This window comes from Xenopus tropicalis, chromosome 3, assembly GCF_000004195.4.
Source record: "Xenopus tropicalis strain Nigerian chromosome 3, UCB_Xtro_10.0, whole genome shotgun sequence".
NCBI lineage: Eukaryota > Metazoa > Chordata > Amphibia > Anura > Pipidae > Xenopus > Xenopus tropicalis.
In genome coordinates this window covers 6782288-6841536 of record NC_030679.2, presented here as the reverse complement: position 1 = coordinate 6841536, position 59249 = coordinate 6782288, and the positions used below count along the sequence as shown (strand labels likewise).

At 47.4% G+C, this 59249-nt stretch overlaps 3 protein-coding genes across 5 annotated transcripts; 1 reads left to right on the top strand and 2 right to left on the bottom strand.

Annotated features, from left to right (window-relative positions):
* Positions 1–2341: 2341 nt before the first annotated feature.
* On the top strand, positions 2342–11874 carry tmem140 (transmembrane protein 140). Of its 2 annotated transcripts, none has more exons than XM_031898552.1 (2): positions 2342–2422; positions 9747–11874. In XM_031898552.1, exon 2 carries the CDS (start codon positions 9789–9791, stop codon positions 10380–10382), a length of 594 nt encoding a protein of 197 aa, XP_031754412.1. In that variant the 5' UTR covers positions 2342–2422; positions 9747–9788; the 3' UTR covers positions 10383–11874. The 2 variants fall into 2 exon arrangements, with proteins under 2 accessions (XP_031754412.1, XP_002941473.1); XM_002941427.5 differs by lacking the exon at positions 2342–2422 and adding an exon at positions 8822–8926.
* Positions 11875–12880: 1006 nt separating this feature from the next.
* Positions 12881–22555, bottom strand: LOC100489485 (modulator of retrovirus infection). Its single transcript, XM_002941428.5, has 5 exons — positions 22466–22555; positions 17951–18145; positions 16424–16543; positions 15484–15559; positions 12881–13746 (listed from the first exon to the last, which is right to left on the bottom strand). The coding sequence occupies exons 2-5, from the start codon at positions 18019–18021 to the stop codon at positions 13537–13539; spliced, it is 477 nt and encodes a 158-aa protein (XP_002941474.3). The 5' UTR covers positions 18022–18145; positions 22466–22555; the 3' UTR covers positions 12881–13536.
* Positions 22556–26432: 3877 nt separating this feature from the next.
* On the bottom strand, positions 26433–55770 carry wdr91 (WD repeat domain 91). 2 transcript variants are annotated; one of them, XM_031898071.1, is made up of 16 exons: positions 55545–55770; positions 49641–49788; positions 49291–49470; positions 47214–47421; positions 44573–44655; positions 42693–42817; positions 42364–42550; positions 40958–41113; positions 40471–40664; positions 37784–37934; positions 36575–36669; positions 34339–34507; positions 33184–33292; positions 31642–31754; positions 29662–29859; positions 26433–27353 (listed from the first exon to the last, which is right to left on the bottom strand). In XM_031898071.1, exons 2-16 carry the CDS (start codon positions 49761–49763, stop codon positions 27189–27191), a joined length of 2256 nt encoding a protein of 751 aa, XP_031753931.1. In that variant the 5' UTR covers positions 49764–49788; positions 55545–55770; the 3' UTR covers positions 26433–27188.
* Positions 55771–59249: the final 3479 nt, after the last annotated feature.

The window sequence follows — 59249 nt, the reverse complement described above, 5'->3', positions numbered from 1 at the left end:
ACAATAGGTTGGCTGAAAGCAGTTCTAATGTGTAGGGCTGGCTGAAAGCTCAGACTCAGGCACACTTTACTGCTGCGCTGCAAGTTGGAGTGATACCCCCCCCTCCCCCCCAGCAGCCAATCAGCAGAACAATGGGAAGGGAGCAAGATAGCAGCTCCCAGTAGGTATCAGAATAGCACTCAATAGTAAGAAATCCAAGTCCGGCTTGGGACTCCTCCAGTTACATGGGAGTAGGAGAAACAATAGGTTGGCTGAAAGCAGTTCTAATGTGTAGCGCTGGCTGAAAGCTCAGACTCAGGCACAAGGCACTGAGATGGCGCCTACACACCAATATTACAGCTACAAATACATTTGTTGGTTGAAGAATAAAAAGGTTAAATGGCAGAGGGAATTGTTTGCTGTGTAACAGTGTCATTTAGAAATAAAAAGCGCCCCATAAAATAACATGCCAGAATCCCATTAAAGGCAAAGTATACCTTGAATGACCATAAAATGCGTGAAGTTCATATATAACTTAACAATGGAAGAACAAGACTCTTGTTCTAATAGCTGCAATGCTCTCATTCCCCCAGAAGGTGGCGCTGTCCTGCTGAAACGGCCTCATTAAAGCAATGTGCTTGATACCCTGTATGATCTGTAGGTACCCCAGCTCCAATTGTGCTGAAGGGGAAGGTGGAGGCACACAGACGTGTCATATCCTGCCCCCCAACTTGTATTCAGGGTTGGACTGGAGAGTCGGGACACAGGGGAAAACCCAGAGGGCCCTGGGGACCCCCGCAAGGTGCTCCTCCAAGTCTCCAGTCACCCTCCTTCAATGTACTGGAGGTAAGTTTAACTTATGTGTTCTTGGGGTGGGGGGGTCGGACGGGTGGTGGGGGCCCCTGTGGGGGGTGTGAAGGCCACGGTGGGTGCCCATTGTGGGGTACAGGGGCCCCTGAGGCACTAACCCAGGGCCCTGGTGGGTGGGGGCCCCTGTGGGGGGTGTGAAGACCACGGTGGGGGCCCATTGTGGGGTGCAGGGGCCCCTGAGGCACTAACCCAGGGCCCTGGTGGGTGGGGGCCCCTGTGGGGGGTGTGAAGTCCACGGTAGGGGCCCATGGGTGCAAGGGCCCCTGAGGCACTAACCCAGGGCCCAGGTGGTTGGGGGCCCCTGTGGGGGGTGTGAAGACCACGGTGGGGGCCCATTGTGGGGTGCAGGGGCCCCCACCCACCAGGGCCCTGGGTTAGTGCCTCAGGGGCCCCTGCACCCCACAATGGGCCCCCACCGTGGTCTTCACACCCCCCACAGGGGTGGGGGGGCCATTGTGGGGTGCAGGGGCCCCTGAGGCACTAACCCAGGGCCCTGGTGGGTGGGGGCCCCTGTGGGGGGTGTGAAGGCCACGGTGGGGGCCCATTGTGGGGTGCAGGGGCCCCTGAGGCACTAACCCAGGGCCCTGGTGGGTGGGGGCCCCTGTGGGGGGTGTGAAGGCCACGGTGGGGGCCCATTGTGGGGTGCAGGGGCCCCTGAGGCACTAACCCAGGGCCCTGGTGGGTGGGGGCCCCTGCAGGGGGTGTGAAGGCCACGGTGGGGGCCCATTGTGGGGTGCAGGGGCCCCTGAGGCACTAACCCAGGGCCCTGCACCCCTCAGTGTAACCCCGCTTGTATTCCATACAGGCATGCAAGTTAGGGGGTGCAGGGGGCAAAAGAACCCTTTCTTTACTGCCTGCCCTATCATGTATATATTGGGGGGGGGGTACAAACCATTTGGTTATTGGGGGGCCCAGAGATAGAGAAGGATAAACTTGTGCACAATGTGCCAGTATGGGAGCAAATTAGCGCCCCCTTTCTGTGAGTCAGAGAATCAGACTTGGGGTGGGTCACTTACATGTGGGGTCCATTGTGGATGCACCCTAAAAATTTATCCAGGGGGGGCCCAGAACCTCCCAGTTACCCTCCTGCCTGTAGTACTTAATGCCCCCCATGGACTTGCCCTTTGGCCCATCGGTGCGACACCCATGCAGTTTCCCCATTGACGCCCCAATAACTGCCCCTGGCGCTGACTTCTGCCCCCTCTCCCAGTAATTGCCCTTGGCTCTGGGTGTATAAATATCAGTAACTGGGGCAGGTTAGTCCTCCCAGCAGTGGGGGGGGGCACAGAACTGGACTTGGGGTAAAACTCTAGATACAGTGTATAATTGCCCAGCTGGGGCCCTTCAGCTTCTATGTACTGGGGGGCCAACCTGGCTGCATTCCCATCAGCCCCTGCTCCTCCCTGCAGCCAATCAGACTGGGAGCCTGAGGAACAGCACAAACCACAAGCAACCAATGTAGGAAATCCCCTGCCCCGCCCCCTCCCAGCTGATTGGCTCATGTGATTTAAAGGGAATAGACCAGCTGAGCAGGTCAGTTCCAAAGCAACTGTCAGCCGGAGCGGTCAGTCAGGTAATGTCTCCCCTTCACTGGGGTAATAATACTCTAATACTCATAGTAACCCCCATGTTATTACTGTATTCTCTGTGCCTTATTATTTGCCCCTCTATCTGTTGCCCCCTGTGGCCCCAAACATGTCCCTACATGCCCTGCCCGGTCCCTTTCGCTTTCTGCCCCCTGGGCTTGTTGGTATTTGCCCTCTATTTACACAGAGAGGGATAAATACATTTATTGCCAGGGATTTCCCTGCAGGGGGGGGGAGTTTTATTAAAGGGGCAGCTCACCTTCAATTAACTAGATATTGATCTGCAGAGACAGTTTGCAATTGGTCTTCATTTGTTTTTGATGGTTTTTCAGTTATTCAGCAATAGTAACAATAATAATAACACCGGAGGGAGCAAAAGCCGGAAAGGGGCAGAAGGGAAAGGCAAATAATTCCAAAACAGCAAAAAATAAATAATGAAGACCAATTGGAAAGTTGCTGGGAATAGGGGATTCTGTAACATAGGAAGAGTTAAATTAAAGGGGAACCTACGCCCTTAAGCTCAGAAAGAGAAACTGAAAATAGAACAGTGTTTGTGTCTCTGTCTGTGGCGCTTTGTTTGTTTGTTTTATTGTGTGTTTGTGACGTATGGGGTACCCAGGTACTAGGGGTAGGCGGGGGGGTACCCAGGTACTAGGGGTAGGCGGGGGGGTACCCAGGTACTAGGGGTAGGCGGGGGGTACCCAGGTACTAGGGGTAGGCGGGGGGTACCCAGGTACTAGGGGTAGGCGGGGGGGTACCCAGGTACTAGGGGTAGGCGGGGGGGTACTCAGGTACTAGGGGTAGGCGGGGGGGTACCCAGGTACTAGGGGTAGGCGGGGGGTACTCAGGTACTAGGGGTAGGCGGGGGGGTACCCAGGTACTAGGGGTAGGCGGGGGGTACCCAGGTACTAGGGGTAGGCGGGGGGGGTACCCAGGTACTAGGGGTAGGCGGGGGGGGGTACCCAGGTACTAGGGGTAGGCGGGGGGTACCCAGGTACTAGGGGTAGGTGGGGGGTACCCAGGTACTAGGGGTAGGCGGGGGGGGTACCCAGGTACTAGGGGTAGGCGGGGGGGGTACCCAGGTACTAGGGGTAGGCGGGGGGGTACCCAGGTACTAGGGGTAGGCGGGGGGGGTACCCAGGTACTAGGGGTAGGCGGGGGGGTACCCAGGTACTAGGGGGAGGCGGGGGGGTACCCAGGTACTAGGGGGAGGCGGGGGGGTACCCAGGTACTAGGGGGAGGCAGGGGGGGCACATATATAGGGGGGGCTTCATAGGCACGTGCCCACCCTGCCCCGTTTGTGATGTCACTGGCAGGGCGGGACAGTTGCGGCTCTATAAATAGAAGGGAGGAGCCGGGTTGGGTTCACCTATCCCTAGTTGGGGCCCTGGGTGAGTGAAGTTCAGGCATTTTTTAGGCACCGCTCTCCCAACAGCCACCTCTCTTGCCCCCCAGGCTTGCCACTCCCCCAGGCTTGCCACTCCCCCTGCGCTTGCCACTCCCCCTGCGCTTGTTACTTCCCCCTCCCCTGCGCACTCACATGGAGGCCCATTACTGGCGGTACCCAGGGGCCACTGGAGAACCAGACTTTATGGCCACCCCTGAAAATATAGCTGCCCCCCCCCCCCATTCCCACTGGGGTTTGTTTTTGTCTTCACCCTCCCTTGTCCCCTTGGGTTCAGTTCAGTATTCGGCCGAATCTTTCACAAAGGGTTCAGGTTCCTAAAGTCGTGTATTCAGTGCGCCCCTAGCTTGCTGCTAGTCAGACGTGTCTGTAGGGGGCAGTGTGTAGCCCTAGTAATGCCGTCATACTGTGCCCCCCAGCTTATTTGCCCCCCATAGATATTTCCTAATGCACCAATAGGGGGAGAGTCTGCCCTATTCATTGCACTGGGGTTCAACAAGGAGGGATACTGCCCCTTTAACCCCTTAGTTACTCTTCAAACCTTCTGCTTAGAACACGTTCCCCCATATGCCGTCAAACGCCGAGGATGCTGGGAGTTGTAGTTTTGCAACACCCAAGGGATATTGAATAAATATTTTTGCATTTGGATTTGACTCTGTTCCAGTAAAGTCCAGTTATCAGTCGGGCATCTGCCGGGCACCGGTACGTGTGTGTTATCTGTGCCATGCAGGCCGGGAAAGTGAAAGCACAAAAACACCACTAAATCATCCGATCTGGTTGCTAGGGGCCAATTTACCCCAGCAACAAGGCAGTGGTGGGAATGAGAGACAGGAAGGTAATTAGGAGAGGCCTGAATAGACAGAAAAGGAATATAAAGTAACAAAATTGTATCAGAGCAATAGGTTTTTGGAGGGAGGGGCAATTGGAGCAATGGGAGGTTTGCTTCCCCTTTAAAAAAGCCACTTCTTGGAAATCCCATGGCTGCCGCTCACAGGCTGTTGTAATGTAATGTTTGTTATGTGCAGAGTCATGCGCGGCGCTGCCTTTGTCTCCTAGTAGGGGAGGTCTGGCCTTTAGCTTCATACTGGGCCGTGCCCGGTTCTTTAATAGATAAGGGAAACACTATGTATTTATACATATGGGAGGGAGGTGCCATAGTGTTTCCCTTAGACAGTACAGTATGGGGGTACAGCTTATTGTGTGCCCAGAACATTCCTTCTCTGTATATTTGTATTTATACATATGGGTAGGAGGTGCCATAGTGTTTCCCTTAGACAGTACAGTATGGGGGTACAGCTTATTGTGTGCCCAGAACATTCCTTCTCTGTATATTTGTATTTATACATATGGGTAGGGGGTGCCATAGTGTTTCCCTTAGACAGTACAGTATGGGGGTACAGCTTATTGTGTGCCCAGAACATTCCTTCTCTGTATATTTGTATTTATACATATGGGTAGGGGGTGCCATAGTGTTTCCCTTAGACAGTACAGTATGGGGGTACAGCTTATTGTGTGCCCAGAACATTCCTTCTCTGTATATTTGTATTTATACATATGGGTAGGAGGTGCCATAGTGTTTCCCTTAGACAGTACAGTATGGGGGTACAGCTTATTGTGTGCCCAGAACATTCCTTCTCTGTATATTTGTATTTATACATATGGGTAGGAGGTGCCATAGTGTTTCCCTTAGACAGTACAGTATGGGGGTACAGCTTATTGTGTGCCCAGAACATTCCTTCTCTGTATATTTGTATTTATACATATGGGTAGGGGGTGCCATAGTGTTTCCCTTAGACAGTACAGTATGGGGGTACAGCTTATTGTGTGCCCAGAACATTCCTTCTCTGTATATTTGTATTTATACATATGGGTAGGGGGTGCCATAGTGTTTCCCTTAGACAGTACAGTATGGGGGTACAGCTTATTGTGTGCCCAGAACATTCCTTCTCTGTATATTTGTATTTATACATATGGGTAGGGGGTGCCATAGTGTTTCCCTTAGACAGTACAGTATGGGGGTACAGCTTATTGTGTGCCCAGAACATTCCTTCTCTGTATATTTGTATTTATACATATGGGTAGGGGGTGCCATAGTGTTTCCCTTAGACAGTACAGTATGGGGGTACAGCTTATTGTGTGCCCAGAACATTCCTTCTCTGTATATTTGTATTTATACATATGGGTAGGAGGTGCCATAGTGTTTCCCTTAGACAGTACAGTATGGGGGTACAGCTTATTGTGTGCCCAGAACATTCCCTCTCTGTATATTTGTATTTATACATATGGGTAGGAGGTGCCATAGTGTTTCCCTTAGACAGTACAGTATGGGGGTACAGCTTATTGTGTGCCCAGAACATTCCTTCTCTGTATATTTGTATTTATACATATGGGTAGGGGGTGCCATAGTGTTTCCCTTAGACAGTACAGTATGGGGGTACAGCTTATTGTGTGCCCAGAACATTCCTTCTCTGTATATTTGTATTTATACATATGGGTAGGAGGTGCCAAATATACAGAGAAGGAATGTTCTGGGCACACAACTAAAATAGTGGTTTTGTTGCATCCTTAGTATATACAGACTGGGGGATAAGTTGTTTTCCTGCAGTTCCAGGGCAGATCATTATTAGACAGATAATGAGTTGGAGTTTGGACTCAGTACAAAGTATAAGTGTTTGTTGTGCGGAGTCGGCACATCTATCTGCCCCGTCAGCCTCTTCTCAGCGGATCCATTTGCCCCACAAACACCGTTCTGCCCTGGAGCTTGTTACAGGGAGTAACTAAAGGGGAAGCTAACCATATGTTTATAAGCAGCACTTTATTCCCAGTGCAGAGCTGTCTGGCCGCTCTCCCACAAAATGTCCCTGATACCAGGAAGTGATGTCACGCTTCCGGAAGTGATGTCACAATGCATCAAATGATGTCACCAAATGCTTACTGCGCTTGCTGTAGGGCCACACAAGGGCAATTTTATATCTGCTCTTAGCCATTTAGGAGCAGGGTCGGACCGGGGTGTCTGGGGCCCATATAGGCTGCCACCCGGGGGCCCCCCACTCCACTCACTTAGTCAACCCCCCGCCACAATGGGGGCGGGGGAGATGTGCTGACGGCCGAGGCCCATTGGGTTTTACCCTGGTGCCCCCAGTCCGACACTGTTTAGGAGGTGAAACAGTTAAAGGAACAGTACACCTATAATGTTACCAATAAATGTAAGAATGGGCTGCACTGCTGTTTTGGGGTCCCCCCTTTTTGGGGACTAAATATAATCCAGTTCTTGGGTAGTGAAGTGACTCCCGCTGAACCATAAGCCCAAGTAGTCTCCATGATTAATGGCACAGAAACAGGGATCTCAGGCTTAACTTGCCCTTTAGAGGGTAATATAAGCCCCAGTTCCCTATCACATTCCCATCAGTCCCTGCCCCAGTGAGCTTACAATCTAAGGTCCCTATCCCATTCCCATCAGTCCCTGCCCCAGTGAGCTTACAATCTAAGGTCCCTATCACATTCCCATCAGCCCCTGCCCCAGTGAGCTTACAATCTAAGGTCCCTATCCCATTCCCATCAGTCCCTGCCCCAGTGAGCTTACAATCTAAGGTCCCTATCACATTCCCATCAGTCCCTGCCCCAGTGAGCTTACACTCTAAGGTCCCTATCCCATTCCCATCAGTCCCTGCCCCAGTGAGCTTACAATCTAAGGTCCCTATCCCATTCCCATCAGCCCCTGCCCCAGTGAGCTTACAATCTAAGGTCCCTATCCCATTCCCATCAGTCCCTGCCCCAGTGAGCTTACAATCTAAGGTCCCTATCCCATTCCCATCAGTCCCTGCCCCAGTGAGCTTACAATCTAAGGTCCCTATCCCATTCCCATCAGTCCCTGCCCCAGTGAGCTTACAATCTAAGGTCCCTATCCCATTCCCATCAGTCCCTGCCCCAGTGAGCTTACAATCTAAGGTCCCTATCCCATTCCCATCAGTCCCTGCCCCAGTGAGCTTACACTCTAAGGTCCCTATCCCATTCCCATCAGTCCCTGCCCCAGTGAGCTTACAATCTAAGGTCCCTATCCCATTCCCATCAGTCCCTGCCCCAGTGAGCTTACAATCTAAGGTCCCTATCCCATTCCCATCAGCCCCTGCCCCAGTGAGCTTACAATCTAAGGTCCCTATCACATTCCCATCAGCCCCTGCCCCAGTGAGCTTACAATCTAAGGTCCCTATCCGATTCCCATCAGCCCCTGCCCCAGTGAGCTTACACTCTAAGGTCCCTATCCCATTCCCATCAGCCCCTGCCCCAGTGAGCTTACAATCTAAGGCCCCTATCCCATTCCCATCAGTCCCTGCCCCAGTGAGCTTACAATCTAAGGTCCCTATCCCATTCCCATCAGTCCCTGCCCCAGTGAGCTTACAATCTAAGGTCCCTATCCCATTCCCATCAGCCCCTGCCCCAGTGAGCTTACAATCTAAGGTCCCTATCCCATTCCCATCAGTCCCTGCCCCAGTGAGCTTACAATCTAAGGTCCCTATCCCATTCCCATCAGCCCCTGCCCCAGTGAGCTTACAATCTAAGGTCCCTATCACATTCCCATCAGTCCCTGCCCCAGTGAGCTTACAATCTAAGGTCCCTATCACATTCCCATCAGTCCCTGCCCCAGTGAGCTTACAATCTAAGGTCCCTATCACATTCCCATCAGTCCCTGCCCTAGTGAGCTTACAATCTAAGGTCTCTATCACAATACCAACAGTTAAAGGGTAATATAAATGCACCATGATTAATGGCACAGAAACAAGGATCTCGGGCTTAACTTGCCCTTTAAAGGGTAATATAAATGCTCCCAATCATAGTGCTGGGCCCCTCTAGTTATAGTGCGACTGTCACTTTAAATCTGTGTTCCCGGAACAGTGTTTGTGCGCAGGGAGTTAACAGACTGAGTCTAACTGGGAGTCAGGGAGAAACCCGACTGGGTGGGGGGGAGTCACATGAGGCTGGGTGCTGGGTGCAGGATCAGCACATTTAACTGGAAAACATGAAGCTATGTATAGGGCGGCCGGCAATGACTGTGCCATTGGGCTCTCCTCCTCCTGCAGCATCTTGTGTGAGTATCAACCCTCTGTCCCTTCTGTGTGAGTGTGAGCTCTGCGTGCAAGCCCTTCCCTTCCGCTCTGCTGCCCATCTGCTATATATATATTGTATATCATGTGTATATAGCACTGACATATTCTGCAGCATTCCCTATCCCATTCCCATCAGCCCCTACCCCAGTGAGCTTACAATCTAAGGTCCCTATCCCATTCCCATCAGTCCCTGCCCCAGTGAGCTTACAATCTAAGGTCCCTATCCCATTCCCATCAGTCCCTGCCCCAGTGAGCTTACAATCTAAGGTCCCTATCACATTCCCATCAGCCCCTGCCCCAGTGAGCTTACAATCTAAGGTCCCTATCCCATTCCCATCAGTCCCTGCCCCAGTGAGCTTACAATCTAAGGTCCCTATCCCATTCCCATCAGTCCCTGCCCCAGTGAGCTTACAATCTAAGGTCCCTATCCCATTCCCATCAGCCCCTGCCCCAGTGAGCTTACAATCTAAGGTCCCTATCCCATTCCCATCAGTCCCTGCCCCAGTGAGCTTACAATCTAAGGTCCCTATCCCATTCCCATCAGCCCCTGTCCCAGTGAGCTTACAATCTAAGGTCCCCAGTAGCCTGTGGGAGGTTAGACCAGCTGGCCCAATATGGATCGTGTTACTGGGGACTTTTAGACTGGGTGTTGCTGGCAGGCTGTGTGGGGGGCTTGTGTATATATCTATATATGTATCAGTGGGTGAAAATGACTATTTTAATAGGTTTTCTATTAAGAAACACAGAAACTAATATTTCATTTTTGAATCATTTTACCGATTCCTCTCTGTTCTTCTGCAGTTTTACGATGAACTAACCCCCCCGGCCCAATAAACCAACACAATGTTCCCCTCTGAGAAGTTCCGCAAGGCGGCCGGGGTCCTGCTGACCATCTCCCTGTCTGGGCTGGTCTGCTCGCTGCTGATCTATGCCTTACTGCTGGAGGCGGGCAGCATCGCCATCTCGGGGTGCAAGAAGATCGGGTTCTACAACTACTGCCTGTACAACGGGACCAGCGCCGGCTGCTACTGCATCACCGACCAGGAAGGACTGACGGCCGTGGGATTAAACTGCCAGAAAGGTCTTCTGATGTCCCTGGTGTTGACCTACTCGTCCCTGGTCACGTTCCTCATGGGTCTCCTCACCATGGCCTTGGCCCTGTCCTTCAACGAGCGCACCCTGTGGATGTTCCCTCAGGTCTTCAACGGACTCAGCTTGGCTGGACTCTCCGTTGGGCTCCTCATGTACCTCTGCTTGACCTGGGGGCTCTACGACATCTCCGAGCTGAGCACCGGGTTCCTGGCTTTGCTCTTGGCCATCGTAGGCCTGATCTTGCTCTCCAGCATCATGAGACATTACTCCAGACTCACAGCCAACCCGTTTAAGACACCCACGACTGATGACATTTCGGATCAGAAGTATAATTTGGTGGTCTAAACGGGCCACGTAGGGAAGCCCTCATCTTGGTTACGTTCTTGATGCCTCTTCAACACAAGGCGGTGGTGGGTCCAGGGCTTTCCGCCCTAAGCTGTCCTCGTTTTTATGGGACATTTCGGAATTGTGGACTCCAAAAGAGGAAAAAATAAATAAATTTGAGGTTGGGGAGGTGTGGCTTATGGATATGTGGGTGTGGCCCAGAAGTCTACATGAAGCCCAGCCGCCCCATCACTTGACCCAATCACCAAACGACGGAATAAAGTCAAGGCACAAAGCCCAGTTGAGGCCTCCCTACCAGCCCTACTGATTGTTTTGATCTCGTTTGTATCTTTTTCACTAATTGTATATTTACACATTGTCTAATATACTGTGTATGGGGGGAAAGTTTTCACTGGTTTGGGGGTGGGGGGGGGGTTGGTAAGGATGGGAGTTTGTATTCTTGCCTTTGCTAATGATTATTAGTGTAAGTTATAGATGGCCTACTCTTAACAACTTTTCAATTGGTCTTTTTTATATATATTTTTTTCAATTATTTGCCTTCCTAACTCAGTTTTCAAACTGTTACTTTTTATTCCTTATCTTTCTATTCAGACTCTGCTCATATTCCTGTCTCTCTTTCAAACCAGTACCTTGTTGCTAAGTTAAGTTGGACCCTAGCAACCAGCTAGCTCAAATTGCCAACTCTCTGCCGAACACAAAGCTAAATAAGTCAACAAATTGCAAATAATGAGAAAATGAAGACCAACTGCAAATTGTCTCTACATCATACTAAGAGTTAATATAGAGGTAAAATACCCCTTTAAACCAGGAAGCAGACTGTCTGCGAGGTTTGATTTGTATAATAATAATAATAATATTATTTATGGGCCCTTTCCCTATCATTAAGTATTGGGGTTTCTAGCTGGTTGCTATGGTCATTGGCCTTAGAAACCAAGCAGCTGGGAGTTATAGCTTGATAGATGGGGCCTGAGTGTAATGGCTATTAGGGAAATAATGGCTGGCTATTAGGGAAATAATGCTATTGCCATTTCTATTATTGTTCTAAATTCCTTATGTTGTTTATATTGAAAAGATTGTTATACTGCTGTAATTCTTCAGTAATTGTCGCACTGAATCACTTTAATAGGATGGGGATATCCAATGGGCTGCCGGCAGCTCCCAGCACGCTTTCATAATATGTTGGGATACGCTGGGAGTTGTAGTTCAGCAACAGTATAACGACTGATATGGACAGTTCATGCAGGGTTTTCCTCTAGTTGAACTACAGCTCTAACCTCCAGCCCAGAAGTTCCTGCAGTTCTGTTGGGCGGCTGCCTGGATATTCCTGCCCCCGCACTGCTCTTTGGGAATCCAGTATCGATGGAGAAGATCATTCACCTTCTGTGCCTTAAACCGAATGTGCATTATTGTATCCTCTCCTGTGTTCATAGTGTTATAAGCAATAATCATTGGTTAACGATACATTTAAATACATTTATATCTTATAAACCTCTGACTTGTGCATTATCTTTATTTCCCCCATTGTATCCTTATAAGCTGCAACTGCACTACCCCTTCTATCCACAAGGTGGAGCAGCAAATGCTTTGTTACAATGCTATCACTGATAGCAGACAATCCATTCATGGTAAAATATATATATCTATCTATCTATCTATCATCTATCCTCTATCTATCTATCATCTATCTATCTATGCATCAGGAGAGAGCCGGCACTCACGTCAATCGGGTCACAATAGCCTGGGTGCAAGTGTAGAATTAGATATGTTCGCCTTACATGTTCGCCGATGGGATGGCAGGGGAAGGCAACTCTGGGAGATTAGTCGCCCGCGAACAGGGAGTTTTGCCGCGGGCGACTAATCTCCCCGTGTGCCAGAGCCCTAAGGGTAAAGACACACGGAGCTACTTAGTAGCAGCTACTTGTCATGGCTTCTAAATGCCAGAAAATCTCCTGCCATAGACAATACTGAGAATTGCCTCTGCTAAAACACACGTACAGTAGAGACCATTATCAGTAAATGATCAGCATTGTCTATTTTAGTAACCTCGACAAGTAGCTGCTACTAGTAGCCCTGTGTGTCTTCACCCTAAGGGTGAGGACACACGGAGCTACTAGTAGCAGCTACTAAAACAGACAATGCTGATCATTTACGGATAATTGTCTCTACGTGTGTATTAGCAGAGGCGATTCTCAGTATTGTCTATGGCAGGGGATTTTCTAGCCGTGAAACAAGTAGCTGCTACTAAGTAGCTCTGTGTGTCTTCATCCTAAAAGGTCAGGACACTTGGACAAGTCAGGACATTCAGTTTCCCAGCAGTGCTGCCCTGAATACTGTATAATAGTGGGCAGCCGCTGAGAAGGGGTGGTAATTAGTAACCCACAGGTTGGGCGAGTTCTGCCCGCTATCCACTCAATGTTCATGGGCAGCGGGCAGGTTCTGGTTGAACGTTACTATGTGTTTTACACAGATAAGGGCTGAAATAATCACTAGCACAGTGGTAATATTAAAAGATAATTGTCTTTTATACGAAAATATTACACTAATCATTTTTAATCAGTACAATACAGTCAAGTAGAAAAAAAGAACATGATCCAATTGCCAAGAGAATCAGCCTTTCTCGTGGGGAATCCTTTTTGGGTTGATTTTGCACCAAACCGCTATATGCCCTCCATTTATTTATGAACTTTACTATGTGCCCACCCTAACTGTCACCTTACTATATGGAACTTCCACCCCAAGTTGGACTGGGGAGTGCAGGGCCCACCGCACCCCCCAAGGTGCCTCCTCTGGCTGCTTCCCCTGCAGGCACCCCCACCGCGCACCACTAACCCCCCCGCAGGGGCCCCTGTCCGACATTCTCCCCTGAACCCGTGTATGTGAAACGCGTTAGGGGAGGACATCGGAAGCCAGAGGAAGCAGAAATAGGGTCGGGTCTGGGCCGCTGGGGCCCACCAGGTATTTTCCCAGTGTCCCGGTGGCCAAGTCCAACCCTGCTTCCACCTTGGGCCACTGGTATTTATAGACCCTTTTCATTACATCAGAGTGGGGCAGAGTGGGCTCAGGTCTATAAATACCAAGGCTCAGCGGGTTGGGTGCGGGTACAAAGTAGGTGGGTTTAGGGTGCACGTTGATTCGTTTTTTCATTGCACTGGAATCATGTAAAAAATATCTCCCTGATGAGCCGTAAAGCGTCGTCGTCACTGTCGGAATCCGTCTCGGGCACGGTTGGTGCTTTGGAAGTGGAAGGTACAACCTCGGGGCTGCTGGTCTGATTGGCTGGGGATGTTGCTTGTGACTCTCCGGACTGTTGGTCTTCACTTGCCTCGGTTATGGCCGCCATGTCGGACGCATTCCGCCTCTTTTCCTGGAATATCAAATGATAAAAAATAGATACTGTTACCCACAGATATAGTAGGGGTTGGTAAAAAGTTACCCCCTCACTGTTACCCCTAGGCGGGTGCCTATTCTACCTACCCCCAGTTCCAGGCCCGTCTGTAACATCGTTACCATGGGTTAAACCAAACGTTGTTAGACTACAACTCACAGAAAAACCCACCATAGTAACAATTGCAGCATGTTGGTAGCTGTAGTTCAGCAATATCAGGGTTGACGTCTTAAAACAATGCTGTTCGGTCCTTTAGACCGATTCGAAAGCTTATCTGCCCCTGTAGGGGCAATAACGACGGGCCTGCCCGACCGGATCTCGATGGGGCAGGTTTGATTTTTCCGTTGCATCAGGGACGGCATCGGGTCGTTGATGCGTTCCTGAACCAATGGCGCCTATACCCACCATTTTAAATCAATGACAAATTAGCCCAATATCACCCGTACATATTGTACGTATCTGTTGCTATGGCTACAGCTCCACCCCATACATTAGATACTGTTTTTTGTCAAAACCACGTATATAGCCGGCGGATGCCTTTACACTGCAAATTCTGATTGGCCCTGTAACCTGCTCGCTCATGGGCTCGCAACTTCTCTTCCAAAGTCCCTTCTGCATAGGTAGAATATTTACATCTTGGTTGTAAATCACAAGAATGATCTACTAAATGGAATACAGAATCATCCAAGGTCACTGACATTCAGTAATATCATTTTCAGTAGGGGGTACATTATCCCTTATAATACATGAGTGATACTCAGAGTTCCCTGTATAACTCAGCCTGCAGCCTTGTGCCTTTATATGGGCACAGAACCCCTCAGTGACTGCTAATATCCTTATCATTTACAGTAGGGGGTACATTATCCCTTATAATACATGAGTGATACTCAGAGTTCCCTGTATAACTCAGCCTGCAGCCTTGTGCCTTTATATGGGCACAGAACCCCTCAGTGACTGCTAATATCCTTATCATTTACAGTAGGGGGTACATTATCCCTTATAATACATGAGTGATACTCAGAGTTCCCTGTATAACTCAGCCTGCAGCCTTGTGCCTTTATATGGGCACAGAACCCCTCAGTGACTGCTAATATCCTTATCATTTACAGTAGGGGGTACATTATCCCTTATAATACATGAGTGATACTCAGAGTTCCCTGTATAACTCAGCCTGCAGCCCTGTGCCTTTATATGGGCACAGAACCCCTCAGTGACTGCTAATATCCTTATCATTTACAGTAGGGGGTACATTATCCCTTATAATACATGAGTGATACTCAGAGTTCCCTGTATAACTCAGCCTGCAGCCTTGTGCCTTTATATGGGGGGCACAGAACCCCTCAGTGACTGCTAATATCCTTATCATTTACAGTAGGGGGTACATTATCCCTTATAATACATGAGTGATACTCAGAGTTCCCTGTATAACTCAGCCTGCAGCCTTGTGCCTTTATATGGGCACAGAACCCCTCAGTGACTGCTAATATCCTTATCATTTACAGTAGGGGGTACATTATCCCTTATAATACATGAGTGATACTCAGAGTTCCCTGTATAACTCAGCCTGCAGCCTTGTGCCTTTATATGGGCACAGAACCCCTCAGTGACTGCTAATATCCTTATCATTTACAGTAGGGGGTACATTATCCCTTATAATACACGAGTGATACTCAGAGTTCCCTGTATAACTCTTTCTATCACTGTGGAACAACATACCTCACTGAGAATCTCCAGCGCACACGCTACCAGTTCTCTCTCGTTCATACAATACACTGTAAGCCTTTTGGGAGAGCTGAAAAATACAAATAAAAAGCCCAGGAAATATGGGGTAGGGTCATTTTTTGGGGGAAAAGTTTTATGATAAAATACTTACAATTATACAAAGACATAGTAGGAAATGCTCTTAACCTCTCTTTAGTAACAGACATAAATTAAATTTACACGCGGGTTACTATAATGGCGCCACTAAGTACAGCAATAGGCAACGGCAGGTTAATTGAGCTCTAGGAAATACATTTTATTAAAAAAAAGCTGTAAAGCTCCTTTAATTACTTCCTGTCCGGCTTTTAAACTGATTACAGATTACCATTGGCTGCTTCCGAGCAATGTCCCAGAGAGGGAACAGTGTTATTAATATCTTTAGGGTTACAGGTAATTTACCCAGTGGTTGAGGTTCTGCCAGTGTCGGAGTAGGGTGTCCAGTGATGGCACCTCCCACCCGTCATGGGGTTGATCCTGATGCCCCTCACCCCCTCGTACCTTCTTCCACGCGGCTGTGACAACCAGGGGTGCCCACAGATTCCGGCGGGGAGCAGTTCTGGGTTGGTTCAGCCCACCGAGGTTTTTCTAGGGATGCACCGAACCCAGCTTTTTGGGTTCAACCGAACCCCCAAACCCACCACGATGGATTAGGCCGAACCGAAGGGAAGGGTAAAACCCCCCTAACATTTAACCCTTCCGAGTGCTACTTCGGATTCGGTTCGGCCAGGACCGTGGATTTGTCCAAAACCGAACCCTGCCCAAAAAGGCCGAATCCTGGCCTGGATTTGGTGAATCCCTAGTTTTTTCCCAGTGTCCTATTGGCCGAGTCCGACCCTGGGTGCTGCAAATAATTACGAGCAATGCAAGGTCAAAAAAGGCAAGAAGGGAATGTCACCTGTTTTCCTTCTTCCTTTTCAAATTCTTTGTTGATGATATGTTAGTGCCGACATTTTCTTCCTTCATCCACTCTGGCAGGACTCTCTTTTTCCCCTTGGATTCAACAGTTTCCATGGCCCTAAACAGCAGAGCAACAAAACGTACATTTCCTTTGAGTAAAGGTCCCTGGGACCAATTCGGCAGCTTATCGGGCTGCGTAGGGGCAGAAACGAGGGACCTGCCTGACCTATATCTGGCCTGAAATTGGCCAGATATTGATTGGGCAGGTTAAGAGATTTAAGCTGGCCATACACGCACTGATACTATTGTATGAAACCTCGTTTCGTACGATATTCGGTGTGTGTATGGCATGTCGGCGAGTCGATAGGAAGCTGCTGATATCGGACGACTCGCCGATCGGCCAGGTTAGAAAATTTTGATCGGGCGCCATAGAAGGCGCCTGACCAAAATCTGCCGTCAGGGCTGAATCGGCAGAAGGAGGTAGAAATCCTATTGTTTCTACCTCCTTATCTGCTGTTTCAGCCCTGACTGTGTGTGGCGGATCTGACGATGTTTTGTGCGACCGATGGTCGCAAGAAACATCGTTAGATCGCCACGTGTATGGCCAGCTTTAGTCGGATTGGTTCGTTGATGCGGTCCCCAAACCGACTGCCCCATGCCGGCATTATAATTCGAATTAAGCCTACATTTTCCCCTATAGCGCCCACCCATAGGTGGGGGATATCAGGAGAAGATCCGCTCGCTTGGTGACCTCACCAAGCGAGCGGATCTTCACGTGTATGGCCTCCTTTAGTGAGCTCTTAATTCCCATACATTTCGAATTGAGCAGAAGACAGTGGATAAGAGAATGGTTTACAAAGCCCACAGCATTTATTCTGTGGCTGAGGGTGTGTAAATGATTGTATTATAATAGCAGAGTTGGATTTGGGACCTGTGGCTACACCCTTGCCTTGCTATTGACTTGGCCATTGCAGAACAATGCCCCTAGGTCACACCCAAGCTTTTTTGGCAAACTCCATTCATACATTTGACTACAGGGCTGAAGCCCTGGGGATGTCCATGTACCAGCAGGGTTAATATCCCAGACACAAGGCCAGAGTAACAATGGAGTGGTTCAAGAACAGAAGGGGGAATGACCCCCAAATGCCTATGGCCATCTCAATTCATTGATGCAGCACTGGTTGAAAATTGAGGTGTGTAATTGTCATCTAGGTTAAGATGGGCAATAGTAGATCACATTGACAGAAAGCAGGCAGTTGGGCCAAGGACCACGCCAACTAGCTGATGGGGAACGAGGAGCCCAAATGATATCTGGACGATTTTCAGCCTGATATCGGTCGGGCAGACCTGCCTGAGGACCCCCATACACAGGCCAATAAGGTGCCTACTCAGCAGGTTTTATCGGCCCATGTATGGCCACCTTATTATAAGAGAAAGGGGACCCTGAACAAAGGCTGAAGGCTTCGGTTTAGGTCCAAACTTAAAGTAACATGGTTGCAGAAGGCGGGAAATGGAGGCCTGTTACCTGAATAAGATGCTGTAAACGTCTATACAAATAGATGATGGAATGAACAACATCAAAGTCAATTCGGACATGCAAAAAACTCCTTATTCTTGTGCTTGTTTGTGGGTCTCTCACATGGGCTTCCAGCTGTACAACCCGGGCTCAGCAGAGTCCAGACTCAGTATCTCAGCAGCGTCGGCCATGCTTAGCTTAGCCCTAAAAAACAATAAATAAAATGAAACAACCCTGCAGGGGAATAAATAAATAAATAATAAATAAATAAATAAAGATTATCGCTTTTTAATTTTAACAGGAAAACAAGGAAAAAGGGGAGAGACTGTAGAAGAAGTTGGGGCTGTAGAGAGAGCCCCTAAAATATAAAAAGAGATATAGGAAAGAGAGTATAAGGGAAGAGACGGGGGTATGGGGAATATTCAATGGGCTTCCTTATGTGCCTTGTGCGTTACTAACCCTTATCGCGTGGATATTCTATAGCCTTTATAACAGGGATCCTCAAACTACTGCCTGTGGGCCGGATCCCCAGGGTAATTTACCCGGCCCCCGCTGCATCCTCACCCCTGGCAATGGAGAGAGAGGACTCAGCGCTGAGTGGGAGCTGGGAAGATGGGCGGAGCTGGAAGAGGGAGGACTCAGCGCGCAGTGGGTGGGAGGATGGACAGAGCAGGAGAGGGGGGGTTCTGGAAGAGAGTGGACTCAGCGGAGAGTGGGGAGCTGGGAGAGGGAGTACGCAGCGGGAGCGGGGGGGGGAGCTGGGAGAGGGAGGACGCAGCGGAGGGGGGGAGCTGGGAGAGAGAGGACTCAGCGGAGGGGGGGAGAGAGAGGACTCAGCGGAGGGGGGGAGCTGGGAGAGGGAGGACGCAGCGGGAGCGGGGGGGTTCTGGAAGAGAGTGGACTCAGCGAAGAGTGGGGGCTGGGAGAGGGAGGATGCAGCTTGTAGCGGAGGGAGAGCTGGGAGAGGGAGGACGCAGCGGAGGGGGGGAGCTGGGAGAGAGAGGACTCAGCGGAGGGGGGGAGCTGGGAGAGGGAGGATGCAGCGGGTAGCGGGGTTTGAGCTGGGAGAGGGAGGATGCAGCGGGTAGCGGGGGGAGAGCTGGGAGAGGGAGGATGCAGCGGGTAGCGGGGGGAGAGCTGGGAGAGGGAGGATGCAGCGGAGGGGGGAGCTGGGAGAGGGAGGACGCAGCGGGTAGCGGGGGGAGAGCTGGGAGAGGGAGGACGCAGCGGAGGGGGGGAGCTGGGAGAGAGAGGACTCAGCGGAGGGGGGGAGCTGGGAGAGGGAGGACGCAGCGGAGGGGGGGAGCTGGGAGAGGGAGGATGCAGCGGGTAGCGGGGGGAGAGCTGGGAGAGGGAGGACGCAGCGGGTAGCGGGGGGGAGCTGGGAGAGGGAGGATGCAGCGGGTAGCGGGGGGAGAGCTGGGAGAGGGAGGACGCAGCGGAGGGGGGGAGCTGGGAGAGAGAGGACTCAGCGGAGGGGGGGAGCTGGGAGAGGGAGGACGCAGCGGAGGGGGGAGCTGGGAGAGGGAGGATGCAGCGGGTAGCGGGGGGAGAGCTGGGAGAGGGAGGACGCAGCGGGTAGCGGGGGGAGCTGGGAGAGCTGGGAGAGGGAGGACGCAGCGGGTAGCGGGGGGAGAGCTGGGAGAGGGAGGACGCAGCGGGTAGCGGGGGGGGGGGAGCTGGGAGAGGGAGGACGCAGCGGAGGGGGGAGCTGGGAGAGAGAGGACTCAGCGGAGGGGGGGAGCTGGGAGAGAGAGGACTCAGCGGAGGGGGGGAGCTGGGAGAGAGAGGACTCAGCGGAGGGGGGAGCTGGGAGAGGGAGGATGCAGCGGGTAGCGGGGGGAGAGCTGGGAGAGGGAGGACGCAGCGGAGGGGGGGAGCTGGGAGAGGGAGGATGCAGCGGGTAGCGGGGGGAGAGCTGGGAGAGGGAGGACGCAGCGGAGGGGGGGAGCTGGGAGAGGGAGGATGCAGCGGGTAGCGGGGGGAGAGCTGGGAGAGGGAGGACGCAGCGGAGGGGGGGAGCTGGGAGAGGGAGGATGCAGCGGGTAGCGGGGGGAGAGCTGGGAGAGGGAGGACTCAGCGGAGAGGGGGGAGCTGGGAGAGGGAGGATGCAGCGGGTAGCGGGGGGAGAGCTGGGAGAGGGAGGACGCAGCGGAGGGGGGGAGCTGGGAGAGGGAGGATGCAGCGGAGAGGGGGGAGCTGGGAGAGGGAGGATGCAGCGGGTAGCGGGGGGAGAGCTGGGAGAGGGAGGACTCAGCGGAGAGGGGGGAGCTGGGAGAGGGAGGATGCAGCGGGTAGCGGGGGGAGAGCTGGGAGAGGGAGGACGCAGCGGAGGGGGGGGAGCTGGGAGAGGGAGGATGCAGCGGGTAGCGGGGGGAGAGCTGGGAGAGGGAGGACGCAGCGGAGGGGGGGAGCTGGGAGAGGGAGGACGCAGCGGAGGGGGGGAGCTGGGAGGGGGGGAGCTGGGAGAGGGAGATTGGGGGGGTGGGCCACAGTTTGACCGGGGTGGAGGGGGGGGTCCGGCCCCCCATCAGTCTGCCTTACCTGTCACCTGTGAGGCTTCTGTAACTTTCAGTATAGTAAGGAAGGACCCTGAATATTGCAAACTATAAAGTTATCTATCTGGGATACAGCGCTATATATATATATACAGGTCCTTTTCAAAAAATGAGCATATTGTGATAAAGTTCATTATTTTCTGTAATGTACTGATAAACATTAGACTTTCATATATTTTAGATTCATTACACACAACTGAAGTAGTTCAAGCCTTTTCTTGTTTTAATATTGATGATTGTGGCATACAGCTCATGAAAACCCAAAATTCATATCTCAAAAAATTAGTATATTTCATCCGACCAATAAAAGAAAAGTGTTTTTAATACAAAAAAAGTCAACCTTCAAATAATTATGTTCAGTTATGCACTCAATACTTGGTCGGGAATCCTTTTGCAGAAATGACTGCTTCAATGTGGCGTGGCATGGAGGCAATCAGCCTGTGGCACTGCTCAGGTGTTATGGAGGCCCAGGATGCTTCAATAGCGGCCTTAAGCTCATCCAGAGTGTTGGCTCTTGTGTCTCTCAACTTTCTCTTCACAATATCCCACAGATTCTCTATGGGGTTCAGGTCAGGAGAGTTGGCAGGCCAATTGAGCACAGTAATACCATGGTCAGTAAACCATTTACCAGTGGTTTTGGCACTGTGAGCAGGTGCCAGGTTGTGCTGAAAAATGAAATCTTCATCTCCATAAAGCCTTTCAGCAGATGGAAGCATGAAGTGCTCCAAAATCTCCTGATAGCTAGCTGCATTGACCCTGCCCTTGATAAAACACAGTGGACCAACACCAGCAGCTAACATGGCACCCCAGACCATCACTGACTGTGGGTACTTGACACTGGACTTCAGGCATTTTGGTATTTCCCTCTCCCCAGTCTTCCTCCAGACTCTGGCACCTTGATTTCCGAATGACATACTTTGGACCACTGAGCAACAGTCCAGTGCTGCTTCTCTGTAGCCCAGGTCAGGGGCTTCTGCCGCTGTTTCTGGTTCAAAAGTGGCTTGACCTGGGGAATGCAGCACCTGTAGCCCATTTCCTGCACGCGCCTGTACACGGTGGCTCTGGATGTTTCTACTCCAGACTCAGTCCACTGCTTCCGCAGGTCCCCCAAGGTCAGGAATCGGTCCTTCTCCACAATCTTCCTCAGGGCCCAGTCACCTCTTCTCGTTGTGCAGCGTTTTCTGCCACACTTTTTCCTTCCCACAGACTTCCCACTGAGGTGCCTTGATACAGCACTCTGGGAACAGCCTATTCGTTCAGAAATTTCTTTCTGTGTCTTACCCTCTTGCTTGAGGTGTCAATGATGGCCTTCTGGACAGCAGGCAGGTCGGCAGGCTTACCCTCTTGCTTGAGGGTGTCAATGATGGCCTTCTGGGCAGCAGTCAGGTTGGCAGTCTTACCCATGATTGCGGTTTTGAGTAATGAACCAGGCTGGGAGTTTCTAAAAGCCTCAGGAATCTTTTTAAGGTTTTTAGAGTTAATTAGTTGATTCAGATGATTAGGTTAATAGCTCGTTTAGAGAACCTTTTCATGATATGCTAATTTTTTGAGATAGGAATTTTGGGTTCCCATGAGCTGTATGCCACAATCATCAATATTAAAACAAGAAAAGGCTTGGACTACTTCAGTTGTGTGTAATGAATCTAAAATATATGAAAGTCTAATGTTTATCAGTACATTACAGAAAATAATGAACTTTATCACAATATGCTAATTTTTTGAAAAGCACCTGTATATACAGTATATGGAATAAGAGCCAATGCCTTTTTCAATTTTTATTCACTAACGTTTGACAGGAATAGCTGCAATACTTACACTTACCCCCTCCCTGTGCCTTCCCAATGGCTTTGTAACCTGAACTGCTCAGGCTCCATTCCCCCCCCCCCCCGCAGGAACCTTCAGGATTATTAAAGCCATAGGCGGGTTCTCATTAAGGTTAGGGAGAATAGAATAAAAACCAACTGACTCCGTTGCTGCTGTGGGACCTGTAACATGGGGGAAATCTTCTTACATTCCGACTTCCTGCTCCGGGGCTGGTGTAACCAGCTGTGCTCTGATTGGATCTTTCTTCCTGTGGCTTCTCCATTTAGAGCGCAGTTCTCTTGACTGACAGTAAGACTGACCAATCGAGGCACAGATGTAGGCAGGGCAGAAACGCAGACAGTAAGAAGGATGTGCAGGCTGTAAACTTTCCCCAAGTACCTCACTGACTCATTTGCTGCAGATTTCAGCCCACAGGCACTGTGCTGTATATGCTCTAAAGGCTAAACCCTATCCCCCTTGCTCCTGTCCTAAATTAACACTTTTTCCCCCTGAAAAGCTAATTGTGTTTTTATATATATTTCTTATTGTTGTTTTTTGCACTAGATTGTAAGCTCTATGGGGCAGGGACCTCCATCCTCATGTGTATTTGACTTATTGCAACAGTATCTTGTATTTATTGTTATACTTTGTTTATTTATTATCTTAATAACCCCCTGTTTGTATTAATGTATTTTACTGTACAGCGCTGCGTAAATAAGTAGCACTTTATAAATAAAGATATACATACATACTTACTTTTTTTCTTACTTCTGTCAGTTTCATTCATTTCTAGTTACAGTGGGGTGCCAGTGTTACAGTGCCATGGCTGAATAACTGCCCTCAGTACCCAGTGCTTCTCACTTTATATAATGTGCTGGTTTTATAAATAGACTCCATTTCCCTGTATATAATGTGCCTGGAGTGTCTGTACCCACTGCATCTCGCTGTATATAATATGCCTGGAGTGTCAGTACCCACTGCATTTCGCTGTATATAATGTGCCTGGAGTGTCAGTACCCACTGCATTTCCCTGTATATAATGTGCCTGGGGTGTCAGTACCCACTGCATTTCCCTGTATATAATTATATAATGTGCCTGGGGTGTCAGTACCCACTGCATTTCCCTGTACATAATGTGCCTGGAGTGTCAGTACCCACTGCATTTCCCTGTATATAATGTGCCTGGGGTGTCAGTACCCACTGCATTTCCCTGTATATAATGTGCCTGGGGTGTCAGTACCCACTGCATTTCCCTGTATATAATTATATAATGTGCCTGGGGTGTCAGTACCCACTGCATTTCCCTGTATATAATGTGCCTGGATTGTCAGTACCCACTGCATTTCCCTGTATATAATGTGCCTGGGGTGTCAGTACCCACTGCATTTCCCTGTATATAATGTGCCTGGGGTGTCAGTACCCACTGCATTACCCTGTATATAATGTGCCTGGGGTGTCAGTACCCACTGCATTTCCCTGTATATAATGTGCCTGGGGTGTCAGTACCCACTGCATTACCCTGTATATAATGTGCCTGGAGTGTCAGTACCCACAGCATCTCACTGTATATAATGTGCCTGGAGTGTCAGTACCCACTGCATCTCACTGTATATAATGTGCCTGGAGTGTCAGTTCCCACTGCATCTCACTGTATATAATGTGCCTGGATTGTCAGTACCCACTGCATTTCCCTGTATATAATGTGCCTGGGGTGTCAGTACCCACTGCATCTCACTGTATATAATGTGCCCGGAGTGTCAGTACCCATTTTCCTATAAAACTAACTAAAACACATTGAAGCTGACTGATCCCAAAAAAATGCATAGAACCCCTCACAGAAGTGCATATATAAATACTTTTACTTCCTATTTTAGGGTAAAAAAAAAAAGCCCCCCCACCTGCACTTTTGCACAGTATCCCTGGGAGTCAGTGGGAACTTCTGGAGGTTCATTTCTTATGCCAGCAGTGTAAGTTTAATAAATGTGTAAAGGAAGTTTGTTTAACTAGAGAGATTGACCTCTGTATGAACAACCCCTCTCATCACTCTTTGTTGTGCCTGTTTTAACAGAGCAGTAGAGGAATGGGGGGATAATCCCCATTAGAGTTTCCTCCCTTACCTGCTAGCATTTCCAGTGCTTAGGACTTCCTCCCAACAACATCGCTGGACTACACTTCACAAAATTCCACATTGCATCATCAAACATACGTACAGCCGCCCCAGAGCCTTTCCGGAGAGTCCATTTTAAAGCAGTCCGGAAATACAGGCTAGTTAGACTACTCTCCCAGCATGCTCCGGGGCTGAGTTTCTTTTTCCCACCAATGTTATTACCCACAATGCAGTGGTCTCATTCTTTACTTTTAGTATGCCGTAGAGAGTGATATTCTGAGCTAACTTGTAATTGGTCCTTTTTTATTTGTGTTTTTTTTTTATTTAGCTTTTTGTTCAACTCTTCAGTTTGGAATTTCAACACATATAAGGTTGTTAGGGACTAAATGACTCTAGCAACCAGGCAGTGAAGACAGGAATCTGAATAGGAGAGAGCCTGAATAGAAAGATAAATAATAAAATAGGACCAATAGTTATTTGGCTGAAGGGGGTACGTTACCTGTAATGCTGGAAAGAGTCAGAAGAAGATGGTATATAATTAGAAAAGTGTGAAAAGTAAAAAATAAAGACCAACTAAAACGTTGGTAAGAACTGGTCATTCTATAACTTAAAGCTGATTGAGCTCTGTATGAACAACCGCTGTCTTCACCCTTTGTTGTGCCCCGCATAAAACCACATTTGTAGTTTTTCAGTTTTCCTATGTATCTGAAGAAATAACAAGAATTTTTTTTTTTTTGAACAGGCATTCATATTAATAGAATTCATATTGAAAATGGGGATGTACTGACCCTTTAAAAGGTTATTGCCATCATTTATTAAACTACTTTTGGTTTTTTTTTAGTTACAAACATCTTAGAACACAGTCCAAAGTCAAGTGATCTTCACCATCTGGAATCAAACTGCAGATTACGGGGACAGTTCACGGGGCAAGGGGTCTTGAAATGGGGCCTGTCCCCGGGGAACGGGGACGAATGGTAAGCATAAGCTAAACACCTAGAACGAGTCATTAACAATCACATTCCTTTTGCTGGAATCTGGCTTGAGGGTGTCATTAGGGGGAAGGGGGGCTTTTACTATTCCCATTCCAGCCAGTGATGTCAGAGAATGCTCAAAATAGAGCCTGGTCAACATGTCAGATGCACCGGGGGTTTCAGTTAAGCAATTACAATGACTGGGGGGTACCTAACATTTGGCACCCCCAGTGATTGTAGCTTTCCTTCTCCGATCCAACCTAGAAAGAACATTGGGATTATAATCTGAAGAGTAAAATTGCAAATTATGGGGACAGTTCACAGGGCAAGGGGTCTTGGAACAGGGCCTGTCCCCGGGGAACGGGGACGGATGGTAAGCATAAGCTATGCACCTAGAAGAGTCATTAACAGTCACATTCCTTTTGCTGGAATCTGGCTTGGGGGTGTCATGGGGGGGGGGTTTACCCTTCCCTTTCCAACCAGTGATGTCAGATGGACATTACAGCACAGGCAAAGTATGTAGTATAATAAATGAACCAGGGTTTTCACTCAGTTAAGCAATTACAATGACTGGGGGGTACCTAACATTTGGAACCCCCCGGTGATTGTAGCTTTCCTTCTCCTTTAAAGATCCTTCTCCGACCAAACCTAAAAAGAACAGTGGGATTATAATCTGAAGAGTAAAATTGCAAATTACGGGGACAGTTCACAGGGCAAGGGGTCTTGGAACAGGGCCTGTCCCCGGGGAACGGGGACGGATGGTAAGCATAAGCTATGCACCTAGAAGTCATTAATGGTCACATCCTTATGCTGGAATTGGGGGTGTCATGGGGTGGGGGTCCTTTTACCCTTCCCTCTCCAGCCAGTGATGTCAGAGAATGCTTAAAATAGACCCTGGTCAGAATGTCAGATGCACCGGGGGTTTCAGTTAAGCAATTACAGTGACTGGGGGGTACCTAACATTTGGCACCCCTGTGATTGTAGCTTTCCTTCTCCTTTAAAGATCCATCTCTGATCCAACCTAGAAAGAACATTGGGATTATAATCCGTTGAAAGACCATGACATCAGCAAGAGCGTCTGTTTTAATTTCGGTAATTCGGTTTTACAAAATTGAGATGGGAACAACGAGATGACAGGATCCAACATGTATTGCATAGAATGGCAGAATAAATAAAATGAGAGATATATATATATATTAGTTAAAAAAAAAAATATATATCTTACGTACTGTATGGCAAATCAAACAGTGCCCCCTTGTGGTCAGAGGAGTAGACAGAGAGAGATGATAAAGGGGGATCTGAGTGAAGGGTGAAGCACTTTATGGAGTGCGTGGCCCCAGTCTGTGGGTATTGGCAATTACCAAAGGGGCTGCCATAGCCATTTTGTATTGGGCTGATGAAGGCTGTTTGGGCCTATTTTGAGTCCGAGTCCAGACCCGCCTCCCAACATGGTGTTGGTAACTCCCAGCAGGAAGGTATTTGACTCAAACAGATAAAACGCAGTCCTTGGAACAGCCTTGGCATTAAAGGCTTTGTTCATATAGAAAACAAACTAGCAATGCTACAGGAAAATAACACTGATAATGGGGTGCCCGGGGTGCATACCCAATATATTGGCAGTGTCCTGGATTTCCCATCCTGAGTTAATTCAATACCAGAGCTGCATTCATCTGTATGTGAATGGATGCTACATATAAAACCCTCTGTCGTGTTGTTTCAGCCCCATGAACGCCTATGGGAGCCGACACATACTGCTTTTCAAAATGGCGCCTTTAACAGAGAGAGACAGGATAATAGATACTGGGGGGTTAAGACTTCTGAGCTAAGAGGGTGGTCAGTTTGATTTTTCCATCCATTGAGGCTGTCAGGCAGGTTCCACATTCCACCGCTGTGCTCCAGTCTACTGTGACGACCGGGGCCCTGTGGCCCCCAAGGGACAAGCAGTTTTCCAGGGTACTTCCGTCGCTGTTTAGCTGCAAAATAAAGGCAAAGTAAACTGAAATGCGCTGCTGCTTTTTATCAACATAAATGCAGAGAAACCTAAACAGACAGGGCCTATACAATGATTTACCACCTTGGGAGGGTTCAGGTTTTATTTAAGGGAGTGGTTCACCTTTAAATTAACCGTTAGCATGATGGATGTCAGTGAGGGTTCTCATTCGTCCAGGTCATGGTCATCTGACTGGCTATCTCAATTCAGAACGGAGTCAGTCAATGTAGACAGTGATATTTTGAGACAATGGTCTTCCTTTTTTGTTTTTTGCGTGGTATTTCAGCAGCTATCTGGTTGCTAGGGTCTTGTTTACCCCAGCAACCAGGCAGTGATTTAAATAAGAGGCCAATATTCTGCCTTTTTCAGCAGGATTCGGCCGTTGTGATTCTGACTGATTTATTGAAAAATTCCACCAAAACTCCACTAGTCCCGCCCACCTGTTCCACGTCCTGCTGGCTGAATTCTCTGGATGTGCAGGGGGGCCGGCAGCTCTCAGCACACAGCACTGTAGGATAGGAACCAATCAGCAGCTAGGCTGACCTGATAGGGAACTGAAGCCTGTTTTTGTTTGTGTGAGTGCAGGGCTGTGATTGGCTCTCCCCCTACTACTGTGCTTCTGGCAGGCACCGTTAGGACACGCCCACCCCTCTTCTAAAACACAGACAGGGGCCTGAGATGATCTATAGGGAGCTCCAATAAAGGAGCCATTGCTACAGATAGGGTTAATGTTTAGCCCAATGGGAAACCAGCACCGGATATTTGACACAGAAAAGGGAATCATTTAACCATGAAATAAACCCAATAGGGCTGTTCTGCCCCCAATAAGGGGTAATTATATCTTAGTTGGGATCAAGTACAGGTACTGTTTTATTATTACAGAGAAAAGGGAATCATTTAACCATTAAATAAACCCAATAGGGCTGTTCTGCCCCAATAAGGGGTAATTATATCTTAGTTGGGATCAAGTACAGGTACTGTTTTATTATTACAGAGAAAAGGGAATCATTTAACCATTAAATAAACCCAATAGGGCTGTTCTGCCCCCAATAAGGGGTAATTATATCTTAGTTGGGATCAAGTACAGGTACTGTTTTATTATTACAGAGAAAAGGGAATCATTTAACCATTAAATAAACCCAATAGGGCTGTTCTGCCCCCAATAAGGGGTAATTATATCTTAGTTGGGATCAAGTACAGGTACTGTTTTATTATTACAGAGAAAAGGGAATCATTTAACCATTAAATAAACCCAATAGGGCTGTTCTGCCCCAATAAGGGGTAATTATATCTTAGTTGGGATCAAGTACAGGTACTGTTTTATTATTACAGAGAAAAGGGAATCATTTAACCATTAAATAAACCCAATAGGGCTGTTCTGCCCCAATAAGGGGTAATTATATCTTAGTTGGGATCAAGTACAGGTACTGTTTTATTATTACAGAGAAAAGGGGATCATTTAACCATTAAATAAACCCAATAGGGCTCTTCTGCCCCCAATAAGGGGTAATTATATCTTAGTTGGGATCAAGTACAGGTACTGTTTTATTATTACAGAGAAAAGGGAATCATTTAACCATTAAATAAACCCAATAGGGCTCTTCTGCCCCCAATAAGGGGTAATTATATCTTAGTTGGGATCAAGTACAGGTACTGTTTTATTATTACAGAGAAAAGGGAATCATTTAACCATGAAATAAACCCAATAGGGCTGTTCTGCCCCCAATAAGGGGTAATTATATCTTAGTTGGGATCAAGTACAGGTACTGTTTTATTATTACAGAGAAAAGGGAATCATTTAACCATGAAATAAACCCAATAGGGTTAAAATGGAGTCTATGGGAGACAGGCTTTCAATAATTCAGAGTTTTCTGGATAACGGGTTTCCAAATAACGGATCCCATACCTGTTCAATAAAAACTTCCAAAGGGAGTGAATACTCTCCCACTTCCTGATTCAGTTTACTATAAATATTAGCCATATAATATGCCTTGCAAAAGTATTCACACCTTCGACCAAGGCACGGCGCCAAGTCAGTTAACCTGGATTAACCTGGAAGAGAATTATTGAGCTTTTATCTTGGTTTACATTGTGTTCTAACTCATGAGGCCTTTAGGGTCTGCAGCAAGAGCTAAAATTAAAAAAGCAAATCAAGGACATTCCTGTATACAGTGTGTTGCTCTGTGACACAGAACCCATCGTTCATTAACCCACACTCTTCATAATGGCTTTGGTGCACGTCACTGCTGTTGTTTTGCCGATCTGAAGAGCAGTACAGACGTCAGACTGACCTTATAGATGACTCCTCCGGTGCTGGAACAGGTCAGCATGTATTTCCCTTCGGAGTCGAATGCGAAGAGCCTCCCTCGAGGGAACTGAACCTGTTTGTAACCGCTGTATCCAGACAGCATAAAGGGGCCGGTGGCGTCGGAAGGCAGCGAATATTCCGACACTTTCTGACCGCTTTTGTGAATATCCCACTGGATAAACTACAGGGAGAACAAAATGAAAAGGGAACAGGTTAGGCAAAAACATTTGATGTTTTGATAGACAGGGTTTGACCACGCCTGCCCTTCCCTGTCACTCGCCCGCTGCCCTCCTCCAATCATGACAAAAGTATAAGGTGTGTATGGGGGCTCCAGAGGGAGTGTGGGGGCAGCCCTGGTGGGCCTTGCACTACCCAGTCTGACCCTGTTGGAAGAGCACCTAGTACTGTACCCAATCCTTAAGGTGGCCATACACGCTAAGAGGTCGCCAAGCAAGCAGATCTTCTCCTGATATCCCCACCTACGGGTGGATGATATCGGGCTAATTCAGGCCAATTCGGCCGTTTGGCCCTGGGGCCAAACGATCGAATTAGAACGATGGGTATAGGCGCAGTCGGTTCGGGGACAGCATCAAATAGCCGATGCAGTCTCCAGTCTAACTAAATTTTTAAACCTGCCCGATTGATATCTGGCCAATCAATATCTGGCCAATTTCAGGACAGATATTAGTCGGGCAGGCCCGTCGTTAGTGTTCATACACGGGCCGATTAGCTGGCGAGTCGGTCTAAAGGTGGCCATACACAAGCAGATCCGCTCGCTTGGCGATGTCGCCAAGCGAGCAGATCTTCCCCCGATATCCCCACCTACGGGTGGGCGATATCGGGGACCATTTAGGTAAAAAAAAATAATAATCCGATCGTTTGGCCCTGGGGCCAGACGATCGGATTATGTGGGCGGCAATGGGGCAGTCGGATCGGGGACCGCATCAACGAGCCGACGCGGTCCCCGATCCGACCAGATTTTCTAACCTGGCCGATCGAGATCTGGCCAATTTCAGGCCAGATATCGGTCGGCCAGGCCGCTCTGCTCTCCCCATACACGGGCCGATTAGCTGCCGAATCGGTCCAAGGGACCGATATCGGCAGCTATAGTCGGCCCGTGTATGGCCACCTTAAGGGACCAATATCAGCAGCTAGAATGGGCCCGTGTATGGCCACCTTTAGACCTGAAAATGAACTTCAAGTGTCTCCACTTGCCATACAAGGGCAAATTTAAGCTGCAGATCTGGGTCCTTCAGACTAATTTGTCAGCTTATCTGCCCGTGTATGGGAACCCCCAACGGGCCTCCTCGACCACCTGCACCCCCCAGTCCGAGACCCTGTGTATGGTTAGAAACTGCTTGTGATTGTATTGCCAGCGTTTCTGCAAAAACGATGTACTGACAGTCAAATCTGAGGACTGATGGGTCTAAGATTAATGGGGTGGTTCACCATCAGGTTAACTTTTAGTATGTTAAAGAATGGCCTATCCTTAGTAACTTTTCAATTGGTCTTCATTATTTATTATTTATAGTTTTTGTATTATTTGCCTTCCTCTTCTGATTCTTTTTAGCTTTCAAATGGGGGCCACCGACCCCGGCAGCTAAATAAACTATTGCTCTGTGAGGCTCCAGTTTTATTGTTATTGTCACATTTTATTATTTATCTCTCTATTTAGGCCGCTCCTCTATCCATATTCCTGTATCTTTCCAAACCATTGCCTGGTTGCTAGGGTAAATTGGACCCTAGCAACCAGAGAGCTGCTGAAATGCCAAACTGAAGAGCTGAATAATGCTAAACAATAAAAAATGAAGACCAATTGCAATCTGTCACTCTCTACGTCATACTAAAAGTTAGTTTAAAGGTGAACAACCCCTTTAATGTCATACTGACTTTCCTCCATGTTTTCATTGTAGAGTTTCTATCAGGGCTATGGGTTACGTTGCATAGCAAAACCACTGCTCACCTTTCCATCCTCCCCAATGCTGTACACCGCATTTTCGTCGTAGCTGAAGTCAACGGAGTAAACCTCTCCCATGTGGGCCTTCCAGCTCAATGCACATTGGTGCTGCTGCATGTCTGCCGGGGAGAGAGGGTGTTAATGAGCAAAGCCAAAAATAATGATCAGGAAACAGCATGTGTTCTGTACTCTGATAAACTTCAGTCACACTTTACTGCTGCGCTGCAAGTTGGAGTGATATCCCCCCCTCCCCCCAGCAGCTGATCAGCAGAACAATGGGAAGGGAGCAAGATAGCAGCTCCCAGTAGGTATCAGAATAGTAAGAAATCCAAGTCCGGCTTGGGACTCCTCCAGTTACATGGGAGTAGGAGAAACAATAGGTTAGCTGAAAGCAGTTCCAATGTGTAGCGCTGGCTGAAAGCTCAGACTCAGGCACACTTTACTGCTGCGCTGCAAGTTGGAGTGATATCCCCCCCCCCCTCACCCCCAGCAGCCGATCAGCAGAACAATGGGAAGGGAGCAAGATAGCAGCTCCCAGTAGGTATCAGAATAGCACTCAATAGTAAGAAATCCAAGTCCGGCTTGGGACTCCTCCAGTTACATGGGAGTAGGAGAAACAATAGGTTAGCTGAAAGCAGTTCTAATGTGTAGCGCTGGCTCCTTCTGAAAGCTCAGACTCAGGCACACTTTACTGCTGCGCTGCAAGTTGGAGTGATATCCCCCCCCCCTTCCCCCCCAGCAGCCGATCAGCAGAACAATGGGAAGGGAGCAAGATAGCAGCTCCCAGTAGGTATCAGAATAGCACTCAATAGTAAGAAATCCAAGTCCGGCTTGGGACTCCTCCAGTTACATGGGAGTAGGAGAAACAATAGGTTAGCTGAAAGCAGTTCTAATGTGTAGCGCTGGCTCCTTCTGAAAGCTCAGACTCAGGCACACTTTACTGCTGCGCTGCAAGTTGGAGTGATATCCCCCCCCCTCACCCCCAGCAGCCGATCAGCAGAACAATGGGAAGGGAGCAAGATAGCAGCTCCCAGTGGGTATCAGAATTGCACTCAATAGTAAGAAATCCAAGTTCGGCTTGGGACTCCTCCAGTTACATGGGAGTAGGAGAAACAATAGGTTAGCTGAAAGCAGTTCTAATGTGTAGCGCTGGCTCCTTCTGAAAGCTCAGACTCAGGCACACTTTACTGCTGCGCTGCAAGTTGGAGTGATATCCCCCCCCCCTCCCCCCCAGCAGCCGATCAGCAGAACAATGGGAAGGGAACAAGATAGCAGCTCCCAGTAGGTATCAGAATTGCACTCAATAGTAAGAAATCCAAGTCCGGCTTGGGACTCCTCCAGTTACATGGGAGTAGGAGAAACAATAGGTTAGCTGAAAGCAGTTCTAATGTGTAGCGCTGGCTCCTTCTGAAAGCTCAGACTCAGGCACACTTTACTGCTGTGCTGCAACATGTACACAGTGCTCCATTTTCAAATAATGTATTTCAATGCAGAGTCAAAGTTACTTGGAGTTCAGCTCTACTTAACCATTGTGCGTTCGCCACTTACCGAAAAGTCGGATAAAGCCATCAGCAGCCCCCGTCACCAGCAAGTTCCCATTGTGGTTGAAAGCCGTACAGTTTACTGCTATGGGCACGGGCTCCAGAGAGAATTGCAGCTGGTAGGGTTTAATCACAGGTGGAGATATAAAGTTAGCGTCAGACTGTCACATATAGACTGGTTTCTACCAATGGGCATTGTGTGTATAAGGGAAAAAAAATCAAGCAAAGATCCACTTAATGAATGAGCTTAAAGGGACACTGTCATGATATTTATGGGGCACTTTTTATTTCTAAATGACACTGTTACACAGCAAACAATTCCCTCTGCCATTTAACCTTTTATTCTTCAACCAACAAATGTATTTGTAGCTGTAATATTGGTGTGTAGGCGCCATCTCAGTGCCTTGTGCCTGAGTCTGAGCTTTCAGCCAGCACACACACAGTACACATTAGAACTGCTTTCAGCTAACCTATTGTTTCTCCTACTCCCATGTAACTGGAGGAGTCCCAAGCCAGACTTGGATTGCTTACTATTGAGTGCTATTCTGATACCTACTGGGAGCTGCTATCTTGCTCCCTTCCCATTGTTCTGCTGATTGGCTGCTGGGGGTGAGGGGGGATATCACTCCAACTTGCAGCACAGCAGTAAAGTGTGCCTGAGTCTGAGCTTTCAGAAGGAGCCAGCGCTACACATTAGAACTGCTTTCAGCTAACTTATTGTTTCTCCTACTCCCATGTATCAGGAGGAGTCCCAAGCCGGACTTGGATTTCTTACTATTGAGTGCTATTCTGATACCTACTGGGAGCTGCTATCTTGCTCCCTTCCCATTGTTCTGCTGATCGGCTGATGGGGGGGAGGGGGGGGGGATATCACTCCAACTTGCAGCGCAGCAGTAAAGTGTGCCTGAGTCTGAGCTTTCAGCCAGCGCTACACATTGGAACTGCTTTCAGCTAACCTATTGTTTCTCCTACTCCCATGTAACTGGAGGAGTCCCAAGCCGGACTTGGATTTCTTACTATTGAGTGCTATTCTGATACCTACTGGGAGCTGGTACCTAAATAAAGCCCTGTGATTTCCTACAGTAACCCTGTGAGCTCACAATCAACTTCAGCCCCAATTTTTGCCGAGTGTATTTTATTTGCACCACAAGCTGAATCGTACCTGTTGCTTCATTGTCTTTGTGTCCCACAGCAGCAGTTTTCCCGGCACCTGATTGTTCCCGCTCTCCCCGTAGCTGTAATAAGTCGGGTCTGTCTGACTCGGCGAGGTCGCTGCCGCCGCTGAGCAAACAAAGGAAGCACCACTTGGACTGCAAGCAAGGGACAGGATCCTAGAGCACAAGAAAGCCATTAAAGGGGAGGTAAACCCTGCTGAGCTGCTTATTTAGTTGTTGCCGGACTACAAATCCCAGAATAATGTAATATATAATGAAGGGTGAGGCATGCTGGGAGCTGTAGTCCAGCAACATCAGGGTTGCATTCTTAAAGCAATATTGCACAATAGGGGCTTAGACTAATTTTCCTGATTTGGAAAGGTTGGCCTCTATGCCAATGTTCTAGAACACAAGACACTTGCAACAGAATAACCTGGACTAAAGGTCCCCATACATGGGCCGATTCTAGCTGCCGATATTGGTCAATTAGACTGATTCGGCAGCTAATCAGCCCGTGTATGGGGACTACCGACGGGCCTGCCCGACCGATATCTGGCCTGAAATCAGCCAGATCTCGATCGGGCAGGTTAGAAAATCTAGTCGGATCGGGGACCGCATTGGCTCGTTGATGTGGTCCCCGAAGCGACTGCCCCATTGCCCCATTATAATTCGATCGTTTGGCCCCAGGGCCTACATGCTCCCCGATAACGTCCACCCGTAGGTGGGGATATCGGGTGAAGATCCGAATCTTAACGTGTATGGGCACCTTAATATATAAGTAAAATTAAAGTCCAGACCCAGATGACAGTTTAACAGAAGCTTTAGCAGAAGTATAAAGGTTACTCAATCAGATAATGCAAACCCACAGCGGAAATTAGGAGACAGAGAGGAGTGCAATGAATTTATTACATGCTAATAAAGGTTTAAAGCCAGGGCAGTATAAAGGAAATTGATGCAACAGTAATAAAGTGCATTTAGTAATCATTAAAACATGAGCATGTTGTTTGCATTATAAACATGAATAAGAGATAACAGAATAGGGCTTAGCAGGTTGTATTACCAATAAATTGGATTTAGGCGCTTTCTATTGTGTGTTTGTGCTTCAAAATGACCTATTTTGTGTGGCTACACCTCCCAAACCTCTAGGCTCCATTGACGGAGCACTGGAATTGGGTTTACTTTTCCCTTGGGCACTAGGGATGCACCGAATCCAGGATTCTGTTCAGTATTTGGCCAAATCCAAACCCTGCCGAAAAAGGCCGAATACTGAACCAAATCCTGGATTTGATGCATCCCTAGTGCCTGGGTGAACCGAATCCTAGTTAGCACATGCTAATTCAGATTTGGAAGGGTTAAATGTCCACGTAAACACGTTGGTGTTCGGGTGAATCCCTTGGGATGGATTCGGGGGTTCGGGCGAACCCGAAAAACTGGGTTCGGGGAATCCCTATAGGGCACGGAGCATATTAAGGTAATCACTATGGTCTTCTAAAAGGGGTTCATTCAGATAAACCAACCTAAAAAAAAAATCATTACTATATAAAGGATTGTTTTACCATCAGTTTAACGGTTAGTATGTTATAGAATGGCCTATTCTTAGCAACTTTTCAATTGGTCTTCATTTTTTTTTTTTTTTATAGTTTTTGAATGATTTGCCTTCATCTTCTACATCTTTCCAGCTTTCAAATGGGGGTCAGTGACCCCAGCAGCCAAAAAACTTGTGCTCAGTCAGGCTACAATTGTATTGTTATTGTTACTTTTTATTCCTTATCTTTCTATTTCAGGGGTGGGCAAACTTTTTTGCTCAGGGCCGGGTCAGCGTTATGCCATTTCCGCTCGTCAGTCCCCAGAAGTCTGGCATGATGAGACTTGCGGAGTCGGCGCCGGATTAAAAAGACCAACGGCCCGGACGTGGCCGGCGGGCCTTAGTTTGCCCACCCCTGTTCTATTTAGACCCTCCTCTTTTCGTATTCCTGTCCCTCTTTCGAACCACCACCTGGTTATTAGGTTGAATTGGACCCTAGCAACCAGGTAGCTGCTGAAGTTCCAAACTGCAGAGCTGCCGTACATTAATCTAAAGAATTCAATTGTAGATTGTCATAGAATAGCATTCTCTGCATCATACTAAAAGTTAAGTTAACCCCTGTAAGTCAGGTAAGTGCTCTGCATCAAGCAGCCATCTTCATTCCAACTACACTTCCAGCGTTTGATAGTAAAGGCCACACAAAGTGATAAGTAAGTTACCTTGGCATGTCCTCTACTATCCCAATCTCACAGAGGTTTTTCTTTGCTTCTGTGTCATAGAGACGCACCGTGCCCACTTCACTTCCAAGTAACAGCTGGTCCGGAGGGCAGACAGAGGGAAAAACAAACAAGACAAGTGTGAGATTCAATTGGTCTTTATTTTTTATTTAATAGTTTAATTACTGGCCTTCTTCTGGTTCTTTCCAGCTTTCCAATGGGGGTCGCTGACCCTAGCTGTTAACAAAACTATTGCTGCGGGCCACAATTTTATTGTTATTGTTACTTTTTACTTTAATTCAGGTGCTCTCCTATTCAAATGCCAGTCTCTCGTTCAAAGCACTCCCTGGTTGCCAAGGTAATTTGGACCCTAGCAACCGGATAGCTGCTAAAATACCAAACTGGTGGTTTGAAGCAGCTGCATGTTTAATGTTCGATGGCAGAGACAGTCAAAAACCCTCATTTATCACGCAAAGGGCTGTATCAAGCCCAGATGCCTCCAACCATTAAGGTGGCCATACATGTTAAGATCCGCTTGCTTGGCAAGGTCGCCAAGCGAGCAGATCTTCTCACGATATCCCCACCTATGGGTGGGAGGTATTGGGGGCTAATCTAGGCTAATTCGGACATTTCACCCTGGGGCCAAACAATCAAATTATAACGACGGTAATGGGCGCAGTCACACTGGGCGAAACAATGTGGTCCCCGATCTGACTACATTTTTTAACCTAACCGATCGATATCTGGACGATTTTAGGCCAGATATCGGTCGGGGAGGCCAGTCATTGCTGCCCCTACACGGGCCGATAAGCTACCAAATCGGTCTAAGGGGCCGATATAGGCAGCTACAATCAGCCCGTGTATGGCCACCATCAGGCCTTTATTTATATATAGGAACAAGTGGGCCCATGTCTACAGCAGCAGCTTTAGGGGGCCCACAGATGTCTATATATTACAGGGAAAAAAACACACTAAATAAAAAAATTCCCCTGCTCAGATTATGTTTACTTTTCAAAAAGCTTAAGTTGTGTTTGGGTAGAGTTCCCCTTTAAAATATCTGGGAGAGTCTGTCTATCAATTCAGGAATCTGCAGGTGGTTTACCCAGCATCCCCCCCAATCCCAGTGGTGACAATGGAAGCTGTAGTTCAGCAGTACAGGTTTAGGAGTTGGAAATCCCCGAAATCATGGCCACCCATACAAAGAACTCTCACCAGTCTGTCTCGTTTGGTCGCCCATTCCAGGGAGAGCAGAGCGGACTTGGAGATGGCGGAAGCTTTCGTCTGCATGATGCCATCGAGAGACCAGATTTTGATCACCCCGTCGACATCCAGACTCGCCACCCGACGCCCTGAGCAGTCAACCCTGCCAGAGAAAAAGGGATTTACTTACCGTATATACTCGAGTATAAGCAGAGTTTTCCAGCACTCAAAATGTGCTAAAAAAGGAATCCTCGGCTTATACTCGAGGCAAGAATACTACCGGCGCAGGTCCCAAGTAATCCGTCAGTGCTCCTTTGTATTCCGGTAGTGCGCATCCGGCAAAGCTCCGTATATAATTGAGTATAAACCAATCTGAATATAATATATAACATAATATATTATGTTGGATGCTTATGTTAGGCTTATACTCGAGTCAACAAGTTTTTCCAGTTTTCTTAGGTAAAATTAGGTACCTCGGCTTATACTCGAGTATATACGATACTTACCATTAAATCCTATATAGGGGACACAGGAACCATGGGGTTAAATCCCCTCCCATCAGGAGGCAAGGAAGCTGAATCCTTCCGCCTATATTACCCCTTCCACCTCCAGGTACTCCAGTTGTGTCAAAAGAACCGAGCAAACTTACTAACTTGAAGTCAACCTGATCAACATAAACTGGCTGAGAAGAAGGAGAAGACCTTCTCTGTTTTCTGGGTGGGAGGTCCTGTGTCCCCCACCGGACTAGAGAGAAAGGGATTTAACAGTAAGGAAATAAATCCCTTTCCTGGGGGACACAGGAACCATAGGGACATACCAAAGCCGTCCCCTAACAGGGTGGGGAAGAAAACAGATGGATCACCTCGTTGATAAAAGAACCTATTACAATACAATGGACTGTAAAGGTGGCCAGACACGTAACGATCCACTCGCCTGGTGAGGTCGCCAAGCGAGCGGATCTTTTCCCAATATCCTCTCGCAATATCGGGGGAAAATAAGCTAACGACTGTTAAGGGCGCAGTCAGTTCAGGGACCGCATCAACGATCCGATGCGGTCCCCGATTCGACTGAATTTTTTAACCTTCCTGATCGATATCTGCCCAATTTCAGGCCATATATCGGTCAGGCAGGCCAGTCGTTAGTGCCCCTACACGGGTCGATAAACTGCCAAATCGGTCTAAGGGACCCATATCGGCAGCTACAATCGGCCCGTGTATGGGGACCTTAAAACTTTACGACCAAAAGCTGCCTCGGCCAATCAATAGGATTTAGTAAAAGCATGAACAGATGACCACGTTGCCACCTTGCATAACTGCTCTGCAGAAGCCATGTTCCTGCAAGCCCATGATGCACTAAGTGCCCAAGTAGAGTTGGCTTTTATCTGAAAAGGAGGTAGTTTCTGGAGGGAAATACATGCCCTACGGGACTGTCTCCTTAATCCACCAATCAATTGTGGCCTTAGAAGCTGGAAGAGAATGCAAAGAGAGAATCCGGCTCTCTAGAGGCCTCTGTCCACCTCCTTTCCTTGACACTATAAAAACTGGAGTACCTGAAGACCGAAGGGAGTTATATAGGGGGAAGGATTCAGCTTTTGTGCAAGTGTCCTGCCTCCTGACGAGAGGTGATTTAAACCCCATGGTTCCTGTGTCCCCCAGGACGTAAGAGAAATAAAGTAATAGAACAGTTTGAGGTCCAACAAACCCAATTTGAAAGGGGTACCAACACCAAACGTAGGCATGGTGCTGAAAGCAGATTAAACTAAACAGCTGACCACATTGTATATGCAGACACGCAGTATCACATGAGAACACTCAGGGCAAACAAAGCTTCTCAGTGTCAAGGGAATAAGTCTCGGACCATAACGTGTTTTTTTTTTTTTAAAGTCACATGACAAAATGCTTATATCAACTCTATCTACGTTATACGTTGCATTAGAACCAAGCCATGTTTAGGTGATGGCCCTAAAGAAGTAAAGCCCTGCACTGAAAATGTTTATTTTTCTTGGTGGAGGCCGGCACATTATCTATGTGTGATATGTGGCCCCATAAATACATGAAGCCCTGCTGGCTGCTGCAACACCTACTTATTGTTGTCTATGGAGTGGAGGGAATGGGCCGCTTCAATATGGAGATACCCTACTGGATAGCTTTACCCAGGTCCCACTAAGCACTGCCCTGACTGCAACAATACCGGGAGCAAAAAGCACAATAGTTTGGTACTAAAAGGGTCAGGCAGCCATAATATAAAGCACAGGTCCATATCAGGGGAGAGAGCAATATGTAAAATGACAGCAAGATGGCTGACATAGTGCTGGGAATCAGTGAATTCTTTTGCATTTATATGTTTTTGGTCAGTAGAATACTCATTGGTGAATTTTATTGCGCCTGTAATTACGGTTTTAAGCAACTTCTATGGATAACTGGGGGGAGCGCAGTGGGAGAGCATTGATATTGGGTTTACAATCCATTAAACCAGAAAAATACTTTAAAGTGCACCAAAAGGACTCACAGGACAGAAACCTACACTCAGGCAAGCAGAGAATTATATTTTACCATGAAGTCACTGAGCAGAGTTCATCACTGTCCTGAAGTTCCAGTATGGGTGCAATGACCCTGCTCAGAAACTCAATGGCTCTCTGGCTCCCTCTATGAATCATATTTTGCTTGAACTTGACAAATAATCTCGATGTGCATCCGTACCTGCAGTGCATGATGGAGGAATGGTGTTCCGCATACTCGTCCTGGCTCAGCACAATAAATGGTTGTGCTGGTTTCTCTTCTTTTCTAGCACCGCTTGCCCCAGAACCTCTGGTCACTGCGTCCACCGTGTCATTTTGGGTGTCCGAACGCAAATCCGGATCAGCGTCTGAGTTCTCTGCCTTTTTTTCAGTGCTCTAAAAACAAAATAAACATTATGACACACTCCAGATACCTTGGGGCAATGATAATAATCATATTTCATAGTTAATGTTCTTCTAAATGTACATTATCAGCAACATAAACAGGGGAATATGGATTAATAAGGCTGTGATCCAGGCAGCCAATCAGGAAAATGATTTAAATGCTCTTCCAGGAAACATTTGTTCTGCTTACAGATGGGTCACCACTAAAACTCCATAGTGGGGTTTCCAATTTAATCCACCAATTAAATATAAACATGCTAAAACAGGGTTCCTATGCTACTTACCACCTGTGACGCTGTCTTAGATAGAAGTTCCTTCCTTTCTTGCTGGCGTTTGTGCCTCTGCTGCACCATACTCGACTCCGTGCCGGGAACGCCGAGAATATTCGGGCTGCTTCTGACTTCTTTGGTTCCGCCAACAAGTTCTTTTGCCTTCTGAGCCTAAATGATGAATCAGGCAGAACTTGTTTTAGGGGTAAGAAACAATATATATCCCGTTAGAGATTTTTTTTAAACGGCAAATTTCCTGCTGTTATTGGACTACATCTCCCAGCATCACACTTAAAGCTAAAGGTTGTCATGGAGATGCTTGGATGTTTTGTACAATAACAACTGGAGGTCTAGATTTTCAATATCCCTGACTTAAGGCGGCCATACATGGGCCGATTGTAGCTGCCGATATCGGTCCCTTGGACAGATTCGGCAGCTAATCGGCCCATGTAGGGGCAGGGTCGGACTGGGGGCGAAGGGCCCACTGCGCCCATAGCCCACGCCCATAGCCCACACCCATAGCCTCCCCCCACCCGGGGCCCACCGGGATTTTTCCCAGTGTCCCGGCAGCTCAGTCCGACCCTGTGTAGGGGCACAAACGACCAGCCTGCCCGACTGACATCTGGCCTGAAATTGGGCAGGTTAAAAAATTTTAGACGGATCGGGGACCGCACCGACTCGTTGATGCGGTCCCCGAACTGACTGCGCCTATTCCGGCGCTCTAGCCTAAATTCACCCAATATCGGCCACCCGTAGGTGGGGATATCGGGAGAAGATACGCTCGCTTGGTGACCTCACCAAGCGAGCGGATCTTCACGTGTATGGCCACCTTAACGGTGGCCATATATAGGCAGATTCAAGCCACCAATTCAGAATTTTCAGACTAATTTGACATCTTATCTGCCAGTTTTCAGGACCCACTGAACAAATATCTGAAAATCAGCCAGATGAAGGTCAGGCAGGTTTAGGACCACATTGGCTCACTGATGCAGTCCTTATCCCCATGGCAATATCCCTGATGTTATGAACCGATATCACCCACCTTAGGTGGGCATGTTGGGCAAGGGTCCACTCATTGGGCAAAAAACAAGCAAATATTATATGTATGGCCCCTATCTGAGAGGAGAGAGAATCTAAAGTTGTTCAAAGTTTTCCTGCATTACAAAGCCAGTAATCCTACATTATTCTATGCCCCTGACTTAATCTTTCACTGGTGAGTACAGCAGCCCTATAAGAATAAAAATAAATACTGTTTTAGGCCCTTTACATAAAGCATAATGGCAACTGTACCTTATTTTAGATTTTAGCTTTAATCCTGAACCCTGCCGCAATGTCGGCCAACCAGATGTCAATCAACCAATGTACAGAAAATAAACTCCATTTAATAATCATTCAATTATTTTAGACTACAGGTTACCAACCTGGCTAACTGCCACTTCCTTCTTCAGAGGTACAGAGCCCCCACTCTGCGTTGGGGATGATACAGATGGCAGAGTTGATTTGGGAGGTGGGGGTTTTTTGTTTTGGGCGAGAAGAGAAGATAGGAAGCCAGAGGTCCTTTGTGATGGGGTATTCATGTTGGTATTGCTGTGACTTGACATTATATTACTGAGGGAGAAGAAGAAAAGAATTATCAGAATTTAAACATAGTTCCACCAAATCTAATGCTAGTGCCCCAAAGCCCAAGGTTAAGGGGTGAAGCAGGACAGACTCTGCTTTTCTTATACCTTCAGGGAAAGAGCACTCTCACCTGCCCAGTTCAGAATCCCCCAGTCTGTCCATGTTGGAGACATAGTGAGGCAGCTTGTGAAGCACCAAGGGCTCCGATGGCCCGTCTTTCCTTAACCGGTAGGTCTCTGCTTGCAGAGCAAAGAGCTAACAAAGCAGAAATCACACAGAGGGTATAAATTTCTATAAATCAGGTTTCTGAATAGAACATCAACATCTAAAGGTGCCCATACACCTTCAGATCCGCTCGCTTGGTGATGTCACCAAGCGAGCGTATATTCTCCCGATATCCCCCACCTACGGGTGGGCAATATCGGGAGAATTCAGGCTAATTAGATCGTGGGGCCAAACGATCGAATTATAACGGCGGGTATAGGCAAAGTTGGTCCAGGGACCGCATCAACAAGCCGATTCGGTCCCCGATCCGACGATTTTTTAACCTGCCCGATCGATATCTGGCCGATTTCAGGCCAGATGTCAGTCGGGCAGGCCCGTCGGTAGTGCCCATACATGGGCAGATTAGCTGCTGAATCTTCAGTTTGGAATTTCAGTAACTATCTCGTTGCTAGGGCCTTTTTTTACCTTTGCAACCAGTGGTTTTAACAAAAGCCTGGAATATTAACAGTAGGGGGATTGAATAGCTAAAGAAGTGTTGCTGGGGTCAACGACCCCCACCCTCTTTGAGAGCTTGAAAGAAGCAGAAGAAGAAGAAGGCAAATTATTCAGAAAGGGGTTTGCAATTGGTCTTTATTTTTTGTTTTGTTTTTTTTAATTATTTAGCTTTGTGTTGGGCAGATGTTCAGGTTGGAATTTCAGTAACTATCTGGTTGCTAGGGTCCTTTTTACCTTTGCAACCAGACAGTGGTTTGAACAACAGACTGGAAGATGAATAGTACGGGGATTGAATAGCTATAGAAGTGTTGCTTGGGTCAATGACCCCCACCCCCTTTGAGAGCTTGAAAGAGGCAGAGAAAGAAGGTAAATCATTCAGAAACTATTAAAAAAAATATGAAGACCAATTGAAATTGATAAGGCCATTTTATACTAAAGGTCCCCATACACGGGCTGATTATAGCTGCCGATATTGGTCCCTTAGACCGATTCGGCAGCTAATCGGCTGTGTATGGGGACTACCGCCGGGCCTGAAATCGGCCAGATCTCGATCAGGCAGGTTAGAAAATCTAGTCGGATCGGGGACCGCATCGGCTCGTTGATGCGGTCCCAAACCAACTGTCCCATTGCCGCCAAACGATCGAATTAGCCTACATGCTCCCCGATATCGCCCACCCATAGGTGGGGATATCGGGTGAAGATCCGCTTGCTTGGCTATCTCGCCAAGCGAGCAAATCTTAAGGTGTATGGGCACATTAAGGGGCAGATTTATCGAAATGTCAATTTAGAGCTATAGGGTGAAGACAAATGGGGCTACTAGTAGCAACTACTTGTCGTGGCTACTAAAATAGACAATGCTGATCATTTACTGATTACTGTCTCTACGTGTGTTTTAGCAGAGGCAATTCTCAGTATTGTCTATGGCAGGGGATTTTCTGGACTCTAGTAGCCATTAAAAAGTAGCTGCTACTAGTAGCCCCGTGTGTCTTCCCCCTTAAACATAAATATTCACCCATGTCCTATTCATTCCTATGGGATTTTAAAATGCGTATTAATCAGCTGTTGAACTCTAACTTTCACCCATTGATAAAAACACTTCTGAAAATCCCATAGGAATGAATAGAATGTGGGAGAGTTTTTATGTAGTAAGCTCTAGTGTAATGTAATGTTAATGTAAAGGTGAATTACCCATTTAAGGGCTTTATTAGAACTGCAACATTTGGATTTTGTTGGTTTTTGTTTGAATACTGAACAGCTTCACGGTACCTGTGTAATAGCCGGGTCACTAACCTTCTGACGCATGATCTCGTTCTCTTCCTGTAAGCAGGCGATCTTTTGGTAATCGGACTGAAAGGTGAGAATTTTGGGGACAGGTGCAGGAAGTTAAGGGATATTTATATGCACTTAACAAGTCAAACAGAAAAAACTTCGATCTGGGAAAGGAGGAAAAGGTAATTAATCAAATTAACCCCTTTTTTCCCTTCATCTGTAAACATAAAACACAGGCTGCAGCCCTTGCTTGTTTATACAACACCCATTAGGGCTCGGGGACGCCTGTAAGTGCAGTTGGGGCCCCCCAGTCTGTTGTGCATAAAACCACTTTTATTAAAGATTCTTGTGTCAAAATGCGTCCTTCCTGCCTTCCGTTCTGACCTGAGCACTGCCCCCACCTATTAAGGCAGGGGTACCATATGGGAGGGGAATGGGGTAGAGTTGTTCCGGATCCCATGAAGTTACACCAAAACTTACGCAATGTATGTAACTTCTGCAAACACTGCCTAGTATCTCTACATAACTTGTCTAGAAATGTAAGTAAAAGACAATGCAGAGAAGCTTTGCAAATCCCACTGCCCCCAATGAACTGACTGACTTATTAGCACATTCCTTATTCATTTTAACTGGTTAAATAAACTGCTTATTATAGAGTCACATCAGCTGTTTATATTGAGATCTATTTACTGGATTATATCAGCATTTCCTACATGAACTTTCCAGCAGGGGAATGACTGGTTATTATAGAGTCACATCAGCTGTTTGTATTGGGATCTATTTACTGACTGATATGAGCGGCTCCTACATGAACTTTCCAGCAGGGGAATGACTGGTTATTATAGAGTCACATCAGCTGTTTGTATTGGGATCTATTTACTGACTGATATGAGCGGCTCCTACATGAACTTTCCAGCAGGGGAATGACTGGTTATTATAGAGTCACATCAGCTGTTTGTATTGGGATCTATTTACTGACTGATATGAGCGGCTCCTACATGAACTTTCCAGCAGGGGAGTGACTGGTTATTATAGAGTCACATCAGCTGTTTGTATTGGGATCTATTTACTGACTGATATGAGCGGCTCCTACATGAACTTTCCAGCAGGGGAATGACTGGTTATTATAGAGTCACATCAGCTGTCTGTATTGAGATCTATTTACTGACTGATATCAGCATTTCCTACATGAACTTTCCAGCAGGGGAATGACTGGTTATTATAGAGTCACATCAGCTGTCTGTATTGAGATCTATTTACTGACTGATATCAGCATTTCCTACATGAACTTTCCAGCAGGGGAATGACTGGTTATTATAGAGTCACATCAGCTGTTTGTATTGGGATCTATTTACTGACTGATATGAGCGGCTCCTACATGAACTTTCCAGCAGGGGAATGACTGGTTATTATAGAGTCACATCAGCTGTTTGTATTGGGATCTATTTCCTAACTTCACAGCAGGGGAATAACTGGTTACTGTGCCCCTGCATGTATTAGTACATTTATTATTGTTACTGACTAGTTATGGGGCCTCACATCAATATCACTGAGCCCCTAAACTTACACAGTTTAGGTAACTTATGAAACACTTATGTAACTTCCATATCAAGCAATGACAGTGCAGAGCAGGGGCAGGTAGGTGGGAAGGGGTTAAACTTAGGGAAAACCCCATTGACCCCCACTATAAACTGAGTGAGTTATTAGCACACTAATCAATGGAACTCTTTATATGAACAGCTTATTATAGAGTAACATCAGCTGTTTATATGGCACACACACAAGGGGCCAAAATGTTGGTACTGCTGCTTGTGTTCATGGGGGGTCCCATATAAATAACTTGTGCGGGGCCCCAAAGTTTCTGATGGCGGTCCTGCCTGGGCTACAGCCCTCTCCAAACCAGGCAGTAGCTCCAGGGGTCCCTCAGCACCCTGTGTCAATTGCCATAGTATAGTTATGCCAAAAGTATAGGGTGCAGGGCCGCCATCAGAGGGGACAGTTGTCCCTGGCCCGGACTATCCTCAATTTAAAGGGGGTCAGGCCATGATACAGTTAAAGAATTACGGGCCCTGCAATTGGTGGTCAGCGGGTAATTTAATTGGTTGTGCCCCATGTGTAAGCTTGATGTGTGCAGATGCAGCGGGGAGCTGTAGGACATATTAAAAGGATGCAGCCGGAGGAAGCAGGCAGAAGAGAAGCAGAAGGTCGCTGGGGGGAAAAAGCTGCAGGAAGTCACTGGGGGAAGCAGGAGAACACTGGGGGGGGGGGAAGAGCCACAGGAAGCAGGGAAGGACGGTGGGGGGAGAAGGAAGCAGCAGGGAGTGGGCCATAGTATGAGGACACTGGGGGAGGACCAGCAATGTTTTAGGGGGCTCTAAGCTGACTAGAAATGTTTTAGGGGGTCCCTGCCCTGGCTACCAATGTCTGTGTGCCCTTTGTACTGATGGGAGGGGTCACTGGGGGAGGGGCCATTGGAGGGCCGCGCATGGGAGGAGGGGGGCCCAGAAAATTTTGTTGTGAGGGGCCCCGTGATTTCTAATGGCGGCCCTGATAGGGCGCACTCGTCATTCACATGACGCACACCGGAAACTATGCCAGACAGGCTTGGAAAATATTCTACACAATGGCGCAACACTGGCGTACGCCAGGAAGAAAAGGATATGCATGCACTGGAAAAGAACGCTGAGGAAATTGTGCAAAGACACAGTGAAGGTGTCCGCCCATTGGCGCGAGAAATACGTAGAGAAGGTGCGGTTGGAGTCGGGAGTAGGAAGGAAGGGAAGAGCGAACCACTCCTTCCATTCGGCCTGGTTCTGCAGCTCCGTCGCCTGCTTCTGGAAGAACTCGTGGGCTTTATCTGTTCGACTGCTCTGTAACACAAAGATAGAGTGTAAGCTCCTCTGAGCGGGGCCTTCTGTGCCTCCTGTGTTAGCTCATATTTCTATGCACATGTTTAAAGTATACACACAGTTATAAATAAAGAGCAACACAAATTCACAAACAATGGTGTGGTGCCCCAGGGCCATATTTGTCTGCATTAACAAGGTTTTCAGGCTCTTAAAAGGGACAAGACACTGGTAATAAAGTTGTATTTGCTTAAAAAAAAAACTGCAGTTTATACAAGGGATGTTCTAAATCATGCCCATTCACATGTATGGAAGTCCAAAGTGTACAACTATATCTTAGTTGGGATCAAGTACAGGTACTGTTTTATTATTACAGAGAAAAGGGAATCATTTAACCATGAAATAAACCCAATAGGGCTGTTCTGCCCCCAATAAGGGGTAATTATATCTTAGTTGGGATCAAGTACAGGTACTGTTTTATTATTACAGAGAAAAGGGAATCATTTAACCATGAAATAAACCCAATAGGGCTGTTCTGCCCCAATAAGGGGTAATTATATCTTAGTTGGGATCAAGTACAGGTACTGTTTTATTATTACAGAGAAAAGGGAATCATTTAACCATGAAATAAACCCAATAGGGCTGTTCTGCCCCAATAAGGGGTAATTATATCTTAGTTGGGATCAAGTACAGGTACTGTTTTATTATTACAGAGAAAAGGGAATCATTTAACCATGAAATAAACCCAATAGGGCTGTTCTGCCCCCAATAAGGGGTAATTATATCTTAGTTGGGATCAAGTACAGGTACTGTTTTATTATTACAGAGAAAAGGGAATCATTTAACCATTAAATAAACCCAATAGGGCTGTTCTGCCCCCAATAAGGGGTAATTATATCTTAGTTGGGATCAAGTACAGGTACTGTTTTACTATTACAGAGAAAAAGAGCTTTCTGGATAACAGGTTTCCGGATAACGGATACCATACCTGTACTCGCTGGGCAGACAACCACCACAGCCCCCATTGATTGTAATAGCTTACCCGATACCCCTGGACAGTGCTCCTGTTAGGAGAAAAAGGAATGCCCACATACACCAGAAGCACTGGTCGGGGGTTTCAGGTTAGTGATTAAAGTCACTGGAGTTGCCTAACATTTAGCTCCTCCCAGTGATGTAGCTTTCCTTTTTTCTTTAACTTCTATGGCAGTTGTTAAAGAAAGTTAATAGGGAAATATCAAGTGTTTTTTTCACCCCCCGTGCAGAGACGAAATGCTTGAAATTGTTCCAAGCTCCATTGCCATAGAGCTATGCTGCGGCGATATAAAGGGACTGTTTAAAGGATAAGTAAGCCTCTTGTTTTAAAATCCCCTAAAATCAGCCCCCAGAATAACATACCTTTCTCCCTACATGCAGATTTATTTTGTTTCTCCATTACAAGCAGCTGAGCTGCAGCTCTTTTACCGACTGCCTTGTCTAGCGTGAAGCTCCACCCCATTTTGCATTCTGAGCCCTCCTTCTCTCTCTGACTATGATGACCTCAGAGAGATGCCTACTGGGCATTAGCAGTAGGCACCTATTTGAGTTCACCATAGAGAGAGGAGTGCTCAGAAAGCAAATGCAGTTGGAGCTTCACGCTAGACAAGGAAGTCATTAAAAGAGCTGCAGTTCAGCTGCTTGTAATAGAGAAACAATAAATCTGGATGCAGGGAGAAGGGTATGTAATTCTGGGGGCTGTGCAGAGTAATTTTAAAGATTTTTAAAAAAGGGTTTACTTATTCTTTAATGATACACACACGTTATTTTGCAGAAAAGGATTTAGTTGGCCTTTACTCTCACAGCCAGCTAGACTTCCTACAGTAGTGTGGCCCACTAGGAAAACAGCACAGCACTCACCTGTATGGTGTAGACAAGGTAATAGCGGAAAAGGCTGGTTTTCAGTTTGTGGATAGTCGGCCTGTAGACATCTTCCAGCCGGCTAAAGAGCCGCCGCTCCAGGTAGGCCCAGTATTCTACTAGTCCGTTCAGGTCATAGCTCTGGACAAACTGTAGTAGCTGCTCTACAATCCTATCCACCTGCGGTACAAATTGCGAATAAAGAGCGGAAAGCAAGATTAATGCATACGGTAAAATGGCTTAGAATTATATTTTCTATCAACGATTTGGGTAGAGTTCCCCTTTAGTAAAATCAAAAAGGCAGTACATAAGCTGTAGCAAAAGAGAAGGTAGAGGATAACTAGTCTTACGCGGAATCCTTTATCTTTGTCTGCTTTGATATCGACCTCGAAGTACTTTAAAGTGTTGGTGAACCCCCGGAAGGTAAGGTATTCCTTCACCAGGTCATCCGTAAGCTCCACTGCCGACGTCATCACGGGGTTTTTTGGATTTCCGGACCTTCCAATAGGGAAAGAAAATCACATTAAAGGGGAATTCAAGTCTCAAATTCTCTTACCAATTAATATATAAAGCTTAAAGAACAGGTTAAATCACTGGGAGTTCCAGATATTGTATAAGCACTCACCCCAAATCCCCCCCTAACTGGCCTTCAGGCTGGGCCCCCTTAGCCCATAACAAGGTTACAGATATATAGAAACATTGGGGTAACAGTCACCCCGCTATAGTTCCAGGGGTACCCAGGGCACAAATAAGCACTCACCCCAAATCCCCCCCTAACTGGCCTTCAGGCTGGGCCCCCTTAGCCCATAACAAGATTACAGATATATAGAAACATTGGGGTAACAGTCACCCCGCTATAGTTCCAGGGGTACCCAGGGCACAAATAAGCACTCACCCCAAATCCCCCCCTAACTGGCCATCAGGCTGGGCCCCCTTAGCCCATAACAAGGTTACAGATATATAGAAACATTGGGGTAACAGTCACCCTGCTATAGTTCCAGGGGTACCCAGGGCACAAATAAGCACTCACCCCAAATCCCCCCCTAACTGGCCTTCAGGCTGGGCCCCCTTAGCCCATAACAAGATTACAGATATATAGAAACATTGGGGTAACAGTCACCCCGCTATAGTTCCAGGGGTACCCAGGGCACAAATAAGCACTCACCCCAAATCCCCCCCTAACTGGCCTTCAGGCTGGGCCCCCTTAGCCCATAACAAGGTTACAGATATATAGAAACATTGGGGTAACAGTCACCCTGCTATAGTTCCAGGGGTACCCAGGGCACAAATAAGCACTCACCCCAAATCTCCCCCTTACTGGCCTTCAGGCTGGGCCCCCTTAGCTCATAACAAGGTTACAGATATATAGAAACATTGGGGTAACAGTCACCCTGCTATAGTTCCAGGGGTACCCAGGGCACAAATAAGCACTCACCCCAAATCCCCCCCTAACTGGCCTTCAGGCTGGGCCCCCTTAGCCCATAACAAGGTTACAGATATATAGAAACATTGGGGTAACAGTCACCCTGCTATAGTTCCAGGGGTACCCAGGGCACAAATAAGCACTCACCCCAAATCCCCCCCTAACTGGCCTTCAGGCTGGGCCCCCTTAGCCCATAACAAGGTTACAGATATATAGAAACATTGGGGTAACAGTCACCCCGCTATAGTTCCAGGGGTACCCAGGGCACAAATAAGCACTCACCCCAAATCCCCCCCTAACTGGCCTTCAGGCTGGGCCCCCTTAGCCCATAACAAGGTTACAGATATATAGAAACATTGGGGTAACAGTCACCCTGCTATAGTTCCAGGGGTACCCAGGGCACAAATAAGCACTCACTCCAAATCTCCCCCTTACTGGCCTTCAGGCTGGGCCCCCTTAGCCCATAACAAGGTTACAGATATATAGAAACATTGGGGTAACAGTCACCCTGCTATAGTTCCAGGGGTACCCAGGGCACAAATAAGCACTCACCCCAAATCTCCCCCTAACTGGCCTTCAGGCTGGGCCCCCTTAGCCCATAACAAGGTTACAGATATATAGAAACATTGGGGTAACAGTCACCCCACTATAGTTCCAGGGGTACCCAGGGCACAAATAAGCACTCACCCCAAATCCCCCCTAACTGGCCTTCAGGCTGGGCCCCCTTAGCCCATAACAAGGTTACAGATATATAGAAACATTGGGGTAACAGTCACCCTGCTATAGTTCCAGGGGTACCCAGAGCACAAATAAGCACTCACCCCAAATCTCCCCCTTACTGGCCTTCAGGCTGGGTTCTCATTGGCACAGTTTTGGGCACTCACATAGGAACCAGTCCCACAACTTTTGAGTTACACAATGAAAGCAACCCTCCGATTGGCTAATACATGAGTGGAATTTGCCAACTGTTAGTAGCTGGGGCCCAGTGATAACGGGGCAGAGAAGATCCCGTATGTGTTTGGTGGATACAAATTCTTGGCTGGCTGCTTATCAGCCTACGGGAAGGAGTCATTATCAGCTCCATTTATTAACCAGATCAACATTTCCTCATTCAACATGAAGTGGAAGTTTCGGGAGAAAAAATACAGGAAATGGTCTTTTTAAAAAAAATAAAAATGACACTTTAACAAATATACAATGCAGCAGACAACAGTGTCTTTACAGCCACAACCCAGCATGGAAATAATTCTGCATAGTAACAAGGAACCAACCCGTCACACAATAAAACATAACTGTGAGAGTGTTAAAGGGGATATAAACTAAACAAGTGTAATGGGTTTCTAATGAAGTCAAATTAAATACTACTCGCTATTTGTAAATGCAATTGCTATTTAAAAGAAAAAGTGAAAGCTCTGCGGTTCCCTGTCTGGCGTAGTTATATTTAGCCCCAGATGCAGCCCTCCAGCCGTGTTACTGACCTACAGATGCAGCCCTCCAGCCGTGTTACTGACCTACAGATGCAGCCCTCCAGCCGTGTTACTGACCTACAGATGCAGCCCTCCAGCCGTGTTACTGACCTACAGATGCAGCCCTCCAGCCGTGTTACTGACCTACAGATGCAGCCCTCCAGCCGTGTTCCTGACCTACAGATGCAGCCCTCCAGCCGTGTTACTGACCTACAGATGCAGCCCTCCAGCCGTGTTACTGACCTACAGATGCAGCCCTCCAGCCGTGTTACTGACCTACAGATGCAGCCCTCCAGCCGTGTTACTGACCTACAGATGCAGCCCTCCAGCCGTGTTACTGACCTACAGATGCAGCCCTCCAGCCGTGTTACTGACCTACAGATGCAGCCCTCCAGCCGTGTTACTGAGCTACAGATGCAGCCCTCCAGCCATGTTACTGAGCTACAGATGCAGCCCTCCAGCCGTGTTATTGGACCATGGGCACTGCAGCCAGCAACTAGCCTCCTGGCACAACTCTCCAGCCCCAACAGCAGCTAACTGGCAAATCCCCACACTGACTATTTGCCCCATAACTAACCCCACACTGCCTATTCGGCCCCATAACTAACCCCACACTGCCTATTCCGCCCCATAACTATCCCCACACTGCCTATTCGGCCCCATAACTAACCCCACACTGCCCCATAACTAACCCCACGCTGCCTATTCTGCCTCATAACTAACCCCACACTGCCTATTGAGCCCCATAACTAACCCCACACTGCCCCATAACTAACCCCACGCTGCCTATTCTGCCTCATAACTAACCCCACGCTGCCTATTGAGCCCCATAACTAACCCCACACTGCCTATTCGGCCCCATAACTAACCCCGCGCTGCCTATTCCGCCCCATAACTAACCCCACGCTGCCTATTCTGCCTCATAACTAACCCCACACTGCCTATTGAGCCCCATAACTAACCCCACACTGCCTATTCGGCCCCATAACTAACCCCATGCTGCCTATTCGGCCCCATAACTAACTACACGCTGCCTATTCCGCCCCAAAACTAATCCCACGCTGCCTATTCGGCCCCATAACTAACCCCGCGCTGCCTATTCGGCCCCATAACTAACCCCGCGCTGCCTATTCCGCCCCATAACTAACCCCACGCTGCCTATTCCGCCCCATAACTAACCCCACGCTGCCTATTCCGCCCCATAACTAACCCCACGCTGCCTATTCCGCCCCATAACTAACTACACGCTGCCTATTCCGCCCCAAAACTAATCCCACGCTGCCTATTCGGCCCCATAACTAACCCCGCGCTGCCTATTCCGCCCCATAACTAACCCCACGCTGCCTATTCCGCCCCATAACTAACCCCACGCTGCCTATTCCGCCCCATAACTAACCCCACGCTGCCTATTCCGCCCCATAACTAACCCCACACTGCCTATTGAGCCCCATAACTAACCCCACGCTGCCTATTCGGCCCATAACTAACCCCACGCTGCCTATTCGGCCCCATAACTAACCCCCACGCTGCCTATTCGGCCCCATAACTAACCCCGCGCTGCCTATTCCGCCCCATAACTAACCCCGCGCTGCCTATTCCGCCCCATAACTAACCCCACGCTGCCTATTCGGCCCCATAACTAACCCCACGCTGCCTATTCGGCCCCATAACTAACCCCGCGCTGCCTATTCCGCCCCATAACTAACCCCGCGCTGCCTATTCGGCCCCATAACTAACCCCGCGCTGCCTATTCCGCCCCATAACTAACCCCACACTGCCTATTCGGCCCCATAACTAACCCCACACTGCCTATTCGGCCCCATAACTAACCCCACACTGCCTATTCGGCCCCATAACTAACCCCACACTGCCTATTCGGCCCCATAACTAACCCCACACTGCCTATTCCGCCCCATAACTAACTACACGCTGCCTATTCGGCCCCATAACTAACTACACACTGCCTATTCGGCCCCATAACTAACCCCACACTGCCTATTCCACCCCATAACTAACCCCACACTGCCTATTCGGCCCCATAACTAACCCCACACTGCCTATTCCGCCCCATAACTGACCCCACACTGCCCCATCAGCCCCATAACTAACCTCACACTGCCCCATCAGCCCCATAACTAACCCCACACTGCCCCATCAGCCCCATAACTAACCCCACACTGCCCCATCAGCCCCATAACTAACCCCACACTGCCTATTCCGCCCCATAACTAACTACACGCTGCCTATTCGGCCCCATAACTAACTACATGCTGCTTATTCGGCCCCATAACTAACCCCACACTGCCTATTCGGCCCCATAACTAACCCCACACTGCCTATTCCACCCCATAACTAACCCCACACTGCCTATTCCACCCCATAACTAACCCCACACTGCCTATTCCGCCCCATAACTAACCCCACACTGCCTATTCGGCCCCATAACTAACCCCACACTGCCTATTCTGCCCCATAACTAACCCCACACTGCCCCATCAGCCCCATAACTAACCCCACACTGCCCCATCAGCCCCATAACTAACCCCACACTGCCCCATCAGCCCCATAACTAACCCCACACTGCCCCATAACTAACCCCACACTGCCTATTCCACCCCATAACTAACCCCACACTGCCTATTCCACCCCATAACTAACCCCACACTGCCTATTCGGCCCCATAACTAACCCCACACTGCCTATTCTGCCCCATAACTAACCCCACACTGCCCCATCAGCCCCATAACTAACCCCACACTGCCCCATCAGCCCCATAACTAACCCCACACTGCCCCATAACTAACCCCACACTGCCCCATCAGCCCCATAACTAACCCCACACTGCCCCATCAGCCCCATAACTAACCCCACACTGCCCCATCAGCCCCATAACTAACCCCACACTGCCCCATCAGCCCCATAACTAACCCCACACTGCCCCATCAGCCCCATAACTAACCCCACACTGCCCCCATCAGCCCCATAACTAACCCCACACTGCCCCATCAGCCCCATAAGTAACCCTGCATTGCCCCTTCATCCCCATAACTAACCCCACACTGCCCCATCAGCCCCATAACTAACCCCACACTGCCCCATCAGCCCCATAACTAACCCCACACTGCCCCATCAGCCCCATAACTAACCCCACACTGCCCCATCAGCCCCATAACTAACCCCACACTGCCCCATCAGCCCCATAACTAACCCCACACTGCCCCATCAGCCCCATAACTAACCCCACACTGCCCCATCAGCCCCATAACTAACCCCACACTATCCCATAATTAAAATCTGCTGCTCCATAAGTACCACCCACACAACCCCATAGGTACCTCCCACACTGCCCCCACATCCATACTTACCCCCTCAGCCCCTAAACAACCCCCAGCTCACGCTGCCCCCCAGCTGGCAGTACCTTGGGGGTCACCACAGCCGCATTCCAACTCGTCAGGATGCTGTCACTGAGCAGCTCTGGAGCTGCGGGTCACATGACACAGAGAGGAAGCGCGGGTCACGAGGGGATATGAAAGTCCCCTATAGATACAGGCAGCGCAGCCTCCAGAGGGCAAGCACAGGCGGGAGATAGGAGCCTTTCACTTCCGCCATCTTCCTCTGAAAACGAGGCTGCTCATGATTTTGAAAGCTGGGGGCGCTCACAGATATTTTCCCACAAACGCTGCACTGACTATTAACGTAACGCTGCAGTTTCATGTTACTATATACGTAATTAAATCCTAACCTTGGAAAATACGTCAGTTTATTTCTTTCATTAGTGTTGTCTTATGATGTGCTCTGGCAAATAGGTCCTGTGTTGTCATAATTATATTAAATGACATCATAACAGTTGAGCATATTGAAACAAGTCATAGACATTAATGTAGTCATGTTTTGAACATCAGTAACCCCACGTTTTTTTATTGCAGTGTGTTTGCTATTGCAGTTGGCAACTTTTATCTGCTGTGTAAGAGCCTTTGCAAACATAGGGTTAATTTCCAGGTTGGTGGGTGGTAAAGCAAGACATACCCACAGCCTTTACGACCAGGTAGAGTATAGAGCTTGACACATAAAAACTCATTCTATTCATTCCTATGAGATATTTTGATCCTTATTTATAAATTGTGAGGTATTTCACCCATTGATAAATACGCTTTTAAAAATCCCAAAGGAACGGCCAGAACATGGGTCAGTTTTTACTTATAAAAGGGGTTAGAGAGTAATATTCTGAGACAATTTGTAGTTGGTCTTTATTTTGTATTGTTTTTAGTTTTTTACTTTTTGTCGGGCCGTTCTCCAGTTGTAGTTTCAGCAGCTGTCTGGTTGCTAGGGTTCAAATTATCTTAGCAACTAGGAAGCAGTTTAAATGAGAGGCTGTAATATGAATAGCAGAGGACCTGAATGGAAAAACAAATGATAAATCTATAGCCTCACAGAGCAATATATTTTTGGCTGCCGGGGTCAGTGACCCCCATTTGAAAGCTGCAAAGAGTTAAGAGAGAAGGCAAATAATTCAAAACCTATAAAAAATGAATTATGAAGGCCTCATTTTTTTATTTTTAAAAATTCAGTGAAACTCACTTCAACGAATGCTTGACATTAATAAAAAAAAATCCAAAATGGGAAAAATTTGCCGAAACAGCAACTTTTTTGAATTGTCCCCCGAAAACTCAAATTTTTAAAATTTTCTCAAGTCACAAAAACCATCGTCAAAAATCTGAAAGTTTCAAGGCAAAAGAAGGGTCTTGCGAGGAGAGGGAAGGGGCATTTGCTGTTGACTTCTACAGGATCTCGGCAACTTTTAGCTGGGAATTGTCAGATTCGGATTTTTTGTTGTTTGGACGCATAGTAAATCTCGAAAAAGTCGCAACTTTTTATTTCTGCCAGTTTTAGTGCTAAAAATCTGAATCAGAAAAAAAAGGAAATGGCCCCTAAAGGACCCGTTCATTAAACCACAATTTTTTTTGTGTTTAAAATCACGATATGCAAAAAATTCGCAGTAACCATGATAATTTCTGATGTTTGAAAATGTCTAGAAAATTCTTTTATCAGTCGTAAGAAAATATTGTGGTTGCGTTCCGAAAGTCACAAAATTTTCGGACCTGAACGTTTGTAAACGGCGCCAAAACCTTTCTGGCTTTGAAACCTTCAATATATGATTTTGGAAGCCTTCCAAAGGACTCAATGGCACTCTACTGATCCAACCCGGCCAAAAGATAGTCACGATACCAAAGGTTAAATGAATTCCGAAATGGTCGTAGTCTTTGCGAAAAATACAACTTTTTCGTGGAAGTTAACGGAAACCACAAAAAAAGTAATGGAATTTTAACGAAATTATCGTGGACATTAAGAAAAGTTATATAAGGTAGAAAAAATATGAATTTTTCTCAAAAAAACTTAATCGTGGTTTAATGAATGGCCCCCTAATTGTTCAGTGGGACTGAATCTGAACATTTGGGGGGGTGGTGGTTAAACATCGTTCGAGTTTTTTTTTTGCACTAAATAAACTCAAATTCAAATTATGGTTCAAAAACTTGAACCATCTTGGAGTTCCGATTGCCATCTTGGAGTCAGGAAGGAATTGTTTCCCCTCTGCAGCAAATTAGAGAGGCTTCAGATGGAGTTTTTTGCCTTCCTCTGGATCAACTTGTAGTTAGGCAGGTTATATATAGGCATTATGGTTGAACATGATGGACGTACGTCTTTTTTCAACCCAACTTACTATGTTACTATGTTACTATGAATGTCTGGTAAAAAAAAGTCAAGCCATATTTTCAATTCAAAATATCTGAGTTTTATTCGAGTTTGTAAACTCAAAGAACTTGAGGTATTTGAGTTTTTTTTTATTTCGTATGAGTTTCCATTATAAATAAATAAGTGACCATTCGATATGCAAGTTTATTCGATTTAGAAAGACAAACTCGTAAATTGATAAGCTCATTAGATAAGTCATGTGACTTCAAAGTCTGGAGAGCCAAATGAAAGTTTTTTGTTTGTGCAATTTTTTTTCTATGCATTTGGATTCAGTTTGGTATTTGTCCAAAATGTGAAGGTCTGATTGGATATTTGGTGATGGATGTGGTGCATTCCTACTACTTTTCTGAGAACTAACTTTGGTGTGATGTAGGCATTGACAAGCTGGCTCTAAAAAAATATAAATAAAATAAAAAATAAATATCAGCAAAACTAAACAAAAAAAATGCATGTAATAAATAACATATAAGAGCAAAAAGGGAAAAAAAACGAAATTCCGAATTTCAAAACTGTCCCACAGAAGAGAATTAAAGACCAGGTAGCTTCAAATAAATATCACGTGTCACAGATTGTCAACAATAATGGCATAACTTGAAGTTTTTGGGCTCCACACAAAGTCATTTTAGGGTCCCCCTAAACATTGAGACTAATAAACAAAGTCTGCTTCTATAGTTATGTGCCAAAAATAAAGGGGAAGTTAGGCCTACATTGTTTTATACCATGCTGTAGGTGGCGTAGGTGCTTAAAGACTAGGTAGCTTCAAATAAATATGTCACATATTGTCAACAATAGTGGCATTAGGCCAAGTTACTGGGCTCCACACAGTCATTTTAGGGTCCCCATAAGCATTGAGACTAATAAACAAGGTCTGCTTCTATCGTGCCAACATTAAAGGGGAAGTTAGGCCTGCTTTGTTTTATACCATGCTGTAGGTGCTTAAAGAACAGGTAGCTTCAAATAAGTATCACATGTCATATAAATATCATGTGTCACATATTGCCAACAATAGTGGCATAAGATGAAGTAACCAAAGTCATTTTAGGGTCCCCTAAAACTTTGGGAATAATAAACAAGGTCTGCTTCTATAGTTATGTGCCAACATTAAAGGGAAAGTTAGGCCTACATTGTTTTATACCATGCTGTAGGTGGCGTAGGTGCTTAAAGACTAAGTAGCTTCAAATAAATATGTCACATATTGTCAACAATAGTGGCATAAGGCCAAGTTACTGGGCTCCACACAGTCATTTTAGGGTCCCCATAAGCATTGAGACTAATAAACAAGGTCCACTTCTATCGTTATGTGCCAACATTAAAGGGGA

Excerpts from the sequence above, each read along its gene's own strand:
- LOC100489485 (XM_002941428.5), bottom strand. The coding sequence starts at position 18,021 with ATGTCCGAATTGACTTTGATGTTGTTCATTCCATCATCTATTTGTATA. Across the intron at positions 15,560-16,423 it reads AAAAGGAAGAAGGAAAACAG|CTCTCCCAAAAGGCTTACAG; the intron begins GTGACATTCCCT and ends TGTATTTTTCAG. Across the intron at positions 13,747-15,483 it reads CGCTGGAGATTCTCAGTGAG|GAAAAGAGGCGGAATGCGTC; the intron begins GTATGTTGTTCC and ends TTGATATTCCAG.
- wdr91 (XM_031898071.1), bottom strand. The coding sequence starts at position 49,763 with ATGACGTCGGCAGTGGAGCTTACGGATGACCTGGTGAAGGAATACCTT. Across the intron at positions 47,422-49,290 it reads ACCTTGTCTACACCATACAG|AGCAGTCGAACAGATAAAGC; the intron begins GTGAGTGCTGTG and ends TTTGTGTTACAG. Across the intron at positions 42,551-42,692 it reads GGGGATTCTGAACTGGGCAG|TAATATAATGTCAAGTCACA; the intron begins GTGAGAGTGCTC and ends CTTCTCCCTCAG.
- tmem140 (XM_031898552.1), top strand. The coding sequence starts at position 9,789 with ATGTTCCCCTCTGAGAAGTTCCGCAAGGCGGCCGGGGTCCTGCTGACC.